Source organism: Lactuca saligna, chromosome 8 (genome assembly GCF_052625555.1).
Source record: "Lactuca saligna cultivar CGN05327 chromosome 8, ASM5262555v1, whole genome shotgun sequence".
NCBI lineage: Eukaryota > Viridiplantae > Streptophyta > Magnoliopsida > Asterales > Asteraceae > Lactuca > Lactuca saligna.
Window position 1 is genome coordinate 112,520,795 of NC_136424.1, and position 72,089 is coordinate 112,592,883.

Here is a 72,089-nt window from a genome sequence, read left to right on the forward strand (position 1 = left end):
ATTCGCTAGCTTATCCATAGACCATTTCTCCTTGGCTGCTATGAAATGTGCACTCTTAGTGAATCGATCAACAACCACCCAAATCATTGCGTGACCATTCTTTGTTCTAGGTAGTTTAGTGACAAAATCCATAGCAATGTCTTCCCATTTACCCATGGGCACAGGTAAAGGTTCTAAACTCCCGTATGGTTTTTGATGTTGTGTCTTGACTCTCGCACAAGTCAGACACTCGGCCACATACTTTGAAATATCAAGCTTCATCGTCGGCCACCAGTAATAGGGTTTTAGGTACTTATACATTTTAGTGCTACTGGGATGAATTAAGTACATGGTTTTGTGAGCTTCTTCCATAAGAATTTCTCTGACTCCTCCTGTCTTTGGTATCCAAATCCTATCTTGGAACACCTTCAGTCCATGACTGTTTACACCGAACACCAACGTTTTGGCCAAATGTTCTTCCTTTCGGTTATTCTTCTTAGAAGCTTCCTCTTGAGATTTCTTTATACTTCCCACTATTGCCGAGACAACTTAAATTCTCAATTCTCTTGGGCTCTTCCTTTTAAGATTGACTTTCCGACTGAGAGCATCAGCAACAACATTTGCTTTACTGGGGTGGTAAAGTATCTCATAGTTATAGTCCTTAAGTAACTCTAGCCAGCGTCGTTGCCTCATATTCAATTCCTTCTGATTAAAGAGATATTGGAGACTCTTATGATCAGTGAAAAGTTTTCACTACGTTCCATAGAGGTAATGCCTCCATATTTTCAGAGTGAAAACTACCACTGCCAACTCCAAATCATGAGTCGGGTAGTTCTTTTCATGCTCTATCAGTTGTAGAGATGCATACGCGATGACCTTATCTCTTCGGGTCAAGACACAACCCAATATAACACCAGACGCATCACTATAAATAGCGAAGTCTTCAACTCCATCGGGTAGAGAAAGTATCGATGCTGCGCATAGCTTCGTCTTTAGCTCCTCGAATGCTTCTTTATGCTTATCACTCCAAGCATAAGTAGCTCCTTTGTGGGTCAAAGCTGTTAATGGAGTAGCGATCGAAGAAAATCCTTGGATAAACCTTCGGTAATATCCAGCTAATCCAAGAAAGCTTTGGATCTCCGTGGGACTTTTTGGTTGTTCCCACTTCATTACAACTTCAATCTTTGTTGGATCAATGATTATCCCTTCTTGGTTGACCACGTGACCCAAGAATTGGACTTCTCGAATCCAAAAATCACATTTGGAGAACTTAGCATACAACTTCTCCTTCTTCAAGACTTCTAACACTTCTTGCAAGTGCCTGCCATGCTCCTCTTGGATTTTTGAATAAATCAAAATGTCATTTATGAACACTATCACAGATTTATCTAGGAACAAATTACAAACTTTGATCATTAAATCCATGAATGTTGCTGGAGCATTGGTTAGTCCAAACAACATAACCAAAAACTCGTAGTGTCCATATCGTAATCTGAATGCAGTCTTCTCTATATCCTAATCTCTTACCTTCAGCCGATGATATCTTGACCTTAGGTCGATCTTTGAAAAATAACTTGAACCTTGTAGTTGATCGAACAGGTTATCAATCCCGACAGCGAATATCTATTCTTTATTATTGCCTTATTCAACTCTCTGTAATCGATGCATATTCTCATACTTCCCTCTTTCTTCTATACGGATAACAACGAAGCTCCCCAGGGTGATGAACTAGGTCTAATAAAACCTTTGTCCAATAACTCCTGAAGTTACATCATCAGCTCCTTCAGCTCTGTCGGTGCTAATTGGTAAGGTGCTTTTGCTATTGGCGTCGTCCCTGGTAACAAGTCTATTCTAAACTCCACTTGTCTATCAGGCGGTAATCCGGGAAGATCTTTGGAAAATACTTCCGGATAATCACACACGACAGGAACGCTCCACATCTCCTTTTTCCCCTTCTTAGCATTGATCACGAATGCTAGAGACGATGTACATCCTTTGGCCAAACACTTTCTGGCTTTAATCAATGAAATGATTCTAGAATTTACTCTGTGTTTATCTCCATACACCATAAACGACTCTTTCCTAGGCGGGTTTACTTTAACTATCTTCTTCTTGCACAATATCTCGGCATCATTGGCGCTAAGCCAATCCATTCCAAGCACGATGTCGAAACCGTTAAGTTCGATAGGCAATAATTTCTCGTGAAACTTATTCCCATTCAAATCAATTAAGATGTTTTTCATACGATGGCTAACAGGTACAAACTTTCCACTAGCAACTTCGACTAATAAAGCATTATCTAGTCTATCGACATGCAAAGCTAGTTTTCTACCAAATTCATGCGAAATAAAGGAGTAGTTGGCTCCAGAATCAAATAAAATTTGGGCAAGAAATTCGTTAACGAGAAAGGTACCTGAAGCAACACCATCTTCATCTTTAGCAGCTTCCAGTGTCATCTGGAAGGCTCTCTCCTTAGGCTTTGGCGGAATGTTGGGTCTTGTTGTCTCCTTCTTTTTTGGATAATCCCTCGAGATGTGACCCTCTTCACTGCAACCATAGCCAACTTTCTTAGTGAGATTGCATTCGTTGGCATAATGCCCTGACTTTACACATTTGAAGCATGTGGCCACTACGTCACATATTCCGTTATGCTTCTTCTAACATTTGTCGCACCATTTCACTTTGCCTCCTGCTCCTCTCAAACTAGACTTCGAGAATTTACTTTTATTGTTGGACCCTGAAGGTCCATCGAAATTCCTTTTCTCGCCAACATCTATCCTTTACATAAACTTTTCCTTCTGCTGGGCCTCCACATTCTTAGCTGCTGGAACAATTATTTTCAGAGTGGTTGCCATCTTAACAGCCGGGCCAAAGTCGGCAGGCAGTCCATTAGCAAACCTCTTAATCTTGGAGAGTTCCGCTGACACTAGGTACGAAAATAACTTCATTTTCTCAGTGAATGTAGTAGCATAGTCGTCTATGCTCATTCTCCCCTTCTTCATGTTTTGGAAATCATTGTGCAGATCAATCAGATCTATCTATGAACAATACTGCACCCTTAGTTGATCTAATAACTCCTCCCATGACATTTTCAGGGCTTCTCCTCATGGCATAGTATCTGCCAACAACTTCCACCAAGTCAAGACTCTAGTCTTCAGTTGTCTAACTGCAAAGGCAGTCTTTTATCTGTTGCTACAGTTGCAACTGTCAAATACCATCTCCATTTCGGAGATTCAATCCATAATCTCTACAGGCTTTGGGCTCCCAGAAGGACTTGGCAGCTTGGCGCCCAAGAAATTCTTGTACATTCGCCCATCCTTGTTGGTTCTTCTTTCCGGGTTATTCCTTCGTTCTTCTTGAGTCCCAATTTGACTCATTGTGCGACTATTGTTTCCTTCCCCCGATTGTTCGGGAATCAGTTCGGGTTCCTCAATGGGTATGATTGGTTCGTCCCTATTTTCATGTAACATATGTCGCATTTCTTCCCTTTGTTCAACTAACATAGCCCGAACCATGGCTTGCAACCTAGCCATTGTTATTGGTTCTAGTGCTACTACTGCAACAGGTATTTGCTCAATCACTGGTGGTTGATTCCTGTTTTCATCCGTGTTTCCAACGCCACTCGTGGTTCTTACCATTTTTTTTATCTACACACCGAATAAGGTGAAATTAGATCCTCATCCATGATAGATATTTAAATCATCTTTATCACTCCGAAATGTTTACATGCTAGTTCTAATATCGTAGACGTATGCTTAGAATCCTAAACACATTAGGTTTCCAGATCCGGTCAGTAACAGACCATAGATCCGAAAAAATAATATCATATATGGCAACATATAACATTTAGCACATAAAAGCATTTTAGACAACTTTCCTAAAATAATCTAGTGCTGGTGTCTAAAACATAACAGACACACATCTCATAATCTTCACTTAGCATTCTAAGTTTAAGTCTAGAAATCCTACAAATTCCTAGCTCGCTTAAACTAATTCTCTGATACCAACTGTGACATCCCCAAAATCACGGCCATAATAGACCGATTTAATTTATGCTTTTAAAGCAATTTCAGAGTAATACTTTGATTAAAAGAGTTGCGGAATTTGTTCCCAAAACGAAGTTTGATAAAAATAAGATTTATCAAAGCATTTCTTAAAGAAATGTATTTTTATTGTATAACAAAACTCCGCTGAATAACTATATCAACAACAACAACATTGAGGTCTGTCATCTGTTTATCACACATCAACTATCTACCCATGTTCTACCCAACATATTAGTAGATAAAAATATATATTTTTATACATAGTTTAAAACCTGTATAGCATTCTCATTCAATACATATTCCAATTAACAGATGAGACACACATAACACGTATTTCATAGAGAATAAATCATATCTATGAGATAGAAGAAAGTGAATATACATTCTCACATATAACAACAAAATATACACATAACATGTATTTTCCATAAAATATTTCATAATTATGCGTTAGAAGAAAGTAACTACACACTCACTTGATCAGAAGATGATCGGACATCACTACGGCTCTAAGAGTAGTATTCTTCGGTCAAACTGGGTTCATTTCACTCACCAGGCTTCTTACGGGAAGAGCTTCAGCTCGGAAACTCTTTTATTCGCGGGTTCTTCGAGTTTCGGGACTCGGGTGAAACCGGGGCTTTGGGGGTACTTCTTTGCACGTAAATCGAGGTAATATGAGTGAGAGGAGAGAATTTGAGCAACCAAGCTCGGTTAGCCCTTCAAATCTATTTATAGGGAAATTTTTTGCCTTTGCCACGTCGTGGTATGGTTTACCACATCGTGGTGGCTGGGTCGTCACTGCATGAGTCATTGCAAGTGGGTCTGACAAACTCCAGAGCTCCTGCCACGTCGTGACACTTTTACCATGTCGTGGTGGCTGAGAGTTTGGGGTTTCGCGCCCTGAACTTCAGAAATTCATAACTTTCGCATACAAACTCCATTTTTGATGTCCTTTATATCGACGCGTAGGTGAGAATACGCTCTACAACTCTCGTTTAGACTCTATTGGCTAATTTTGACTTTATTTTTAATATATTATAAATATATTACTTTTATATTATTTTTAGTAGGTCGGGACAAGAAAACTCTGTTATAAATTCATAACTTCTTCATATGACGTCCGTTTTCACCTATCTTTTTATCGTTTCACTACTATTAATGGGATCTTCGATTCTCGTTTAGATTGTTTCAACTAAAAGTCAATCGATCTCAAATCGAGGATTCGGGCTGCATACTGCTAAGTCGAAACTTCGAAAAAATCACAACTTCCTCATACAAAGTCACATTTGGGCTTTCTTTTTATGAGCGCTCTCGATTAACGTATTCTAAGAATTTCATTTATATTACTAAGGCTAGATATCGCTCCATCTTAAATTCGTATTTTACGTCATTCCGTGTCGTGCTGGTTCAGTTGCGAAACTTCGACAGGTCATAACTTCTTCATTATAACTCGGATTTCCGCATTCTTTATATATTTGAAAACCTCGTTTCAACTACTACAACATTATCCATAGATATCGACTTGATTTAACATTTCATTTGGATGCTTATTTTTATCCTTAATTTATTTTAGTCACACAATTAAGCACAAAACACATAATAGTCAAATAATACACTTCTATTATTTCAAATCAGGTTACAAAGGTTAACCTAGACTATTATATCAACATTAATGACAAGCCCAGAAACACAGGCATTACCAGCGACAAGAAGAAGACGACTTTAATATATTTGAAAAAAGCAGAAACCTTAGAGAATTCTTTAAACAGAAGGAATGCGTTTGAGAAAACAGTCTCCTGCTCTGATACCAATTGTTGGAATGAAATTCCTTAAAGATTGATAGATTTAAGCGAAATAATGAACAACAAAGCAAATAAAGAAGACATGAATGGTTTAACAAGTGTTGAATGATTGAACTTTAACACCTCAGAAGATCTCGATTAAGAACTTCGACTGTAGATGTGTTTAGGGTTACAAAGTAATTAAGAGAATAATAATGACCGTCGTATCTAAGGCATACATGCATGCACTATAAATAACGTAACCCTAATCTAAAATCACGGATGGAAAAACCCAATCGAGATATACAAAAACGAGCCCATGACACAACACAAAATACCCAACAACAACATTATTATTAAAAGAGGTACTTTGATTTTTATTAAGCATAAACAAAATCAGTCTTTTCTGTCTGTGAAAATGGGGATGTCACATGCGGAGGCTAGACTAGTGGGTAGAGTTCGAGATTTTCGAGTTCAAGGTTTCATTTGCTAGCTTACGAGGTGAGTCTTCTCACTATACTTACCTTGTGTGGTAACTTTATGTGTGAACAGAGGGTCTTATGTGAATGAGATGTGTTTTGAGATATCCTGCTATTTGTTTTGTGATATGCCTACTGTGTATTATATTGAGCTACTGAGTTGAGGGACCAAAGGGTCCATCTGAGTTGTGGGACTGGAAGGTCCTACTGAGACACATTGACCGGAGGGTCTTATTGAGTTATAGCTCGAGTGGCTAATGTGTTGTGTGTGGTATTTTGGGTAACTCACTAAGATTTATGCTTACTGTGCTATGTGTTATGTGTTTTAGGTAGTTCCGAGGATCGCGGCAAGGCACCAGCATGATTGTACACACTGGCGGGAGATTGTTTTTATGATTCTGGGATTGTGTTTTATTTGATGATGTTGAGTATTATGTGTTGTGTCATTGGCTAGTATTTTGTATATCCGGTTTGGGCCTATCGAACCGTGATTAGGGTTAATGTAGTATTATAAATAGTGCATTCATGGATGCCTTTAATATGCTAGAAGTTTGATTATCGTTTTGCATTGTAACCCTAAACACCTCTACATTTGAAGTTCTTCATTGAGCTCTTATGGGGTGTTAAAGATTAATCATTCGACATCGTTCAAATCATTCTTGTGTTCTTATTGTTTCATTTATTGTTTATCTGTTTGAATCTATCGATCATTAAGGTACATTATCCCAACAATTGGTATCAGAGCTAGAGACTGTGTTAATAATATGCATTCCTTATGTGTGAAGAATTCATTAGGGTTTCCGCTTTTATCTAATATATAAAGGCTGTCTTCTACCTGTCGACGGTATCTTTAGTGTTTGAGAAAAACCTAATCTCAAGTTTACAAGTTTGATTCTAGCAAATCTAGAACACAAGATCATTATGTCGCATGAAGACTCTCAAAGGAATACCATCAATATCTCGAACATTATTGGATCATCCACAAGGGTTCTCATTCTTTACACTCAAGACTATGAAGTGTGGGAAACACTTTGAAGATTACGTGGTCGGATCTGAAGAAAATGGGTATCTCATATGGGAAGCTATTACAATCGGTCTGTTTGTTTATGCCGAAACAAGAAGGACAGTGAAAACTCAACAGGAGTACAATCGGCTCTTAGTGAACGTAGAGAAGATTCCCCAAGATGAAAAAGAAAAGCAACAGTGCAATCCTAAAGCCTTAAGAATGATTAGATTTTCCCTATAAGCCAATACCTTCTGACTGGTGAGTTCATGCACTACCGCAAAGGAGATATGGGACAGGCTGAAAGAATTGTATTCGACTGATGAAGATCTGGAGCACTTGATACAAACCTTGCTACTCTTTGAGTTCGGTGCTTTTGCTCAAAAACCTGATGAGACTCTTCTTTAGACATTTTATCGCTACAATCATCTGCTCAACAAGATGATGAAGCATGGTATTGAAAGAAAGCGGATTGAGCAGAAGGTCACGTTTATGAATGGCTTGAGACCTGAGTGGATGGCAGTGGTCTCAAATATAAAGGTTCATGAACAATTCTAGTCTTACTCGTTGCTGAAACTAATTAGAATTTTAAAATCCCGTGAAAGCACAGTAACAAAAGAAGCAAAGGTGTTGTCTAGCATGGGTTCTTTAGCCCTTGTCTCAAAAGGGAAGAATGCGACGGAAGAAGAAGATGACTTAAATCTGGCTGATTGTGACCTGACAGGTGAAGAATATGCAATGATGGTCTCCAATCCTAAGAAGTTTGCAAGAAGAAAATTTCATGCCAATAAAAACCGAAACTAGCAAGGAAGTTACAACTCCAAGAAGGTGAAAGAAGAATCGAAGAACGTTTCACAAAAGAATGATGATAAGAAGGAAAGCAAGCTAGTAGGAGATTCTGGATACGACTGCAATTATTGTCACGAAAAGAATCACTTTGCTAAAGATTGCATGTTACGACAGATGACAGAGAAAAGGGATGGTGATGATGATGAGGCTTATCATGAGCGAAAGCTAGAAGAGCTAAAGAAAACGAAGTCATCTAACAATTCTACGAATGTCTTGATTGTGTAGGAGAATATAGTCGATGATGAGTTCAGAGGCGTTGAAGTATGGTCAACAGACTCTGAGGATGAACATGTGAGAAAGCCTACGCATGGCAGAGCATATGTGGCAAGAGAGCAAGTTCATGGTTCGGTTGGGACGTGCTTGATGGTGACTGCAGGTGTACCAACAGAAGATAAGCATAAGGAGCTGAACTTGAAGGAGGAAAAGTGTTTCGCAACAAAGCCTATAAGTGAAAAGATTAACGATTGTGATCGGTTGATCAAAAAGGTACAATCCATCCTCGAATCTCTTAAAGTTCTCATCACAAATTACGAAGAAGAATTAAACGAACTGAAATTTAAATTTGCTAATCTCAGTAGTAGTCTCATGCAAAATCGCTTAATGAACTCTAACCTAACTAACCAACTGAGCAGGGAGTCATCGAAGAGTGAGGAGCAATGCATGTGGATTGAGCTGAAGGAGACGAAGTTAATTAGGGCTAGGGATGAGTTTATCAATTTGCAAAGAGACAATTTGAAGTTTTTAAAACAAAGAAACATTTTTTGCTTAGTTGTTAAACGCTTATATACAAATATTACTCAATTACATTTAGATTGTGAAATAGGGAAAAAGATTCATAAGATGATCTTACCCTTCCTTGAGTTTAAGGAGGATGAGGTCATTGCTGAATGTGAATCCATAATGTCTTTAGAAGAGACTTCTGTCACTTATAAAATTGGTCTGGACAAAATTGAGTCTTTCATTGACTCAAAAGAACACAAATGCATGCTTAAAAGGCTTTTAGATGAAAATGATAAGCTGAAAATCAAGACAGAGACCTTACAATCATTTGACTCTTCAAACTCAAAATTAATGACCGAACATAAAATGAATGTAGAAAATATGTCTAAATTTGATGAGGAAAGTGAGATGAGTGAAATTTCGGTGGAAGACGAAGTTGATTGCTCTGAGTTCATGAAAAGCAAATATGAGAAACCTCTAATATCCAAAAATTCCATTGAATATGCACGTTTGTCAAGGGATAAGTCAAAGAAACTCAAAGAAAAAGCAGTGGTTTACCAGAAGGTTCAAACTGCACCAAATCAGGTTTACGCTGTCATAGGGGTCACTGGAAAACAAACAGCTGAACTAAAAATCCTGGTTGAAAAAGACAATGCTGAAGGATGTGATAACTATTTTTGGTTACAGGCTATGCAAGATGAACTTCATGATTTTGAACGCAATCGTGTTTGGAGACTAATACCCACACCAAAGGATGCTTTTGTGGTTGGATTGAAGTGGGTCTTCAGGAACAAGATGGATAAAGAAGGCAATGTTATAAGGAATAAGGCCCGACTGGTGGTAAAGGGATATTTCCAAGAAGAAGGAATAGACTATGAGGAGACCTTCGCTCCTGTAGCCAGATTGGAATCGGTTTGAATCTTTCTAGCATATGCTGCTCATAAAAACTTCGAAGTTTTTCAAATGAACGTGAAATGTGCCTTCTTGAATGGAGAATTAGAAGAAACGGTGTATGTTGAGCAACTACCTGGGTTTGTGAATGAAAAATACCCCGATCATTGCTATGTGTTAGATAAAGCTGTGTATGGACTGAAACAAGCACCAAGGGCCTGGTATAAAACTTTAACTTGCTTTCTAAAATTGTCTAAATTCAAGCAAGGTTCGGTTGACCCAACCTTCTTTTGCAAGAAAGAAGGCGAACATCTAATGATAGTTCAAAGTTATGTCGATTATCATCTTCGGCTCCACGAATCCCATCTTAACGATTGAATTCAGGAAACTGATGGAGACTAAATTTGAAATGTGCGCAATGGGTCCAATTAAATATAAGACAGGGACCACAACGTATTTTTATTAACCAGGAGGCTTACACAAAGAATCTGTTGGAAAAATTTGGAATGATGGGAGACTCAAAGGTGAAGGTTCCTATGGCATTTGGCACCACGTTAACACTATCTATGGAAAAGCCTACTATAGATATGACTCTCTATCGTTAAATGATAGGCTCTCTCATGTATCTAAATGCAAGTAGACTAGGCATTATGTTTTCTGTCTGTTATTGTGCCAGATTTCAAGCTAATCCTAAAGAACCTCACATGGTGGCAGTGAAGAATATTTTTTGATATTTGAAGTGTACCTTGTGGCTCGGTCTCTGATATCCAGCTAAATCCAAATTCTTTGTTCAAGCCTTTTCTGATGCTGATCTGGGTGGCTATGGTCTAGATAGAAAGAGCACAACTGGAGGATGCCAGTTCCTTGTTGGCAAACTAGTTAGTTGGTAGTCCAAGAAGCAAACTTGTGTGTCTCTCTCAACAGCCGAAGCAGAATACATAGTTGCTGCTTCGTGTACTTCACAAGTAGTCTGAATACAAAGTCAACTTAGAGGCTATGGACTGAGTATGAAGAAGATTCCTCTTTATTGTGATTCTGAAAGCGCAATAAGAATTTGTCACAATCCGGTACAACACTCAAAGACAAAGCATATTGCACTCAGGTACCTCTTCATCAAGGACCATGTTGAAGATGTCAATGTGGAAGTCCATTTCGTACGGTCCTCTGATCAACTTGCAGATATTTTCACTAAAGCGTTACTAGAAGCAATCTTTAATAAAATCTTGCAAGGTTTGGGAATGATGGAAGCATACTATGTACTGAATCATCAAACCTCTCTATGAAAATTAGGCAAGAGAAATTAACTGATCACTCGGCCTGTTTCGGGTCCTTAATTTTAGGGAACCGAAATGAAGGTGAAGGAGTTTGTGTTCAGCGAGCCATTTTCATGAATTTCTTGGGTGCAGAGGAATCACCCTTGTCAGCTTTTCATTTCTTTTCCTTAGTTGGTTTGGAAGAGAGATCTTCGGTTGCTTCTTTCTTGACAGCTGCCTTCTTTCCTCGCTTTGCAGGTTTCCCCACCTCGTCTAATGCAACTTGCATCTCTGAAGTTAATTGACGAGGACTTAGGAAGAATCAATTTATAATCAGAGATGAGTTTGATTTCCTGAGAGACAGACCGGTGCATGGTTTCTAGAATTCAGCCGTTGTGCAAAAACTTGGTTGGATCAGACATAATGATGTTTTTGGTATGAAAGGAGGAAATAGAGGAAACCCTTTTATTTCCTTAGCTTCCTTAGCAACTCGAAGAGTTTCATCTATCTCCGCATCCCTTTTCTGTCATTTCAGGATCTTAGAGATAGTTTCTTGATCCTCATCAATTTCATCGTTTTCACCAATAACATGCTTTTTCTTCTCTTTGATACCAGAACCTGAAGCTAAATAATCCTTTGGTTTGGTTTGGACTTTCAGTTTAAGTGGAATTGGTTATGGATTTTCTTCTTCTCCCCCTTATTGTGGAGGAAAAATTCTCTCTAAAACACCCATCATTTCTCGTAAGAGTTCAAGTGAAGGAAGGAGTTTGGAGGTTAGACGATTGCGTATAGTGAGCGTTAGAATGGGATCATGAGGTTGAAGCACGTTGTGTAACTGTGACAGAACGTCACCAGCACAACTACAAAACATAGCACTTTCAATTTTCAGCAAGGAAATCTCACGTTCTGCTTTGGCTAGGTCAGCTTTTTGTACCGCATTGATAGCAGTCTGTTGGGCAAGATCCTCTCGGAGTTGCCTTTCTATGAGAAGATCAGCGGTGAGCTTTTTGAACCGAGAGTCAATGGAAGACAAGAAGTTCTTGTTATCAGCTCAGATGTTGGAACAAACTGTCTCAAATTTGGTCTGTTCGGATTGAAGGGATTGAGAAAGCGAACTGATTGACTCTGTGATGTTGGCATCCTTTGAATCAGCATGACCTTTGAAAGAGTCAAGAAAAACCTGTGAGTCACGGAGAAGATCTTTAACCTTAGAGGTGGCTCTTTTTCACATGGAAGTAGAATCATCCACAACCACAATACATTTATCAATGGATTATGTATATTGGAGAAGTGTTGTATCCATGAATTCTTTGAAAACAACATCATTATACTTTTTGGTGGAATCGATCACTGTATCAAGCTTTTCGTGAACACTATCGATTTGTTTGCTTGTTACAGGAGTAGATTTATCTTCCTCACTCGGGATTCGGTAGCGGCTATAGTTAGTGGAATCAAACTCAAACTCAGCTCCTCTAAGAACTCAATTGGAATCAACAAAAACAGTTGTGGAAATTGGCTCGCTTGTGACTTTAGGGGGTTCTTCAGTCTTCGCCCCGACATCAGATGTGTTGACATTGACAGAAGGATATGTAATGATGATAGGAGTTGGTATTGAAGCAGTGATGATGGGAGGAGAAGTAACAAGTGGTGGTGAAGCAATTGTTGAAGCAGGTTGAGATACAGGTGGAGGTGGAACTGAATCTTGAAATGTTGTGTTGGGTGGAGATGAAGGGGGTGAAGGAACAAAATCATCGACAACTTCCAATAGAGTTGGAGGCCGAGGAGGTGTATTAACCCTTGGGGAACCTTCATGTTGCTCTTCCTCTTCTTCACCTGCAGACTACTCTTGTTTATGTTTGTGATGTGAAGGTGGCGAGCCATTTTCATGAAGTTCTTGGGTGTAGAGTAATCACCCTTTCCATCTTTTCATTTCTTTGCCTTAGTTGGTTTGGAAGAGGGCTCTTCAGTTGCTTCTTGAAAACTTCCTTCTTTCCTCGCTTTGCAGGTTTCTCCACCTCGTCTAATGCAGCTTGCATCTATGGAGTTAATTTACGAGGACTCTTGGGAGGAAGCAATTTATAATCAAAGATGAGTTGGCTTTCCTGAGAGACAGGTCGGTACATGGTTTCCGGAATTGAGCCGTTGTGCAAAACCTTGGTTGGATCATACACAATGATGTTTTTGGTATGAAAGGAGGAAATAGAGGAAAGCAGAGAATCCTTCATAACTGGCACATTGAGGGAGGTTATATCCTATTGTGCGATGATGGTCCAAAACCGACCACATGAAATTTCAGAGTGTCTGGTCGAAGAGGACAGACTCTGTACCAGTTGGGACCAGATCAAAGACACATAGTCCAAGTTAATCCCATTGTAGATGCCGTACATGATCGTCATAAAGCACTTGTTTGACCTATCAGAGCCACCAACACGTTCAACCAATCCTTTGTGAAGAAGGGTGAGCAACCCATTACATTGTGGAGGTAGGAAAGACTTCTTGAACTTGGTGAAGGAGGTAAGGACCTTTGTGTATCCCATCTCGTAGAACATCGAGAACAGTTGAGTTGTGGTGATGAATTCCGGTGAGATGACGGAGGCATCAACTGCACACCCTAGAAGATAGAAAAATCGTCCTTTTGAAATCGAAGCTTTGTGAGAATGAATCTGAAAGTACATGCGCTCCTTGATATTCTACTGCTTGAAGCATGTAATGATCATACAAGAATGGAGTCATTTGAATGATCATATTCTGGTTGGGCTTGATTGAAAGCAGGGATGAAGATGCCGTTTGATCCTGAAGAGATGAAGAATCCGCCATTGTAGAGTTTTGTGAAGAAGTTGAACAGTTGTTAAAAAGCGCCGGTTTGGTTGAGAGAAGTGGAGTGTGATAAATGGTACAGTTGACGAGAACCCCTTTATATACGATTGCAATGAGAGAGAAAGAATCTTCTATAATGATGAAATGACCTCTAAAAAAGCACCTGGAAAAGCGGGATTTGACAGCTTGGTTTTCCCTAGATACAAAGCATGCGGCGAAGGTTTAGGAGCCGTTTCAACTTCTTGCGTCCAATTTTAAACTTATCCATAGACACGTTGGAACGTCGCATCCATTCAACTTCTTCAATCCATTACTCATTTAAGATACAAAGTCCCTTATCACTTCCATAAGAATGTTTAATTCTTAGAACCGAAAGTAAAACCACTCATAATTGTCACGAACCAGAGTTTTGGAAAATAAAAAATATTTTCGTGCATTAGTGTGTAATAAGATAAGAAATAAAGTAAACAAGTGTATGGGATGTGAGTGATGTTGAATATGACGTAAAGCTGAGGATCTCGGGCATGAATCTCTTCCTTCAAATTCAAGAGAGACTTGAAGTGCTTGTGTGGTTTCCTTTGAGAATATGATCAAATGTTTGTTAAGAAACATTTAAAGGCTTCTTTTTAATCATAGGCTTTAGAGGTGGCTAAGCTTCAACCGAACTTCGATGCTTAATATAAGACCGAACGTTGGAAGAAGTACTTGTGAGACCGATGTGGTCTGTTGAACAAGTAGGTTGGATAGGTTGGAAGTAATAGAATTTATAATAGAAATCTCAAAAACAAAAACTAAATTGGATCTTTTAGGAAGAAATGTCTTGGTGTTAGACAATTTCATAAAGATCATGCAAGAAAATAAAATGAGACTTCTATAGGTAACAAGTTAAAGCTTGAAACTTCGATGCTTAAGCTTGAGTTTTTAGTTGTCTACTGCTAAGCTGAAACTTCGAAAAATCATAACTTCCTCATACGAAGTCAGATTTTGGCGTTCTTTTTATCGAACTTCTCGGTTTAATGAACTCTACGAGTTTCGTTTAGATCACTAAGGCTAAAAAGTAGTTTATCAAAAACTCACTTTTTACGGCATTCGGCACCGTGCCGGTTTATCACGAGATTTCGACAGGTCATAACTTCTTCGTAATAACTCGGATTTCAACATTCTTTATATATCTGTAATCCTTGTCATACCTACTACAAGTATCTTAATAGATATCGACTTTATCTAAAATTTAATGTTTGATGCTCATTTTTATTCTTAATTAATTAAATCCTAATAATTAAGCATAAAACACATAATTCACATAAAATTCACATAATTCCTTTTCATTTCTTCTAAATGAGTTACAAAGGTTAACCTAGACCATTATGTCAATATTAATGCCTAGCCTAGAAATACGGGCGCTACAACTCTCTCCCCCTTAGGATGATTCCGTCCCTAGAATTACACAACGACAAACAACTACGGGTAGCAACTCACTATGTCACTCTCCGTTTCCCAGGTGGGATTTGGTCCATTTATATGTTTCCAACGCACAGGCACTAAATCGACTATCTTACGTTACAACTTCTTAGTCTTACGGTCAACGATTGCCTTAGGTTCTCCAATTAACCTCTTGTTCTCATCCAACCTTATTTCAGAAATGGGAATTATGTCGGGCACACCTCCCGTGAACTTTCTCAAATAGCACACATGAAAGTTGTTATGAATACTCTCTAGTTCTTCTGGTAATTCTAGCTTGTAAGCTTGATTCCCAATCCTCTGCAAAACTTTAAATGGTCCAATAAACCTTGGATTCACCTTTCCCCTTCTACCAAATCTTATAAGTCCCTTCCACGGCGAAACTAAAAACTGAATATCAAACTTCGAATGATATTGGTGGTCTTTTCTTGTCATCATAACTCTTTTGAGCAGCTAACATCCTTTTCCCTAATCACTTACAACTTTTCAGCAATCTAATGGACTATTTTAAGTCCCATAAACTTATTTTCCTCAGCTTCCAGCCAACATGATGGCATTCAACACTTTTCCCTGTACAAAGTGTGATAAGGTGCCATCTTGATGCTTAAGTGGAAACTATTACCCTAGAAAAATTCTACTAAAGGTAAATGTTCATCCCAGTTACCTTGGAATTCCAGGGTACATGCTCTTGGCATATCCTTCAATGTTTAAATTGTTTATTCGCTCTGACCATTGGTTTGCGGATGGTAAGCTGTATCCAAACACAACTTGGTACCCAATTCCTCTTACACACTCCTCCAACACCTTGAGGTAAAACGGTTGTCACGATCAGATACAATTGTTAACGGAACACCGTGAAGCCTCACGATATCCTTCACGTAAGAATTCGCAAGTTTATCCATAGACCATTTCTCGTTAGCTTCTATGAAATGCGCACTCTTAGTGAAGCGATCAACGACCACCTAAATCATGTCGTGACCGTTCCTTGTTCTGGGCAATTTAGTCACAAAATCCATAGTGATGTCTTCTCATTTGCACATGGGTATAGGCAAAGGTTCTAAACTCCTATACGGTTTCTGATGTTGTGCCTTAACCCTAGCACAAGTTACACACTTGGCCACATACCTTGCAACATCGAGCTTCATCATCGGCTACCAGTAATAGGGGTTTAGATCCCTATACATTTCGTACTGTCGGGATGAATCAAGTTTTGCGAGCTTCATCCATCAGAAGATCACTTACTCCTCCCGCCGTAGGTACCCAAATCCTATCTTTGAATACCTTCAGTCCTAGACCGTTTGTATCAAACACCAACGTTTTGCCCAAACGTTCCTCCTTTCAGTCATTTTTCTCTAAAGCTTCCTCTTGAGTTTTCATAAATGTCGAGACAACTTCAATTCTCAACACTCTAGCTTTTTCTTTTTAAGATCTACCTTCCGACTGATAGCATTGGCAACAACATTTGCTTTACCAGGGTGGTAACATATCTTATAGTCGTAGTCCATGAATAACTCTAGCCAGTGCCATTGTCTCATGTTCAATTCCTTCTCCATACCTTTAAGGCGAATACTACCGTTGCCAACTCCAGATCAAGAGTGGGGTAGTTCTTTTTATGCTCTTTTAATTGCCTCAGTGCATTCGCTATCACTTTATCCCTTTGGGTCAGAACACAACCTAACCCAAATCCAGAGGTATCACTTAAAACTATGAAGTCATCAACTCCGTCAGGTGACAAAAGAATCGGTGCTTCACACGACGTCTTCTTTAACTTCTCAAAGCTTCCTATGCTTCTCATTCCAAGTATAGACAGCTCCTTTGTGGGTCAAAACTGTCAATGGAGTCTCGATCGAAGAAAAGCCTTGGATAAATCAGTAATATTATCCAACTAATCCTAAAAAGCTTCAGATCTCCATAGGACTTTCAATCGTAACCTTTGAGTTACAAAATAAATCCTTATTGAGGACTCCTTTTTCTTCTTGGAATAAGTACTTTCCTTCATTTATTGTAACAGACCGATGGGTCATCTTCTAATGATCTCTCATTGTATACTACACTACTTAGACTCAAATCTCCTAGGGACAAATTTCAGAACAAACTATACCTTCCTTCGTGTTCTAATGTGACACAATCGTAGTTCAACATGTATCATTTCTAATTACCAACTTCTTTAACAATGAGTGCGATACTTCTATTGATCGCTGTGATAATCTTTCACTTCAATCTTCTGGCTTAAGTCAAATGCTACATCGAACTTGGTTCTCTGAACCACATAATAAACTCATCGTAGTCGGACTCGATTTGATATGACCTCTAAGGTCAGAATAAAAATAATCTTCTTAGTCATTACCAAAACGATGGTAATCACACACTAGAACAAAACGGAATCAAATAATAGCTCCTTGGTAACCTTGTGACTTTCCCTAATCCAAGTGCGAGTCCTGTGCTTCCAGTAGTATAGATCTCTACTACTATTCACACCTACTCATACTTTCCAAAGTATTGTCTCGCAGTCCCTAACTCCTAAAATTACAAAACAATTTAACACATACGAATGTGTCCAATTAATCATAAAATTTTCCTAGCCTTTACTAGGACTTCTTTCACGCGTATCTTCAATGATCAACTTTACTTCAACTTGGTTGGTGATGGAAATATTCCAGATGATTGGGACAACTTCAAAAATTACACCAACCATTCCATTCATCAGATGACAAAACCAGGGTTTATATTATTTCCTTGAAACAATTACACAAAGGTTCAATTTTACGCTATACTATGCCTCTAATAGGCTAAACCACTTGTTACTATTCACATTACTACTTCGTAACTTGATCTTCGGGTATCAATTATTTACTTCTACTTCCTAGTGTTATTAATCGCTTCGTCAAGGATATCTTGAAATTCCTTTGGCGTTGGTGGTGCACTTGGCCTTGTTACTTCATTGTTCTTCGGACAATTCTTAGAAATATGTCCTTCTTCTCTACATACATAACACACCTCCTTGGGAATCGTACACTTATTGGCGTAATGCCCTATTTCTCCACACCTAAAGAACTTCACTTTCCCGTCACAATTCCCAGAGTGTTTATTTTTGCACTTTTCGCACCATTTTCCTTTACCTCCTCTTTTGCTAGACTTTGAGGATATGTTGCTCTTGTTGGGCCTTGAAGACCCCTCAAATTTCCTATTCTTGCCAACTTTAACTTTGTTGGCAGATCTGTCATTGATCATTTCTTCAATAGACTTAGGAACCCTAATAGTTGCCTCAAGAACAAATGACTGACATACTGGCACAGTAAGTTCATCCCTACTTTGTTGAAGTAAACGTTTTGTTTCTTTCATCTGTTCACCTAAAATCGTACGCACCATTTCCTGCACCCCAGTCATCGTGATTGGATCAAGCTGTGGATTATCACTTTCGAACCCACTTTGAGTACTCGCCATTTCGATCTATACACCAATCGTAGGTGAATTTAGATCTTCATTTTCGTTAGACGTTAAGTCTTCGTTATTACTCCGAAACGTTTATATGTTAGTTCTAATATCGTAGTCATACGTTTAGAATCCTACACACATAAGGTTTCCAGATCCGTTCGGCAACAGACCATATATTCGAACAAATTATAACATCATTATAGCTATAACACAAAACATTCAGCACATAAAAGCAATTTAGGCATCTTTTCTAAAATAAACTTGTTCTCGTGTCTAAATTATGGTAGACACTCATCTCACAATCATCACTTAGCATTCTAAGTTTAAGTCTAGAAATCCTACAATTTCTTAGTTCGCTTAAACTAATGCTCTGATACAAACTGTGACATCCCCTAATTTCTCGGCCAGAAAATATGGATTTAATTTATGCTTTTTAAAATCAAATAAGAGAAATCTTTATAAAAGATGTTGCGGAATTGGTCCTTAAAACAAAATATGATACAAGTTTGTCAAAACCTTTCTTTAAGAAATATATCATTTCCTATTATATTAAAATCTCGGGATGTCATGTTCCGATACAGATTAAAAGCATAAACAAGACATTATAAGCCTTACAACAATTATTTATAAATGCTGGCCTATAATCCAAAATCACTCATCATCATCATCCGACTATGCTCGGGGTCCTCTACCTGTAATATGAACAACTGAGTGGGTTAGGCTTGGAAGCTTGGTGAGCATATAGGATTTTCAACCCACAATACATTAATTTATTACGTTTAAACATCAATCAATCAACCGAATTACCCTAAACCCCATTATTTTATTTATTTCGTAAGGGCTTACCCTAAGAATCAACTATCACTCCGTCATAAGGATTCATCCTAAGGAAAATACACAAAGTCACCTCGTCACCGGGGTTTATACAATAGGCACTAATTCCATAGCTACCAAGGTTTATTCAACATGTGCTAAGTCCATAGCTCTCATTTATCGACAATATTATTTACAGGTATTCTCTCCTGCAATACATGTCAACGGGTTTTTAGAGTACATCAAATGAACATTTGGTTCAATACACCTACAGGTTACAGGCCTGCTAGTGTTCCTCAGACTGTCTAGAATAGTCCATGGTTGTCATCCATACTCTGTTGAATGACGGGGGCCAACATTTTGGGTAAGTGATTCTCTCAAATTTCACCACTCACCCTCAACTCATGATCAATATTACTGATCATCTCCTTTATCCAACTCACCTTTCATCATACCCACTATTTAATCTACCCATGTTTTACCCAACATTTTTTGTAGATAAAAATACATATACAGTTTAAATTCTTTAAAAACTTCTATAAATCATTCCTTCAACACCCATCTCAAATAAACAAACAATATATATTCACACAACATGTATTTTATGTAAAATACTTCATATCTACGTGTAAGGTGAAAGTAACTACACACTCACTTGATTTAATGATGACCAGGCAGCACTTCGTTGGCTAAAACAATCGTTTCTAATAAAACCGGGAGTTTTATTAAGAAACCAGGCTCTACAAAGGTCGGGCTTCGAAACCGAAAAGATAAATTTTGCAGGCTTCTCGAGCACTCCGGGACGTGTTCCGGGTTTTGGAAATGATCTCGGGGATTCGGGGGTTGTGAAAATAGCCAAAGTATTGCAAAAAGGGGTGAAAAATGAGAATTTTCCAAAAGTAGCCGGAAGATCTCGCAACCTTTCTATTTATAGAGGAGATCTAAAGGTCGGGTGAGAAGGTGAGTCAGCAGCGAGGGTAGGGGGGCATCAGGAGGCGAAGGCATGTGGTCGGATCGGACACGTCTCGCATGCGAGGGCTAGCCACTAAGGCACACACGTCGGATCCTTATTGGACCACTTCAGACTCGTCAGCAGATCGGAACACGGAGTGACACGCGGCCTACTTCGGTTGGGCCTCCCTTCGGTTAAATCCGGTAGCGACACGTGGCTACTGTTCATGCGAGGTGACTCATCATAATTTCGGACACGTGGCACATGCGAGGTGAGGACACGTGGGAAAAACGTGACTATGCGAATTTTCTCGATTTTTATGCAAAAACTTCTAAAATCCATAACTTTCGCATACGAGCTCCGTTTTTGACGTTCTTTATATGCACGCGTAGGTAAAATTGTTGGGTTTTGAGCATTATAACACTCCTAAGTGTACATGCAACCCTAGATACCTTGGATCTATGTTTTCTCTATTATACATGCCAATATGAACTTCCAAGGTATCCTAATCTAGCATACAAAACAATGAATATAACAAGATAGAATACATACCTCTTTGATGTAGAATGTCTTCATGAAGCTTGAGTGCCTAGTATCTCAAGTGTGACACCTCAAATGGTTCACACAACACCAAATACACTTGGAATAACTTGATATAATTCTACAACTCATGAAATCGGCTAGCCCTCCTTTTACACACCCTAGTCGCCAATTTTGGTGAATAATATGATGCTTATATAGTGTGTTACAATTAGGGTTACACCATGTAAGCCCTAATTGTCATGACCTTTCATTTCCATGACCCATGGGTTATGTAACCTCCATGGAGCATCCATGAAGTATCCTATGGGTTCAACCCAACTAGATAATCCATGGAGAATTAGCCCACTATATAAGGATGGATGATTTACACAATCAAACCATATATTTAATTAGTGTTCTTTTGATCAGATAATTAATTCTAAATTAATTCTTGATCAATACTAATTAAATATTATTATTCTTATTACTAATATACTAGAACTTATAATATATTAATAACCATAAGTGTCTTATTTCTCTCACTTAGTCTATCCAAGTGCATGATGCCATGCAACCCAAATGGACCATACCGGGTCGGTTCAAGTCTTACCAATTATAGTTATGGACTTAGACATTAATCCAACAGTCTCCCAGTTTGATAAGTCTTGAACTATTATTGTGTATGACTTCAAGAACCGACTGGCAATCGTAGCTCTCAAAAGCTTCTGTTGAACTCTGACCTTGTAGATGAACTCTAACCTTTGTCACTGACTTGTCCATTAGATAAGGGATCATATATTCCTCCATTCTAGATATCATATGGACTGATACATGGATTATAATCATTCTCTCTATCCATTTGTTGTTTCCCGATTTCCGATTTATGACGACTGACTAATTGAACTAATCAAATCAGTCCTGGCCCAGCCGAGCACTTCCATTTGTCATCATCAAATCATCAAGGGGCCCACATATATCTCTTTTATCCCAAAGGTAAAAGGAATGGATAAACATCGACTCATATGTCTTGTTCTACTACTTGTTGAATCATACACAAAGGCACGTTTTATAGCATCGAGTTACCAATGCGTTTTCGTGCCATCAATGTACTCTCAACTCATAGTAACAAATCATATCTCTAGGTTTGAAGAATATAATATATTATCATCTCATGATCACTCGTGATAAAAATCCATGAAGTGCTACCAATGAGCGTGGGTTGAATCCAATACTCAAACCTTATAAGCACTCATGAGTGTTGTAGCCCTTTGTCCAACATCTTAAACCTCTACAAGCCAACCCATGACAGTCTTAATTCATATCTACTTCCAACATATGACTGAATGTGGATGGTTTGAACAACATAGTCAATCAGAACAATGACCTAGTTATTCTGGAAATCAAAACATGCAAAGTGAAACACAATAATAATCGAATCCAATATGGTCTCAGAACTTATGAATATAAATAAAACACCTTTTATTTATCACCTTATGATTACACATTATTCATTGTATACTATTTCAACTATCAACTATATTCTTGAATTCAAACAATAGTTGTCCCTTGCTCCAAGCATGTACACTATGTATTTCTAAACACTAGTCATGCTACACACCAAGTATGCATACTATGTTTTTCTATGATCTTTACTTTGTGAAATAGATCAATTCAACATAACTCCAATGATTCTCATTTCACAGTCCAAAATCCCTACCGCAAATGCAAGAATTCCAAATTCATGCCATTTACCAAAATCTGTTAGATTCTAAACTTATATGCATCGATCCTCTTGTAATGATTATGCACAAATTCATAAAGACTTAGAAACAATCATTACAGAGTATTCCAAAGAAGATCAACTCCTTGGAAACATCCTTCTTGCATTAAGTTTCCTAATCTTACATAGATTGAATAATGTCTAACTTTGAAACATTTCCAGATTCCATTTTGACTATCACTTCTGAACAAGAGTTGCCTCCTTACATATTATGTCAATATGGTCCTTCCAGAATTATCACTATACTTCCAACTATCCTTGAGCAACCAATCTTTGGTAAACCTTAGATTGTCCTCGACAATTGTTTAATCCTTTTAGTCATATCCAATTCTAGACCTTTTCCATTCTTAATTCCCCAGACATTTGGAAAATTTTAGAAAGGATAAATATAGCACATGTAATCGATCCTATATCCGAAGCATATGGGACACGATTCATGATGTCTCACATAAAGAAAAAACCAGTCTTTTGCTATAATATTTCCATTTCAATTTGCCAACTTCTCATAATTCAGATTATGAAAAGGAATGCCGTAATCATAATCGAATTTTAGAACGCAAATAATGGACCCATATACAGAATTTCCTTATGTTGAGCCATTCCAACATGAAATTCATATATATATATATATATATATATATATATATATATATATATATATATATATATATATATATATATATATATATATATATATATCCTTGACTAAATGATTAAAACCTCACGGTCTAAGCTTACAGATTTGAGATGAAGTACAATTTCCTCTCCCTTAATTATAGCAAAACAACTTTTTCCCAATTGAAACTTTTTGTTTTCTATAATTAACATTGCTAACTTGCAATATTTATCATAATTATCATGCTCCTACTAACATGATGATTATTAGCATAACACTTATGCTCCCACTAGCTTTGACATGTATCCAGAAATTACCTGGACTTCTAGAAATCAATACTTTATTGACTTTCTTACCAAAGTTCAGATTTATGATACTAGATTGCTTTGATAAAACTTTATCAATATCATACACCTTATCTTAAATAGCTCACAGGTGTGTCTAAACAATTCCAGAACTATGAAAAGGGATGTCGTAATCATAGTCTTAATTGTTTAAGCCTTTGCCACTTCTCACAAGTCCATGTTAGTGTGCCGGTTAACCACACACGCTCCACTAACGACTTTGAGAATGCAAGTATCACAATTGCTATCTAGCTAAAATCTACTTAGTGAAAGTGTTTCCTCACCATCATTTTCATGAATCGGAGAGAAACCTTATGACACTTAGATTTAATAGTGTATGTGTTCTTATCCATGTGAGTTGTCAAACCATAGTCACAAGACAAGGATAATGACAAATCCAAGCTCATATGGACTGAACTCAATCTTAATTTCTTGCCACCTAGCAGCTCAAGGTCCTACCATTGCTTCCAAGTTGTTGTGCAACCAATTGAGAACTCTAAGAACTCATATGCAAAGCAAACTTTAACTGGAATGGGCACAAAATATGTTAGCACGATAGGTTATAGACCTCGATTCGTGTGCTAGTGAAGAACTTCAGATTTTATTCTTGATTAGTTCTTGAGACTTTTAAGATCTTTAAGACTCCCACTGTCCTCTTGACATATAAGACTCTCTTGTCAGATATTTAAGAGATAGCGTGGATTCTAATCAAGACAAACACTTCACACAATTGGCCTTAATTGGTCTTTGTTTTATCCAAAACATCACAACTTACCAACTTCAAATGTACAAGAGTAGAAAACTTTTACTCTTACATTTGACAAGTGTTTTAAACCTTCTTCAAGACATGTCACTCAAATTCCAATCTTGAAGGATGACTCTAAGGCTTGTCTTGGAACAAAGTATGACTCATCTTCTTCATTTAACCATTTCAACAATTCAAGTTCCTCTTCTTAGTCATAAGAATGCACTAAGAGTTCCTTAGAGAACTAATTTTGATATGGTTTCTTAATCATTAAGATGATCACAGAACTAAGACTAAAGTACTCTCCCATCTTTTCAGATTTGAGAAACTTTTATCTTTTTACCTAATTTGACTCTTCTTCGTTCTGCCTTACATTGAAACTTTTCCAATGTTTCAGAATTATACTTAAACTTGTAAGTATAACTATATTTACTGAACTTAAGTAAATCATGACGAATAGTCTTATCGATCTTTTGTGGTGGACTTAATCAGTGCACACGAATGTGTGCTCGATCCCTTAATCCTTCACTTGACTCACATATACATGTGAACAAGGAGTAGTCTTAATTTTCCAAAGTTGAAAGTTCTCATTCATCATACTGTACAACTTGTATGATTCCAAGTTCCGGTCCACTTGAAACCTGGGTGATGAGAATCTTTCCTTATTTGGTGAATTTAGACACTACCACAAATGGTGAATCAAATTCACTTTCCAATATTGCTATCAGTGGAATCTTATAAGCAACAACTTTTCACAAATGCCATTATACGGATACTTAATATAAATAAAATCAAAGCCTTTTTCTTTTCTTTTAAAACTTTGCGGAAATACTTATCCTTACAATCCATATGAAAACCTTATTATTATCTATTCCTAAGCAATATAAATATCATAACTCTTAAGTAATAGCCCAAAATTCTGATCACCAAGCCATGCGATTGAAATCCATCTTTGCGATCAGAATCAGCATGTACTTAATAGAGTTAGACAATGGACTTTACCTGAAGTAGAACCAAACTTATTGACTTTAACATCCTTAGGTAAATTTGGCAGTTTCGCAACCAATGCCCCTTCCTTTGGCAATAGTTAGCTATGGACCCTTGATAATGAAACATGGGACTATTAGAGACTTAGCCTTTCTCTTTACCATTTGGTCAACCGGGTTGACTATGACCGATCCCTTTCCATTGGGAAGAGAGAGCTTTACTTGATATCCAATGTCATTATTGTCAATGTCCACAAGTTTTAGGGAGTTGATTTTAGCAAATAGATAAGATAATTAAGGGTCTTGTCATAGTTTGTTTCATAGGAGTCCTATAGGAACTCACGATATGACTTAGAAAGTAGTTGAGGCACCAACTTTCTCAAGACTTTGGCACCCAACTCTCCCAGCTTGTCATTATGTGACTACATCTCTAAGATTTGACCACACATAGACCTTTGCTTTCCAATAGGGATTGAGTGACCTTAAACTTTTCAATAACTTGTGGGTTAAGGAGAATAATTTGGAGGATGTGAAAGAAGTATGATTTTCATGGGACATCATCTTCATTTAGGAAAGCTTGTTTCAAGAGATTTGGGAAGATCATAAATGTCTAAACCAGACATCTTTTTGGGAGATATTCAAGATAGTTGATTTAAGTCCTTAATATAACACCCAATATGAAATATTAAGGCTAGGACCCAACAAACTATATTATAACTTAGAAGAGGGATGCTGTAATCCAAGCTATAAAATATTTGAAGGTGTGAATGACTATTCACCAATTCCCACCAAGATAAACGAAATGTATTATTAGGTTTTAATTGGTTTTGAAACTCCTAGATCTTTGAGATTCATTGAACTTTTTAATGGCATGTTTCAATCTCGATTGTGCCCTTCAGGTTTTGTGACTGGGATGCCGAGGATCACAAAAAAAGGTGTGAAGTAACCTTGCAAATTACTTGGTACCCTTAAGTGTTTACCCCTCAATCGATGTGTCGGTTAACCACACACACTCCATCGATGTTATGATAAACATTAAGTTACCCTTTGCCTACCTTGTTAAATACGAGTTAGTGTGTCGGTTAACCACACACGCTCCACTAACCGACTTAAAGCAAGTGCTAAGTGTAATTTCATGGATTAGCACCTTATTCACTTTTTCCTAAGTAACTAAGATTGGGTATTTATAAAAGGTTTAGTTACTTAGTATTTATCATTAATACTTTTAATGAAGGGAGAATTATAGTCGTTGTCCTACCCGTTCGGCTAACGACCCTCCACCAGTCAAGGAAGCGGTGGGTGAGAGTGGACACCCATTAAACTGCCATTTTATAGGCAGTAACCTTATACCCCCTTATAGATCGGCTTTGTGAATGAGGCCTACTAACGGTAAGACTGACTTTACTCTTATACATATATGAACACCAATAGGCATTAAATGAAAGAAAAAAGAACTCAGTACTAGATTTTACTTTGATGTGGGAACGTAACAAAGCCTTTATTATCTATATATATATATATATATATATATATATATATATATATATATATATATATATATATATATATATATATATATATATTATTAACTTATAATATTATAAAGTATAAGGGTTGAATTTTGACTTTTAAAATTCTAAAGGGCTAACTTGGAATTAAAGTATTCATAAGAGAAAACTTTTCAAATTCCAAAACTAGAGGGCAAGTTTTGAAACTATTCAGAACTCTTGGATTTTCATAATTTATGAGTTTAATTAAAGTTTTAAAAACTTTAATGAAGAGACTCTTGAACATCCATAACTTGAGGACAAGTTATGGAGTCATAAAACAATTTAATGAGGAAAAAGACTCTTCATTTTCTAACCTATGGCAACTTTTATGAGTTTTAAGATTCATAAATGTAACTTTTAAGTTACATAAACACATTTTATGAACTTCTTTTAGATTAATTTGGATTAAAACCAACTATCACATAATTGTTTTCATTAATCTAAATTCACTAATAAAACAATGTAACACAAAAACTTTTGGTGATCCACAACTTATTCTTAAGTTATGGAATTCCTTAAAACATTAACCCGAAATTTTGTAACTCCATAAAAGCTTTGAATCAATTTTTTTTAAAACCTTTTCATATCCATAACTTATGGAGGTTTCAAAAAATAAAACTCTTTAGATCAAACTTTTAAAACTAATAAAATAATCATATCATTTTATCTTTTACTAAATTTGACCTAATTCAACTCATATAGCAAATTCTTCAAATTTTACAAATAATTTGTTTTTCACAAGAACAAGTAATTATCTTAAAATTTGACAAACTTCATGTTTTTTTTTTCTTTTTTTTTTCAACTTTGAAAATAAAATATTTGCATCAATATAACAGAAAACAACCCGTGGCTCTGATACCACTATTGATTTTTGAGCATTCTAACACTCCTAAGTGTACATGCAACACTAAATACCTTGGATCTATGTTTTCTCTATTATACATGCAAATATGAACTTCGAAGGTATTATCCTAATCTAGCATACAAAACAATGAATATAACAAGATAGAGTACATACCTCTTTGATGTAGAATGTCTTCATGAAGCTTGAGTGCCTAGTATCTCAAGTGTGACACCTCAAATGGTTCACACAACACTAAATACACTTGGAATAACTTGAGAGAATTCTACAACTCATGAAATCGGCTAACCCTCCTTTTACACACCCTAGTCGCCAATTTTGGTGAATAATATGATGCTTATATAGTGTGTTACGATTAGGGTTACACCATGTAAGCCCTAATTGTCATGACCTTTCATTTCCATGACCCATGGGTTATGTAACCTCCACGGAGCATCCATGAAGTATCATATGGGTTCAACCCAACTAGATAATCCATGGAGCGTTAGCCCACTATAAAAGTATGGATGATTTACACAATCAACCCATATATTTAATTAGTCTTCTTTTGATCACATATTTAATTCTAAATTAATTCTTGATCAATACTAATTAAATATTATTATTCTTATTATTAATATACTAGAACTTATAATATATTAATAACCATAAGTGTCTTATTTCTCTCACTTAGTCTATCCAAGTGCATGATGCCATGCGACCCAAATAGACCATGTTGGGTCGGGTCAAGTCATACCAATTATAGTTATGGACTTAGACATTTATCCAACAAAAATTACGCTCTACAACTTCCGTTTAGACTTCATCGGCTAATTTTGACTTTAATTTTTATATTATTATTTTTAACAGATCGGGATAGGAAATCCGTTAAAAATTTCATAATTTTTCATCCGACATCCATTTTCGTTAGACTTTTTACCGTTGTGCTACTAATGACGAGACCTTCGATTCTCGTGTAGGTTGTGTCGGCTAAAAATCACTCGATCTAAACTCAAGTTTTTAGCTGTCTACTGCTAAGCTGAAACTTCGAAAAATCATAACTTCGTCATACGAAGTCAGATTTTGGCATTCTTTTTATCGAACTTCTCGGTTTAACGAACACTATGAGTTTCATTTAGATCACTAAGGCTAAAAAGTAGTTTATCAAAAACTCACTTTTTATGACATTCAGCACCGTGTCGGTTTATCGCGAAACTTCGACATGTCATAACTTCTTCGTTATAACTCGGATTTCAACATTCTTTATATATCTGTTATCCTTGTCACGCCCACTACAAGTTTCTTAATAGATATCGGCTTTATCTAAAATTTAATTTTTGATGCTTATTTTTATTCTTAATTAATTAAATCTTAATAATTAAGCATAAAACAGATAATTCACATAAAATTCACATAATTCCTTTTCATTTCTTCTAAATGAGTTACAAAGGTTAACCTAGACCATTATGTCAATATTAATGCCTAGCTTAGAAACACGGACGTTGCAGTCGCACAACGGGCTATAACCTCCCTCAATGTACTAGTTATGAAGGATTCTCTTCTTTCCTGCATTTCCTCCTTTCATACCAAAAAGATCATTGTGTCTGATCCAACTAAGTTTTTGCACAACGGCTCAATTCTGGAAACGGTGTACCGGTCTGTCTCTCAGCAAAGCAAACTCATCTCTGATTATAAATTGATTCCTCCCAAGAGTCCTCGCCAATTAACTCCAGGGATGCAAGCTGCATTAGACGAGGTGGAGAAACCTGCAAAGCGAGGAAAGAAGGCAGTTGTCAAGAAAGAAGCAACTGAAGAGCCCTCTTCCAAACGAACTAAGGCAAAGAAATTAAAAAGCTGACAAGGGTGATTCCTCTGCACCCAAGAAAGTCAAGAAAATGGCTCACCGAACACGAACTCCTTTACCTTCACATCACGAATAGAAACAAGAGCACTCTGCAGATGAAGAAGAGGAACAACAACATGAAGGTTCCCTAAAGGGTAATACACATCCTCGGCCTCCAACTCTGGTGGAAGTTGTCGATGATTCTATTCCTACACCCCCTTCATCTCTACCCAACACAACAGTTCAAGATTCGGTTCCACCTCCACCTATATCTCAACCTGCTTCAACAATTGTTTCACCACTGCTTGTTACTTCTCCTCCCATCATCACTGCTTCAATACCAACTCCTATCCTCACCACAGATCCTTCTGTCAACGTCAACACATCTGATGTAGGGGCGAAGACTGAAGAACCCCCTAAAGTCACAACCGAGCCAATTTCCCCAACTCTTTCTACTGATTCTAATCCAGTTCTTGGAGGAGGTGAGTTTGAGTTTGATTCTACTTACTATAGCCCCTAGTGAATCCCCAGTGAGGAAGATGAATCTACTACTGCAACCAAGCAACAAATAGTTAGTGTTCACGAAAAGCTTGATACACTGATAGATTCTACCAAAAAGTATAATGATGTTGTTCTCAAAGCATTCATGGGTACAACCCTTCACCAATATAAAGAATCCATTGATAAATGTATTGCGGCTGTGGATGATTCTACTTCCATGTGAAAAAGAGCCACCTCTAAGGTTAAAGATCTTCTCCGTGACTCCCAGGTTCTTCTTGACTCTTTCAAGGGTCATGCTGATTCAAATGCTACCAAGGTCAAATAGTCAATCAGTTCGTTTTCTCAATCCCTTCAAGTTGAATAGACCAAGTTTGAGACTGTTTGTTCCTACATCTCTGCTGATAACAAGAACTTCTTGTCTTCCATTGATTCTCGGTTCGAAAAGCTCACAGCTGATTTTCTCATAGAAAGGCAACTCCGAGAGGATCTTGCCCAACAGACTGATATCAATGCGGTACAGAAAGATGACCTAGCCAAAGCATAATGTGAAATTTCCTTGCTGAAAACTGAAAGAGCTATGTTTCACAGTTGTGGTGCTAATGTTCTGTCACAGTTACACAACATGCTTCAAGCTCATGATCCCATTCTAACGCTCACTATTCGCAATCATCTGACCTCCAAACTCCTTCCTTCACTTGAACTATTACGATAAATGAAGGGTGTTTCGGAGAGAATTGTTCCTCTGCAACAAGGGGGAGAAGAAGAAAAGCCACAACCAATTCCACTTAAACCGAACCGAAGGATAATTTAGCTTCGGGTTCTGGTATCAAAGAGAAGAAAAAGCATGTTATTGGTGAAAACGATGAAAGTAATGAGGATCCAGAAACTATCTCTGAGACCTTGAAAGGAAAGAAGAGTGATGCGGAGATAGATGAAACTCTTCGGGTTGCTAAGGAAGCTCAAGAAAGGGAGAAGAAAAAGAAAGAAGAGGATGATGCATTAAGTTGCAAGAAGATGTTGTTCCCTCCTTGGAATAAGGAGACACTGATCATAGAAGCCATAGAGTCTCCAAGCACACTCTGGCTGGAACTTGTGACTTCATTTGACTATGATAATACAAGGGATTCACAGTTCGATATGACTATAATCTGAAAGGCATTCGTTTTTCACTACTTTGATTCAACTGTTGAAGTTCCTTCTCATCATCCTCAGGTAGACCATGAACTGATTGATTTTTACCTAAAGTTCAGTCAGCCTCAATATTTTACCTGGAGTGCTCAGAAGATTATTACTATCAAGGTGTTGAAGCCATCGCCTACAGGGAAATTTATCAACGTCTCTTTCACGATAACCCAAGGTTCAGATACCTCGGTTTCTATCATCTCCCTCGCAGACCTTCCCAACCTGAACCCACATGATTGGATCCTGCTCTTAAACATTCTGCTTATTAATGCAAATGAGTATGGACCAATTTTGGAGCATATAAAATGAATGATAGCTTGTTATATCAACGAGGTAGCGAAAATGGATCAAGAAGTGGCCAATGTCCTAAGAAAGAAATTGACGGTGAAGCCAAATGCAAAGCCAGGAGACGTCAACAAAATGACTCTCGGTCAAATCGATTCTGCTCACCTGACGGTTATGTTTACAAGAGCCAAAAGGGAAAATGTATTGTTTGCTCTGGTGGAGAAACACTTGTTCTCTACTGACTGCCTAGAGCACATTATCAATATTATTCATCGGTGCAAGGCAAATTCCAAGTCAGATAAGAAGAACTTCACATATATGCTCCGATGGTATATTAATTTCAGACAAACTCTTTTGGCCATTATACTGGGTGTGTTCAAGACTGTGAAAAAGTCGGTAATAACTCAACCGAACTGAGCTCTCGGCTCCATAGACACAAAGGGGGAGATTGTTGAGTATTAGGTGTTGCATCATGGGCTAGTATTTTGTATATCCGGTTTGGGCCTGTCCAACCGTGATTAGGTTAATGTAGTATTATAAATAGTGCATGCATGTATGCCTTTAATATACTAGAAGTTTGATTATCATTTTGCATTGTAACCCTAAACACGTCTACAGTCGAAGTTCTTCATCGAGCTCTTCTGGGTGTTAAAGATTAATCATTCGACATTGTTCAAATCATTCTTGTGTTCTTATTGTTTCATTTATTGTTTATCTGTTTGAATCTATCGATCATTAATGTACATTATTCCAACAGATGACATTTGAGACATATGTGATTTTGAGAATTATAACATGAGTTTTATTGTGTTTGAAAATGAAAATTTTGTTTGAAAATTTACATTGTTATAGCTACTTTGCATATGAGGAACCAAAAACTTGAGTAAGTTCCTTTATCTTATAGAATTTTGGTATAACACCAATTACCATAGTGGCATTGAAATGACTATCTTCTAAGCTCATTATCCCAACCCCAACCCTGATCATTCCTCACCACACTCTTATAGATAGTCAAGTTTCATCCATTGAAACCACACTAGTTGAACCCCAGCGGATTGTCTCACTTCTTAAGGAAACATTAAGAAAAAACTGCCAAAGGATGTCCAAGATAACAAGCACCACATGAAAAAAGTTTCAAATTGGTGATCTAGTCTATTTGCATCTCCGTGTGTATTGACAACAATCAGTATATAAACAGGAATCTTAAGAACTTAGCCGACCATTTTACGAGCCATTTAAAGTATTAAACATATAGTACATGTTGCCTACCAACTAGCCACAAGATTAAAAAGCACACAACGTTTTCGATATATCATTGCTACTTCATTGTAATAGACCAACCTCGTCACAAACACTGTCACTGCCTGTCTCCTACATCGAAGACCATCCAGTTGAGGAACCAAAATTTTTTATGGACAAACGCATCATCAACAAGTTCTCTTCAAATGGAAAGACAGAGCCATCTTAGAAGCCAATTGGGAAAACAAGGAAGACTATATCGAGCAAGAGCTTGAGGACAAGCTCCCGCTTAAAGGGAAGAGTATTGATACATCCAGGGCACCACACCATCCGACAAACTGACAAATCGACCTATATAGGTGAAAAGGTGACCCATCGACAAACTGACAAATCAACCTATATAGGTGAAAAGGTGACCCACCCGTTATGAAGATTGACTCACCGAAGGACCCCAAGACCATTAACAAATCTAGAGGGTTTTTAGCAACACATCTTCTTGATATTAGTCCAAGATTTGTTGTTCCATAAGGCTATTAACAACCATGATTATTTTCTATAAATTGTAATGTTCTTCATTGAAATGAGATCATCTTAAAATTGCTTCAAATTAACTCCCTTCCTTTTTTCTAAATTTATGAGAGATTGACCATGTGCAAATCAATGTATTTCATTGCTATACTAGATAAACAACAATATTCTTTTTTTTTTTTTTTTTTTTTTTTGAGGATCTCAAAAATATTTTCATTTGTGTCGATTTCCATTGGTGTAAAAAGTTATCGTATGACAGGTTTGTTTTTGTGCTGAGTTCCTTTTAGTTTCGAGCTTTTTGTTCATGTTATAATCTACTTTTGCTATCCCCTCGCTACTTTAATAACTTTAAAAAAAAAAAAAAAAGTTGTTATTTTTACATATTATCATATGTCTAACATTTGTAAATTTGTATACATTTTGAGAGTTTAGCATTTATTATTTCCGCCGAATTTAAGCTATAATTTTTTATACTAATAACGTGAGATCAAATTATTATTTTTATCTGTTTATTTGAATCGTCGATAACTAAGATCACATATGAGTTGTAGTAATGGTCTATCAATTATGCAATTGTACAATATAATATTGATATTAACATATATCACAAATAGTGTTAATTCTATTATCGACAAGAACATATACAGTGCATAATTTAATTAAGTTACTAAAAAAATATATAATAACTCTAAATAAATTAAACTTAACATTGTCGACGCCTAAATATGGACATTCGTTATGTTCTTTTGCAGCGTAATGTCAAGAATATGTAACCCAAAAAAGAAAAAAAAAAAAAAAAAATCCAGCCATTAGTGAATAAAATGCTGAAATGGTTTTGCCAACTTGCAAAATTTGTCACCTCCAATATGCACAAAAACATACATGTGCCGTAGCTTTTCTCTTGGTCTTTCATTAATTTTTTTTGTTATTTTCCTCGATATGCATATACATATGTCCCAGAGTAAATAAAGTAAAATATTATTTAAAATAAAAAGTAAAATGTAAAACGCTCATGCAGTTCTATATAACCCCTTCGTCATATCACTTCACATTACATCCATCAAAAATGGAGTCCTCTAAGAAGCTTACCGCTCTTTTTTTCATTTCACTCTTCATGGTTTCTTCAGCAAATCCAGTTCTTGACTGTGGAAGTTGTGACAAGCCAAAACCACCCACCACAAAGCCACCGGTTGTCAAACCACCGGTAAAGCCACCAGTTACCCTCCCACCTGTAGTAAAACCACCCATCACCCTTCCACCGGTGGTAAAACCGCCAGTGACACTCCCACCGATAAAACCACCGGTGACCCTTCCACCAGTAAAACCACCAGTGACCCTCCCACCGATAAAACCACCGGTGACCCTTCCACCAATTAAACCACCAGTGACCCTCCCACCGATAAAACCACCGGTGACCCTTCCACCAATTAAACCACCAGTGACCCTCCCACCAATAAAACCACCCGTGACCCTCCCACCCATAAAACCTCCAGTGACCCTCCCACCGATTAAACCACCAGTGACCCTCCCACCTATAAAACCACCAGTGACTCTCCCACCAATCAAACCACCAGTGACCCTCCCACCGGTAAAACCACCAGTGACCCTCCCGCCAATTAAACCACCAGTGACCCTCCCACCAATTAAACCACCAGTAACCCTCCCACCTGTCACACTACCACCTGTAAAACCACCAGTAACCCTCCCACCGATTAAACCGCCAGTGACCCTCCCACCGATTAAACCACCAGTGACACTCCCACCCCTCCCACTCCCACCTCTAAAACCACCAGTGACCCTCCCACCGATTAAACCACCAGTAACGCTTCCACCCCTCCCACTCCCACCCCTCCCACCGGTCGTCCCACCCATTGTCACACCACCGGTTGTCACACCGCCGGTTGTCACACCACCAGTTGTCACACCACCAGAGGGGGAACCCTGCCCACCACCAAAGGGTGCATCACCACCAGGTGCATCGGAAACATGCCCTATTGACATCCTAAAGTTGGGAGCTTGTGTAGACCTTCTCGGAGGTTTAGTGAACATTGGATTGGGTGACCCCGCGGTCAACAAATGTTGCCCGATTATAGCGGGTCTAGCAGAGCTGGAGGCTGCAGTTTGCTTGTGCACAACCTTGAAGGTTAAACTGTTGAACCTCAACATTTACCTACCAATTGCTCTTCAGCTGCTTGTTACTTGTGGCAAGACCCCTCCTCCGGGTTACACTTGCTCTCTCTAAATTATGATGGTCTCTACTCAGGTAAATTTCTAGCTTTCGTATTTTACACCAAACCCTAACCCAAATTCTTGATTTTCCTTTTCTTAATTTAACAAGAAAAATCCTTCTATATTTGTGTAACTAAGCCCTTTTTGGACGTTGAGTGTGGTCTCCTACATGACAATATTGTTGGAGCTAAATTAGTGGCTTATACCATGAATGCTTCTTAAGATATATATGATTCAATACAAGACCTAAACAAATTAGTGAACTAGATAAATGTCTAAAATACCTTGAAGTACTCGTTCAAGTGCTTATGCATGTTTGAATTTTGCAGGGCTAAGTTGATGGACCGATCGATGAAGCAAATGTCAGTTCAGAAAATGCTTTTAAGTTGGAGTTGTTTATGGACGTTTCCCTTTTAATATGTTGACGAGCAATTTTTTAGAAGTTGATTATTGTTTCGTGGCGTGTTTAGTTTTCTTATTAATTATGCAAGGAATAGTATCAATCAGAATCAAGAATGTTTTCCTATTAATTATCTCTTTTATTTCTTTTCATAATATTTGTTACTTCATTGTACCTTTTATTCTAATTCAACATATATACATTTGATTGTTAATTAATTAAATGTGGATGTAGATGTTTCATCAAAGGAATATAGATAATGAAGCTGACCGAGCCAAAATCATTACTAGGAATATTTATAAAAATTACTATATAGCAAAATCATATATTGAAACTCAAAACTTACAAAAAAAAAAAATATTCCATTTATTTTCCTTTTCGGTCAACTATTTTTACTAGATCTAAGATTCTTATATCTAGAGGGTATCGAATGCATTCTTCCTCATCAAGTATAAGCGGTAACAACATACCACTGGATTTGACCCTTTCGAAGTTGCATGTTGCGTATAAGCACATCATGGGAAAACACATGCAATAGTACAACCATCTACAGCATGTCGATGGGTACGTAACCATATATATCATATACTCATATTCATGTCACATGCTTCACATGTTCTAAAGGCATACATGAGAAAGAGCTATCAACCCAAAAAAAAACAAGAATTTCCACCAAAAAATCGTAAACCCACAAATTCGACTACAAGAAATCGCCGTTATAGCGGCGATAACACCAAAAGCGGTGACTTTTAATCAACGTGTTTAAGTGTCGCCACTATTTATGGCGTTGCCGTTAAAGCATCGCCTCTATAGATAGTAATCAGCAATCTATGTGCTTCATTTAAGCGATAACCTTGACCATTGATAGTGTAATGGATCCTATGCCTAGCATTTCATTTGTACACTTAGTGGTGACAGTCTGCCGCTAAAACTTCAAAAATATGTCAAGGAAAACTTCCCTCCACACCTTTCTCTTGCCGCTGCTAAAAAGTTGTGTAGCCACTAATACCGTTGCCACTAAAGCCTCGCCTCTTAAAGCACCTTCTACTCCCAGTTTGCGTATTCTATAATAAACCGCCGAATGATATTTGTATTATTCTCAAGATCTGGATATTACAATAGAGATCCTATATAAAAGAATAGATATTACAATTTAGTACCATCTTGAATAGCATAAATAAAATACTCTTAAATAAATACTGTCTATTATCCCCCTTAAGTTGAGGGCGAGGAACGACCTGCAACTTGGATCTTAGCATCATAAATCATTGAGATGGAAGTGGTTCCGTAAACACATCGATGATTTGATCATGTATGAAAATGAATTGAACTCGCAACTTTCCTTGAGCAACCTTTTCTCCTACAAAATGGTAGTCCACTTCTATGTTTTTCGTTTGTGCATGAAACATGGGATTTTCCAAAAGATATGTGGCCCTTTAGAGGTAATACCAAGCTCGTTTAGGAGAGCTTCTAGCCATGTTATCTCAGCAGCCATGTTGGCAAGGGATTTATACTCAGATTCGGTGAAAGATCTAGAAACCGTACATTGTTTGCGAGAACTCCATGAAATTGGGTTTTAATCCAAGTAGATGGCAAATCCCCTCGTGAACTGACGGTCATCCGGACAGATCAACATCGTGGAAAGCCTAAAGTGTAGAAGCAGACCTATGATAGATAAAGAGGCCAAAGTGCGATGTTCCCCTAAGATAACGAAGTATTCTTTTAATAGTGGACCAATGGTTTTCTGTTGGAGTTTGCATGCATTGGCAAAATTGGTTGACAAAAAAAGTAATATATGCTCTCTCGAGAGTTACATATTGTTGAGCATCAACTTTTTGGTGGTATTTAGTTGGATCCATGAGTAAGGGGCTATCTGACAAGGTTAACTCTTGAGAGCTGCTCATGGGCAATGGAACGGGCTCACACTCTGCTAGACCAGTACATGTTATCAAGTTAGAGACATACTTGCGCTGAGATAGAATGATGTTTTTACCCTAACAAACAATCTAAAGGCCCAAGAAGTAGTGTAGGTTCCTGAGATCCTTGATAATAAACGTTGATCCTAATTTGGAGATAACACCTGTGATTTCTTAAGGATCATCCCGATAACTATAATGTCATCCGCATAAACAAGAACATGAACTAAGGTACCCCTATTCTTGAGGATGAATAATGAGGGATTGATTTTAGAACCAACAAAACCGAGAGACTGTAAGGTTCTACAGAGTCGTTCAAAGCACTCAATGCCTGTTTCAATCCATACAATTATTTTTGGAGTAAACAAACATGATCAGGTCTTTATTTATCGACAAAGTTCGATGGTTGACGAAGATAAGTCGTTTCCTTGAGATCACCATGGTGAAAGGATTTTTTAACATTAAGTTATCTGAGAGACCATTGATTTGTCACGACAATAGATAAAATAAGACAAATTGTTGGTTCTTTGACAACGGGACTAAATGTCTCTTGGTAGTCAACACCCGGTTGTTGGTTGAAGCCTTTCGCCACAAGGCAAGCTTTGTAGCGAGTAACATTCCCATTCACATCCTTTTTTACCCTGTAAATTCACTTCGAATCAATGCCATTAGTGTTTTTAGTAAATGGAACCAGAGACCAATTTCCATTTTTGACAAGTGCATCAAAATCTTTGGTCATGGCATGACACCATATTGGAGATTTGTTAGTAACGGTCAAAAAGGATGGTTCGATGGAATCAACTGGACAATTAGAAGATAAATAGGTTGATGGATCATATATGGTGGTGGTTTTTTGGGTTTTGTTGAAGGTTGGGAGGTCGGGTACCAGGCTGTGTGAGCAATGGTGAAGGTTCGGCCGAAAACTGGGTGTATGGGCAGCATGTGTCACACCCCCAAACCGGAACGGTGGAAATGTTCGGGGGTGGAGGACGTCATGTACCGTATCACAACAATTGCATCATAGTAATCAAAGTAAACACAACCATTACATTGAATAATTAAAGTATTTACATCTGTTCAATACATAATTTGTATGACAACAAAATGTATAACAAAAGTATAAAAGACGCGATTCAAAAAGCTCCATCTTCTCAAAACCTGCGGGTGTACCTGTCTACCGGTTCCCTGAGAATACAAGTGGTTTTGAAAGTGTATCAACATTTATGTTGGTGAGCTCATAAAAATGTTTTTTTTTTAATGAAAACCTGTCTTTGAATCTGTAAAAATATTTGTATGCTTCTCAAGAAAATCCAATATTTTCTTTAGTAGTGTAAAGTAGTCTTAAACCCTAAGGCCCAAAATGTATGTTCGTTATTGTATTCATTAACTGTGTATGAAAGTATTGGTATGTATGCTTGGTTACCACCAACTGTATTGTATTATATAGTATTGTTTTGTATGAAAACTCTTGTATGAAATCCCTGGATACTTCTAGTAGTGTATAGTATTGTTCTGCATGAAAACTCTAGCTACCACCAGTAATGTATAGTTTGTTTTGTTTGAAAACTCTGGCTACCACCAGTAATGTATAGTATGTTCTGTATGAAAACCCTGGCTACCACCAATATGTATAGTATTGTTCTGTATGAAAACCCTGGCTACCACCACTATGTATAGTATGTTCTGTATGAAAACCCTGGCTGCCACTAGTAATGTATAGTAGTTTTATTACTTAAATTAAAACCATATGTTTGTATATCCTAGAATCCTCCAGTTTTAGTGTATGGTAGTTCTATCAATTAAAATAAAATTATTTGAAGAATTGAAATCTCATAAATAAATGTTAGTTTATACTGTTGTGAGTTTAGTATAACCATGCTCGATATAACCTAGTGACCTCTACGACATTCTTCAGGTGTCATAACGGTATGATATTTGTCACCCCAAGCATGCCTGCCTAACTGTAGCTAGCAGTTTAGGTGTTGGATTGTCAGTCCCGTATAGATCTATACACAAATCTCACTCTCTCCCTCTAGGAGACAATGGTTATACGTTGGTAGGATTTAGTTCCGCACCCCAGAGGGTACAATTGAAGTAGTGCCTCATAACCCTATGTTAACTAGTTTACGTGTAGTGTTGTAGTGTTCCCTTGTACTCGAAATTGTATGTATAACTTGTAGAGTAAAAATAAATATACTTAAATAATTATTTATTAACGTACTATTGTATTCGGAAAAATAGTATTGTAAATCATAAACTATATCTACCATAGTTTATATGTGTTCGTTTCTGTATAATGTTCTAGAAGTAGTAAAACATTATATTGTATCCCAAACTATACCTACTATAGTTTGAATGTATGTTCTTGTTTCGTGTAACGAATTCTGTAAAGTTCTGTAATGCTACCAAACTATATCAACTATAGCTTGTTTCTATGTTATATAATGTACTGAAAAACATTGCAATTATCGTTGTATGTTGAAAACTACCCTTATGCTCAGCATGCTACAACACAGATAAAAATATATAAATATTTCTAAAACCTGTAGTAGTTTCTCGGTTTGTATCAATTGCAAAAGTTTTTAATTTGTTGATATCGTTTGCAAGAAAAAACAGAAATCCATGTGTTTTACTTGTATCTCCCCTGAAAACATTAAAAACAGTGAAAATATAGGGGTATGAACTCACGGTTGTTTAGCACGTGTTGGTTAGCAAGACTGAAAAGATGACCCTCGAGCTGATATACGCGGAATTAACAGAATCCTAATGATGAATAAACACATAGTTGTATTTAAAATTAGCGGAATCATTAATTTAAAGTGTTAGAAACACTTGTTTTTATGTTAGGAAATGTTACTGAGAGTTGTTTGAAGTAGAAGGAAGGATTTTCGGTCAAAGCTCGATCCGAAAATCAGGTTCTCGGTCTGATGAGCTTTAGGCTAGAAACTGGTTTTTGGCTGAACACTGGTTTTTAGCCGAAATCAGGTTTTCAGTTCTACTGGTGTTTTCGGCCCTTTGAAGATATGAAGGTTGTTCTTGGTGGAAACTATGAAGATTTGAAGGTTTCTACTTGAATGTATGAACGTTCTTGGATGATCATTGGGTGAAAAATGAAGGAGTTTACGGGTGCAAAGAATGAGAAATGATCAAGTTTCGGAGGGAAAACCTTTATACTGGTTTGGTTTTCGACCGAAGATGGGTTCTCGGCCGAGAGTTGTTTTCGGCCCAAGGGTTTTCGGCCGAAAACGCATAGCTGAACGAGTTTTGCTGTTTTTCGAGGGAAAAACTTGATTTTTGAGTGTTTTTGGTTACGAAAATTATATAAAATTTATTTATATAATTTAAACGGTTTTCTAACCTTTACGAACATAACAGAATAAATAAAATTCGAAATTTTATTTAACGAAACTAACTTTTGTTGACTGGAAAAGTATCAGGTTGTCACATCATCCCCCCGTTAGAGGGAATTTCGTCCCGAAATTCTTTCTATAAAATATAATCATGGACTAGGAAAAAGATGCTGGTACTTCTATTGCATCTGGTCTCCTCGCTCCCAAGTGAATTCAAGTCCCCGCTTGGCATTCCAGCGAACCTCCACCATCGGTATGCGACTTTGTTTCGTTCATTTGACTTCCCTATCCATGATTTCGACTGGTTCTTTCACGAAGTTATAACTCCTCTGGCCCTATTCAGAATGAATATCCTAAGTTATTGCAAGAGGAAGAAGCAGAAACTAAAAAATCGCAATTTACCAATCCGACTCGCCGAGTCTCAGCTATGTACTCAACGAGTCCCCCACCTGAATAGAAAAATAACCCTCATATTAAACTGTATCAACCTCCATTTCCATTTCCAGCTCGATCAAAACAAGAAAATTATGATGTTGATTACCAAAAGTTCATAGAACACATAAAGTCCCTTCAAATTAATATGCCATTCATCGAGGCGGTTACACAAATGCCTAAATATGCCAAATTCCTAAAGGAGCTTCTTACGAATAAAAAGAAGATGGAAGAGGTGAATAAAGTGGTCTTAAATGAAAATTTTTCAGCTGCCATGTTGAACAAATTACCTAAGAAGAAGGGTGATTCAGGAAGTTTGACCTTGCCTAGTCAATTCAGAAATTTAGCAACTATACATGCATTAGCTGATTCAGGGGCAAGTGTTACCTCATGCCATATTCATTCTTCAAGAAATTAAATCTTCCGGAGCCAAGGCCAATCTGAATGGCAATTCACTTAGCAAATAAAACAGTGACATTTCCAAGGGGAATATGCGAAGATCTATTGGTGAATGTAAATAAGTTTGTATGCCCGCGGACTTCATAGTACTAGACATGGAAGCGGACCCTATAGTCCTGATCATACTTGGAAGACCTTTCCTCACCACTGCGAGTTCTATAGTAGACATGCGAGACTCTAAACTTACGCTCCGGGTGGGAGACGATTCTGTTACATTTGGAGTTGATCAAGAAATGAACCATGCAAGGTATAGGGATGACACGACATTATCGGTTGATATGTTCAAAGAATTAATGTAAGAATGGAAGGAAGACAAGCTATACAAGCCCACCGTTACCTTTGAGGATGAATTTGATGCTGAAAGAGACCTGATGGAGATAGTGAGATTGCTCGAGGAAACTGAATATAATTAATTAATCAAAAGTGCTGAAAGACCGACTCACCGAGTAGCATCCACAGACTTGACGAGTCCATTAGAAAAAACTCAAACAGTCATGAATTTTGCCTGGGACTCGACGAGTCCACTCACTGGACACGATGTCTTCAGCATACAGAACACAAAATCTAAATAGAATATTCTACCCGATCATTTGGAGTATGCATTTCTAGAAGATGGCCAACAAAAACTAGTAATTATAGTTTCTGATCTAGCTAAACATAACAAAGAAATCCTTGTGGAGTATGCATCTGGAGTATGTATTTCTAGAAGATGGCCAACAAAAACCAGTAATTATAGATTCTAGTGTATGCCTGGAAGATAACTGATATCACAAGGATAAGTCCAACCTATTATTCTCATAAGATTAACCTAGAAGACGAAGCTAAACCTGTAGTTCAACGCCAAAGAAGACTTAACCCAAACATGCAAGAAGTGGTAAAAAAGGAGGTGGTTAAACTATTAGATGCAGGTATCATTTACTCAATCTCTAATAGCCCATGGGTGAGTCCGGTGCAAAGGGAAATGAAGAAAGGAGGAATGACGGTGGTTACCAATGACGATAACGAGTTAATTCCAACAAGAACAATAACCAGGTGCCGCGTTTGCATCTACTATAGAAAGCTTAATGATGCTACATGCAAGGATCACTTCCCATTGCCATTTATTGATCAAATGCTAGAAAGGATTTCCGATCATCTATACTATTGTTTTCTTGATGGTTTCTCGAGGTATTTTCAAATTCCAATCGACCCACAAGATCAAGAGAATACCACTTTTACATGCCCAAGTGGGAATTTTGCATACAGACACATGCCTTTTGGGTTATTAAATACACCTACTACATTCCAAAGGTGCATGATGGATATCTTCCACGACATGATCGAAAAATTTATGGAGGTTTTCATGGATGACTTATCGGTTTTCAGATCCTCTTTTGAAGATTGCTTATCCAACTTAGATCTAATGTTAGCAAGATGTAAGAAGACAAACCTAGTATTAAATTGGGAAAACTGCCACTTAATGGTAAAGGAAGGGATTGTTTTAGGACACAAGGTTTTAAGGTTGTTGATCGAGGTAGATAGAGAAAAGTTGACACAGTAGCTAAGTTAGCACCTCCAACAAATGTAAAAGGGGTAAGGAGCTTTCTTCGCCATGCGGGATTTTAGCATCACTTCATTAAAGACTTTTCAAAGATCACTAGGCCTTTGACTCAACTTCTTTTGAAGGAAGCTCCATTCTATTTCTCTAAAGAATGTCATGAACCATTTCAATTATTAAAAGAAAGGTTGACCAGTACTCCTATAATGATAGCCCCAAATTGTAATCTTCCTTTCGAGCTAATGTGTGATGCTAGTGACTACACGATAGGAGCTGTTTTCGGACAAAGAATTGACAAACATTTTCAGCCTATATATTATGCAAGTAAAACTTTGAACCCGACTAAAAAAAACTACACTACTACAGAGAAAGACTTGCTAGCAGTGGTATATGCTTTTGATAAATTATAACCCTATTTAGTCTTGTCCAAGACAATTGTTTTCACCGACCCTTTTGCCCTAAAGTATCTATTTGCTAAGCAAGATGAAAAACCAAGATTGATACGTTCGGTCTTACTTCTACAAGAATTTGATATTGAAATAAGAGATAAAAAGGGAATGGAAAACGTGGCTACCAATCATTTATCAAGATTAGAGAACCCACATTTGGATGAATTAGAGGAAAACGCGATTAAAGATGATTTTCCCGAAGAATATCTTTTGGTGATAACATGAGAGGTACCATGGTTTGCGGATATAGCTAATTACTTAGCAACTGAATACATCCCAAAAGACTTAACCCGACGACAAAAGAAGAAATTCTTTTCACAAATCAAGTATTACTTTTTGGACGAGCCGTATCTTTTCCGAAGCTACGCGGACGAGATGATACGCAGATGTGTGTTCGGGAAAGAGAGTCGGGAAATCTTGGAACAAAGTGGGCCCATTAGAGGACATCATGGAGCACAATATATGGTGAAAAAGATTTTTAATATTTGTTTTTATTGGCCTACAAATTTTAAATATGCTGATCAATATGTCAAAAAATACGATTAGTGCCAACGAGCAGGGAACATAACCTCCCGAAATGAGATGCCCCAAAATAATATTCAAGTTTTTGAGATATTTGATATTTAGGGGATTGAATTTATGGGACCCTTCTCAATATCAAAAGGGAATAAATATATCCTTGTGGCAGTCGACTATGTATCTAAATGGGTAGAAGCACAAGCATTACCTACTAATGATGCTCGAGTGGTGGTGCTTTTCTTAAAAAGTTATTTTCAAGGTTTAGAGTTCCTAAAGCTCTTATTAGTGACCATGGCACTCAATTTGCAAATGATCAATTAGCTAAAGTGTTAAAAAGATATGGTGTACACCATAGGTTTTCGACATCTTATCATCCACAAACAAGTGGACAAACTGAAGTGACAAATCGGGCATTAAAAAGAATTTCGGAGAGATCAGTTCGAGGAAATAGAAAGGAGGGTCTAATAAGCTTGATGATGCACTTTGGGATTTTCGAACATCTTTTAAAACACCTATTGGCACTACACCATATAGGTTAGTTTATCGAAAAAAAGTGTCACTTGCCAGTTGAAATAGAGCATAAACCATTTTGGGCTTTAAAGATGTGTAATTTTCAGTTAGCTGAAATTCGTACCAACCAGTTAATGCAAATGAATGCTGTTGAAGAACTTAGAAATAAAGCATACTCAAATTCATTAATATACAAAAAAAAGGACTAAGAAATCACATTACATGATACTAAAGGGTAATAAGGATATTCATGAAGGACAAACGGTGCTACTCTTCAATTCAATGTTAAAGCTTTTCCTAGGCAAGCTAAAAAAAGGTGGGATTGGCCTTTTGTGGTTATAGAAGTTTTCCCACATGGAGATATCGTGCTTATATCAAAAGATGGAACCCCCTTTCAAGGTTAATGGGCATCAGGTGAAGAAATATGAAGAAGGAATGCCAATAGACGAAGGACTTGAAGATGGGCTAAATTTGGAAGAAAACACTGAAATGTAGAGTGGGAAGGAGTTCAGCTAACGACTCCTCAAAAAGAAGCGCTTCCGGGAGGCAACCCGATCTGAGAGTTTGCTTTCTTTTTAACTTTCTTTTTATTTTTCGTTTTTTTAGGATTTGTCTTTTTCAATCTTCTTTTTTGATTAAAATGATTTCTTGAGGGCAAGCAAGGCTTAAGTGTAGGGTATGATGGCATAAAATTAAAGAACTCAAAATTTTTTCAAACAAACTGAAAAACTCCTCGAGTCCATTTATCTACTCGACAAGTCCATTTGAAAAATCGCGATATTTTGTAGATTTGCATATCTACTCGACGAGTAGGTACCCCTACTTGGCGAGTCCATGTTTTAACCAGAAAAAATATTTTTACAATCTATAAATCAGGATTTTAACCCGAATAGTAAAAACACAATCTCATTCAACATCCACAGCCGCTCGACGGATAAGTTTCGTCTCAAGGTTTCATCTCAATTTTCTTGTGATTTCTTTCAATTCCAACCAAAAGGTAACATTTTTCACTTATAAACTTGTTAAAGTTCTAATCTTTGGTACCATTATTACCTAAATATGTGCAAAATTCTGATTTTGACTAGACTTGGACTTTAGGATTTCTATTTCTTGTCAAATTAGAGTGTTTTATTAAAATTTATTGTGAATTAATGCTTGATAGACATCTCTGAACAAACCCCTGTAACAAATTTGGAGTTCTGATGGATTATTTGCTCAGAATTAGAACTTAGACTCGCAATGCTCATTCAACTCGCCGAGTCTGTTAATGGAATCGACGAGTCTGTGTTGAAGAAGACCAGATTTTTGTTATTCAACGTTTTTGTGTGTTTGTGGTGTTGTTTTGTCTTTTGTTATGTTGCAGGAAGTGTTTACACGAGGTAAGAGTTCAAGATGAAGCGGTCATGGGGACATCCCATGGTTAAACTTCCCGCAAATCAGTTCTAAATCATCACTGACCCATGCTAAAAACAAGTTGGAGACACTTAAGAGAAAGTAGATATATGTAACCCATGAAATTGATTGGTCCTGGATGGGGCAAGCGGGGCTAGAAGAAGAATTAGCTCATATGTAATCAAGAATTTTGAACAGGAAGGAGTGTTTATTATTTGTGAAGGGTGGAACCGTCTATTCCATACCTAAGAGCTAGTATATCAAGAACTTTTCTAGGAGTTTTTCTCTACCGTTGTCTTTCGCAGGTGTGATGACATTTGCAACCCTAATGCCCTCACTTTCTGTCTTGATGAGGAGGTTCGACAATGCAGCATTGCCGAATTATCATGGAGGATGGATATTTATGACCAATATTTGGTCATGACTAAAGAGTTTGGTACTTTTTTAGAGCACTGCCACAGAGATTTACCCGATGGTGTAGTTGCTTCCACTTGGTGGAATACTATTGCCAACTGCGTGTATATTCCACCTTCCACTCAGGAGGGAAGTATCCGCTCACCAATCCATTGTTTGATCCATCGTCTTATCGCATGCTCCATAAACATGCGCAAGGATGATGATAAGATTCCGACCCTTAATGCCTTTAGTTGTGGAGTATTATCACACTGGATGTGTTTTGCAACATCCCTTACTATTTGGATAAATACTTGGGGGAAGGGGAGGTTAAAGATAGAATCACATCCAAAATCAATGGTGGAATGTTCGTGACCCGGTTGGTGAGGTCGTATGGTATGTTGGAAAGGGGGGCTGGAAACTTTTTAACAATGGTACACAAACCACCTTTTAGCATCACACTATATAGGAGGGGAAAAATCATAGAAGACTATGGTGGGGGACACATTGGTATTCCGAACGAGGATGAGGTTTTGGTACCCGAGGAGCAAGGACGGAGGGCGAGGCCACGAATAGAACATGCTAGAGAAGAACCGTCGGTAATCCTGATTGATGATGAAATCCCTATGGATTGGTACAATATGGAACTCTGTAGGTAACAAGATGATCTCGGGTGCAACATGAATTATCAAAATGAGTCATTCGTTTGCTTTTTCAATCAATTGAATCTTGCGCCACGAGATGGACTGGGGTACCCTTATGTGCGAAGCTGGGATGAGTGGATTAGTCAACAACAAAATCAAGTCGGAGGAAGCGGAGTTGGAGGAGATGAAGATGAAGATGAAGATTGATATTTTTTGATTTTTATTTGTTTGGTTTGATTAAAGACAATTGTTTTTATTTGTTTTTGTGTGTTTGGTTGATGTTTAAACTTTTAGTAGTTAGGATTAAGTAGGAATTTTTATTCTTTTCCTTTCCTATCATTTTTTTTTTGTTTTTGATCTTTTAGTTGAGATTAAGGGATTCATGCAAGGGTCTAGAGTCAAGGCTAACCAAGTGAAAAATTGAGTCTAGGCGAGAGAGAATACGAAGTTTAGAGTCATGTGATGAGTCTTATTGAAAGAGGAGTTATTAAGTGATCATTTACTAAAGAAATTGAGGTAAAATATTAGTTTAATATTCCCCACATACATTAGAAATGCACTTGGGCAGAATACATTTTTTCACTCAGCGGTCTACTCGCCGAGTGCACTTTATGGACTCAACGAGTCCAAGTTAAAGACCATGACTTTTCTACCAATTACACTACAACTCGGCGAGTTCCCATACCTACTCGACGAGTTGCTCATTCTTCTACTATCAAGCTGATGATTTGATGAAATTTGACATGACCATTGGTTGTATTCTTTGAAGATCATTTTCCGAGCATTTTCCGAGACTTTTCCTACATAATTGGAGCTATACTATACTAGAAGAATGACACCCAAGGCATGAATGAGCTATTCCCATGTCTAAATTCAGTTGAAGATGGAGCTTCAAATGAAGAACGTCAGGCTCGCGACTACTATCACAGAGGAGTTTGTTCCAATTCCCTCTTTACTTTGTCATTTTTATTATCATGCATAATATGCAATGAGGGCATTGCATAAATTAAGTGTGCGGTAGGGGGTTGATCATATTAGTTACATTAGAATCCTAATTTAGGTATAATTTTGAAAATTGTGCACAAAAATTGCTAGGATTAATTTAGAAAATTTTGGTAAAGCAATTAGGATTCCATGCTAGTGTTATGTTTGATGATTACATGAAGACCCAAATGTTTAGTTGAGCCAATATACATTATAATGCATTTGTGGCCTCCTTTATTCTAGTAAAATCATGGGACATTAACACAGACTTGCTTAGTTTGACGGATGTAATATGTTTAACATCGTGTACTTGAAATGTATCTAGGAAAACTAATACCTTACCCAATAAAGGTTGAAGTTGAGTGACTTTTCTTAAGCATGTAGGTTTTGAGTGAAAAAAGTGAGTTACATGTAAAAAAAGAGAGAGAATTACAAGAAATTTTTTAAGAATTTTGGAGCAATCAAAGTGAAGATCAAAAGATCAAAGTTCAAAAGTTAAAGATACCAAAATCAAACAACAAGGTGGTGAATTCAAAGAAATCAAATATCAAATATCAAATAAGTGAAGAATTCCAAATAAGCTCTATAGTGGTATCAAAAAGTTATAATTGTCTAGATTATATATGCTTGGGTTGCTCAACCAAAAATACCTTGAGGTTAGGAAGTTTTCTGTGGATGGATTCGGAGCGATGCATAAAATGACCATTGTTCAAAAGAAGTGGGCGAGTGTATATGAGGATTGTTAGTATTTAGATTTGAGGGGGGTCCTTAGGAAAAATTTTAGACACAAATGCATGCGTTGCAGTATTGGCATAATGGCTGGATTGGGTTGGGTTTGTTTTATGTGATGCTAGTATGTTTAAAATTCAGTTTTGCTTGGGGGCAATAAAAAGTCAAGTGTGGGGTACCACATACTACAGAACGAGAAGGGCCCTCTCCTAAAACTTCGTAGTAATATCCGCCACTATCTCTGTTATCCGCTGGAGATCCTCAAACTCCCTAGCAAGCTGCTGAACCTCAATAACAATTGAGAACTCGGTCCTGAAACTGGTCGTGAAATCACTCCAGGTTATCGCATCCAACAATATATCATCACTAATGGCTCGTCCGACCTCCACTCACCAATTACGTGCCCTGTCCTTCAAGAGAAAATATGCTTGTCCCCATCTTGACATCTGCTGGTGCGGAATGTGTTGGCGACATCAGCCAACCATCTAGTACTCGTAATGGGGTTCCAAGCCCCGTGGTAGTCAAGAGATCCACATGGTCTTAAAATCCGTAAAGGTGAGTGTGTGCGACCCCATCATGGCCACCACGTCAGTGTGGAAAGCACTAAATCTCACATCTATAAGATCCAAAATACCCTCCTTAATCGAACCGAAGATCACAGGAGTCTGCTCAAGAATATTGCACATGATCTCTAAGGAGATGAACGCTCGAGTCTGCTCATCTACTTGCTTATATGCTTTCATGGGGCTTCCATGGTCATAAAGTTTGCACCTTTGTACCATGGAACCCTCCCTCGATCCTAGATCTGAGATATGAGCCACTCAGGACGTCCTAACTCCAAGGACCAAGCTTCTTCAACCAAAACTTTCATAAAATGGAAACAAATAGATCTAAGATAAGAATGATCAAGTTCGAAACTTGATTATAGGAAAATGTAGCTGATGGAGTGTAGTTCCTAGATCTACTCCTTCCTTCTTTAGTCTTCTATATTCTATTTCTTCCACCAGCTTCAAAAGGCACAAATAACACTCAAATGGAAAAAAATAGCTCAAGATCACTTATGAAGGCCATATATGATGCTTAAATAGGGTGCAAAACCTAAGGGTTAGGGTTTCATCCATACTGTCCTACTCATTGAGTAGCTGACTAAAATCCCTGCGTATAAACTGCATTCTACTCAACAAGTCAGGGCTACCAACTCGTCGAGTCGTTCTCCCAAAATAAATATATAAATACTTAATTAAACGCATACCAGGAAACCGAACATTACATTTTGGTTCCGAAACTTATATAAATTTTCTTTATATAATTTGAATGGTTTTCTAACCCTTACAAACTTAACTTAATAAACAAAATTTTAAAATTTGTTTAACATAATTGACTTTTGTTGACTAGAAAAGTATCTGGTTGTCACAACATGTATAGGATGAGTTTGTGCATTGTTAAAAGGTTGGAAAGAGGCAGTAGTTGATGGGTTTTGGTCATAAGATATCCTATGTGCTCATACAAACCCTACTGCTTGGATCTAGGTTTCTCTATTATACATGCTTTGAATCCAAGACTATAAACCCTAATTCTAGTATATGAAATCGATATTAACATATGAATGGGTTTAAGAACATACCTAGATTGTTATATAGCAATAACAATCCTAATTCCACCTTGAATTTGTTGGGTTTTGAACATTCTAACACTCCTAAGTGTACATGCAACCCTAAATACCTTGGATCTATGTTTTCTCTATTATACATGCAAATATGAACATCCAAGGTATTATCCTAAACTAGCATACAAAATATCAATATAACAAGATAGAATACATACCTCTTAAATGGTGCTTGTCTTCATGAAGCTTGAGTGCTTAGTGCCTCAAGTGTGACACCTCAAATGGTTCACACAACACCAAATGCACTTGGAATAACTTGAGAGAAATTAGAACACTTCTAGAAATCGTGTAGCCCTCATACATACACATAGTGTTAGTCATAGTCACGATTTCTTGAGCCATGAGTTTCTTTTATATGGTGGCTATTAGGGTTACACCATGTAACTCATTACTTTACCCATTCCTTATGCTCCATGGGTTTTAACCTCCATGGAGTATCCATGGGTCACCCCATGGACTTAGTCCAACATAAGGAATCTTGGATCACAAGCCCACATATATAAGAATGAATGATTTACACAATCAACCCATATATTTAATTAGTCTTCTTTTGATCACTTAATTAATTCTAGATTAATTCTTGATCAATACTAATTAAATAATCTCATTATTCTTATTATTAATATACTAGAACTTATAATATATTAATAACCGTAAGTGTCTTATTTCTCTCATTATAGTCTATCCAAGTGCATGATGCCATGCAACCAAAATGGACCATGCCGGGTCGGGTCAAGTCTTACCAATTATAGTTATGGACTTAGACATTAATCCAACAGTCTCCCACTTGGATAAGTCTAAAACTATTATTGCGTATGACTTCAGGAACCAACTAGCAATCGTAGCTCTCAAAAGCTTCTGTCGAACTCTGACCTTGTAGATGAACTCTGATCTTTGTCAACGACTTGTCCATTAAGATAAGGGATCATATATTCCTCCATTCTAGATATCATATGGACTGAGACATGGATTATAATCATTCTCTCTGTCCATTAGTTGTTTCCCGATTTCCGATTTATGACGACTGACTAATTGAACAAATCAAATCAGTCCTGGCCCGGCCGAGCACTTCCATTTGTCATCATCAAATCATCGAGGGGCCCACAGATATCGCTTTCATCCCGAAGGTAAAAGGAATGGATAAACTTCGACTCATATGGCTTGTTCTACTACTTGTTGAATCATACACAAAGGCACGTTTTATAGCACCGAGTTACCAAATGCGGTTTCGTGCAATCAATGTACAACCAACTCATAGTAACAACTCATATCTCTAGGTTTGAAGAATATAAGATATTATCGTCTCATGATCACTCGTGATAAAATCCATGAAGTGATTCCAATGAGCGCGGGTTGAATCCAATACTCAGAACTTATGAGCACTCATGAGTGTTGTAGCCCTTTGTCCAACATCTTAGACCTCTACAAGCCAACCCATGACAGTCTTAATTCATATCTACTTCCAACATATGACCGACTGTGGATGGTTTGAATAACTTAGTCATTCCGGAAGAATAACCTAGTTTATTCGGGAAGTCAAAACATGCAAAGTGAAACACAATAATAATTGAATCCAATATGGTCTCAGAACTTATGAATATAAATAAAACTCCTTTTATTTATCACCATATGATTACACATTATTCATTGTATATTGTTTCAGCTATCAACATTATTCTTGAATTTAAAACAATAGTTGTCCCATGCTCCAAGCATGCACACTATGTTTTTTCTAAACAATAGTCATGCCATACACCAAGTATGCATACTATGTTTGTCTATGATCTTTACTTTGTGAACTAGATCAATTGAACATAACTTCAATGATTCTTTTCCCACACTCCCAAATCCTTACTGCAAATGCAAGAATTCCAAATTCATGTCATTTACTGAAATCTGTTAGATTCTAAACTTATATGCCTCGATCCTCTTGTAATGATTATGCACAAAGTCAGAAAGACTTTGCAACAATCATTACAGAGTATTCCAAAGGAGATCAATTCCTTGGAAACATCCTTCTTGCATTAAGTTTCCTTAATCTTAAACAGATTGGAAAAATTCTAACTTTGAAACATTTCCAGATTCCATTTTGACTATCACTTCTGAACAAGAGTTGCCTCCTTACAGATTATGTCAATATGGTCCTTCCAGAATTATCACTATACTTCCAATTGTCCTTGAGAAACCAGTCTTTGGTAAACCTTAGATTGTCCTCGACAATTGTTTAATCCTTTTTAGTCATATCCAGTTCTAAACCTTTTCCATTCTTAACGCCCTAGGCATTTGGAAAATTTTAGAAAGGATGAATAATATAACACATGTAGAAAGGATGAATAATATAGCACATGTAGTAAGGATGAATAATATAGCACATGTAGTCGGTCCTATATCCGAAGCATATAGGACACGATTCATGATGTCTCACATAAAGACTAAACCAGTCTTTTGCTATAACATTTCCATTTCAATTTGCCAAGTTCTCATAATTCAGATTATGAAGAGGGATGCCGTAATCATAATCGAATTTAAGAACGCAAATAATGGACCCATATACAGAATTTCCTTATGTTGAGCCATTCCAACATGAAATTCATATATATCCTTGACTAAATGATTAAAACCTCACGATCTAAGCTTATAGATTTGAGATGAAGTATAATTTCCTCTCCCTTAATTATAGCAAAACAACTTTTTCCCAATTGAAACCTTTTGTTTTTCTATAATTAACATTGCTAGCTTGCAATACTTATCGTAATTATCATGCTCCCACTAACATGATGATTATTAGCATAACACTTATGCTCCCACTAGCTTTGACATGTACTCAGAAATCACTGGACTTCTAGAAATCAATACTTTATTGACTTTCTTACCAAAGTTCAGATTTCTGATACTAGATTGTTTTGATAAAACTTTATCAAAAACATACACCTTCCTTAGATAGCTTGTGGGTGTGTCAAAACAATTTTAAGAACTATGAAAAGGGATGCCGTAATCATAGTCTTGATCGTTTTGACCTTTGCCATTTCTCACAAGTCCAAGTTAGTGTGCCGGTAAACCACACATGCTCCACTAACGACTTTGAGATCACAATTGCTATCTAGCTAAAATCTACTTAGTGGAAGTGTTTCCTCACCATCATTTTCATGAATCGGAGAGAAACCTTATGACACTTAGATTTAATGGTGTATGAGTTCCTACCCATATGAATTTGTCAAAATCATAATCACAAGACAAGGATAATGTCAAATCCAAAACCATATGGATTGAACTCAATCTTAATTTCTTGCCACCTGGCAGCTCAAGGGCCTACCATTGCTTCCAAGTTGTTGTGCAACATATTGAGAACTCTAAGAACTCATATGCAAAGCCAACTTTAACTGGAATGGGCACAGAATATGTCAACACGATAGGTTATAAACCTTAAGTCGTGTGCTAGTGAAGAACTTTAGGTTTTATTCTTGATTAGTTCTTGAGACTTTCAAGACCTTTAAGACTCCCACTGTCCTCTTGACCTATAAGACTTCCTTGTCAAACATCCAAGAGATAGTGTGGATTCTAATCAAGACAGACACTTCACACAATTAGCCTTAGTTGGTCTTTGTTTTATCCAAAACATCACAACTTACCAATTTCAAATGTACAAGAGTAGAAAACTTTTACTCTTACATTTGTCAAGTGTTTTAAACCTTCTTTAAGACATGTCACTCAAATTACAATCTTGGAGTATGACTCTAAGACTTGTATTGGAACGAAGTATAACTCATCTTCTTGATTTAACCATTTCAACAATTTCAAGATCCCTTCTGCTTAGTCATAAGAATGCACTAAGACTTCCTTAGAGAACAAATTTTGATATGGTTTCTTAATCACTAAGATGATCACAAAACTGATACTAAAGTACTCTCCCATCTTTTTAGATTTGAGAAACTTTTATCCTTCTGCCTAATTTGATTCTTCTTATTCGCTCTGCTATGCATTGGAACCTTTTCCAATGTCTCAGAGTTACACTTAAGCTTGTAAGTATAATCATATTTACTGAGCTTTAGTAAACTATGACGAATAGCCTTACATCTTTTGTGGTGGACTTAATCAGTGCACATGACTATGTACTCGATCCCTTAGTCCATTACTTGACTCACACATCCATGTGAATAAGTAATTAGTCTTAATTTTTTCAATACTTGAAAGTTCTCATTCATCATGCTATACTACTCGCATGATTCCAAGTTCCGGTCCAATTGAGACTTGGGTGATGAGAATCTTTCCTTATTTGGTAAATTTAGACATTACCACAAATGAAGGAATCAATTTCATATTTCCACTCTTGCTATTAATGGAATCATATAAGCAACAATTTTTCCTCAAATGCCATTGTAAGGATATTTTTAAAATAAATAAAATCAAAAATTTTCTTTTATTTTAAAACTATGCGGAAAAACTTATCCTTACAATCCATACGAAAACTTGTTGTTGTCTATTCCTTAGCAATATCTCATAACTCCTAAGAAGTAGCTCAAGAATCCGATCTTCAAACTACGCGATAGAAATCCATCTACGCGATCAGATTCAGCATATTCTTTCTTTAAGTTCCTTTACTTTTCTTTGATTCTTAAAACATTACCATGTGACCCAGTCACATCATGTATCAGGAATCTCAGAATAGAAACTTAACAGAGTTAGAGTAGTGGACTTTTACCTGAAGTAGAGTCAATCTTATTGACTTTAACATCCTTAGGTAAATTAGGCAGCTTTGCAACTAATGACCCTTACTTTGGCAATATAAACATATGGACCCTTTGATAATGGTACACGAGACTATCACAGACTTAGACTTTTCTCTTTACCATTTGGTCAATCGAGTTGACTATGGCCGATCCCTTTCCATTGGGAAGAGAATGCTTTTTCTGTATTTCCAGTGTCACCATTGTCAATGTCCATAAAGTTTCAGGAAGTTGATCTTAACAATAGATAAGATCATTAAGGGTCTTGTCATAGTCTATTTCATAGGTGTCCCAAAGGAACTCACTATGTAACTTAGAAAGTGATTGAACCACCAACTTTCTAAAGACATTGACACCCAACTCTCCCGGCTAGTCAATATGTGACTACATCTCCAAGATGTGATCACACCTAGACCTTGTCTTGCCAATAGGGTTCGAGTGACCTTAAATTTTTCAAGAACTTGTGGGTTAGGGAGAATAATCAGAGGAGGAGAAAGAAGTATGATATCCCTGGGACATCATCTTCATTAGGAATGCTTGTTCCAAGAGATTTGGGAAGATCATAAATGTCTAAACCAGACATGTTATGGGAGATATTCAAGATAGTTGATCTTTGAGTCCTTAATATGACACCCAATATGAAAATATTAAGGCTAGGACCCAACAAACTATTTTATAACTTAGAAGAGGTATGCCGTAATCCAAGCTATAAAACAATTTGAAGGTAGGTGAATGACGATTCACCAATTTCCACCAAGATAAACGAAATGTATTATTAGGTTTTAATTGGTTTTTGAAACTCCTAGATCTTTTGAGATTCATTGAACTGTTCAATGGCATGTTTCAATCTCGAGTGTGCCCTTTAGGTTTTGTGACTGGGATGCCGAGGATCACAAAACAAGGTGTGAAGTAACCATGCAAATTACTGGGTACCCTTAAGTGTTTATCCCTCAATCGATGTGCCGGTTAACCACACACGCTCCATCGATACTATGATAAACATTAAGTTACCCTTTGCCTACCTTGTTAAATACGAGTTAGTGTGCCGATTAACCACACGCGCTCCACTAACCGACTCAAACAAAGTGCAAAGTGTAATTTCGTGGATTAGCACCTTATTCACATTTTTCTAAGTAACTAAGATTGGGTATTATTAAAAGTTTAGTTACTTAGTATTTATCATTAATACTTTTAATGAAGGGAGAATTATAGTCATGTCAAACCCGTTCGGCTAACGACCCTCCACCAGTCAAGCGAGCGGTGGGTGAGAGTGAACACCCATTAAGTTGCCATTTTATAGGCAACAACCTTATACCCACCTTATAGACCGGCTTCGTGAATGAGGCGTACTAGCGGTAAGACCGACTTTACTCTTATACATATAAATATTATTAACTTATAATATTATAAAGTATAAGGGTTGAATTTTAACTTTTAAAATTCTAAGGGCTAACTTGGAATTAAAGTATTCATAAGAGAAAACTTTACAAATTCCAAAACTTGAGGGCAAGTTTTGAAACTATTCAAAACTAATTAATTCCATAACTTATGTATTTAAAGTAGTTTTAATCCAAAAACTCTTCAAGTTCCATAACTTGTGGACAAATTATGGAAGACTTTAAACTAATAAAGAATTAATCTTTTCTTTATTTTATAACTTATGGAATTAATTAAGGTTACATATTTTATTTATTTATTTATTTATGAAGTGACTCTTGAACCTCCATAACTTAAGGACAAGACTCTTCACCTTTTTGTAACCTTTGCCAACATTATGAGTTTTATGAGTCTTTAATGTGACTCTTCATGTAACTTAAGGATAAGTTACACAAACACATTTTATACTCAATTCTTAGATTAATTTGGATTGAAAACAATTTTTTCACTCAACTTTTCTATTAATCTAAGCAACTCATAAGAACAAGATAATTCAAATCAAACTTTTTCATGTAATTAGTCTAACCTTTAAACTAATACAAAACATGAATCTATTGACAATTATCTTGAAAATGGATTAGCATGAACATTACCACATTTAAAAACAAGTTTATAAGTTCAAAACAACTTAGGGTAATGTTCCTAGTCCATTTCTAGCCAAAAACCTCGAAGATATGCTGTCTGGGGTCCAACTCGTCGAGTGCATGAACTCAACTCGGCGAGTTGGATGCATTTTGCCTTGGACTCGTCGAGTCCCTTCATGGACTCGGCGAGTCAGCTGGGCTGACAGCATCAAAACTCGATTTTTCAGCTTCTATTGCAGGTATAACAAGAAAACAAGCCTAGGCTCTGATACCACTGTTGGGTTTTGAACATTCTAACACTCCTAAGTGTACATGCAACCCTAAATACCTTGGATCTATGTTTTCTCTATTATACATGCAAATAATAACATCCAAGGTATTATCCTAAACTAGCATACAAAATATCAATATAACAAGATATAATACATACCTCTTCAATGGTGCTTGTCTTCATGAAGCTTGAGTGCTTAGTGCCTCAAGTGTGACACCTCAAATGGTTCACACAACACCAAATACACTTGGAATAACTTGAGAGAAATTAGAACACTTCTAGAAATCGTGTAGCCCTCATACATACACATAGTGTTAGTCATAGTCACGATTTCTTGAGCCATGAGTTTCTTTTATATGGTGGCTATTAGGGTTACACCATGTAACTCATGACTTTACCCATTCCTTATGCTCCATGGGTTTTAACCTCCATGGAGTATCCATGGGTCACCCCATGGACTTAGTCCAACATAAGGAATCTTGGATCACAAGCCCACATATATAAGAATGAATGATTTACACAATCAACCCATATATTTAATTAGTCTTCTTTTGATCACTTAATTAATTCTAGATTAATTCTTGATCAATACTAATTAAATAATCTCATTATTCTTATTATTAATATACTAGAACTTATAATATATTAATAACCGTAAGTGTCTTATTTCTCTCATTATAGTCTATCCAAGTGCATGATGCCATGCAACCCAAATGGACCATGCCGGGTCGGGTCAAGTCTTACCAATTATAGTTATGGACTTAGACATTAATCCAACAGAATTGACTTTCGAATGCTTAGAGTCACAAGTGTCACTCCTCTAATGGCTTACAAACACCAAGAGAAAATGGAGAAGGTATAAAGAGAGAGGAGAGAGGTTAGAATTCGTCCTTAGGACTCCTTGGGAACAAGTACACGAATTCTAAGGCGTTAGGGTCTTTATATAGGTGTAGAGATAGGGTTTCAGTCATTATCCTTATCTAGTTGCTTATCCACAAAGCTACCATAAGATAAGCCTTGAAAACCCTTATCCTTTATCCTTTGGAAGATTTTAAGGATCCTTATCTCCTTGAATTCGTTCAACTCATATTTAGGATAACCATTACCATATTTTGTAACTATCACATAATTACAATTCAGCCCCTCTATTAATTACACTTGATCACAAAATTAATTCCTAATTAATTATTGACCAATATTAATTAACCAAATATGATTTATCCTTTAATATATTATTCTTATAAAATATTAATAAATCATAATAACCTCTCTCTCTTTATTTATTTCTCCAATCAAGTTGCTTTGGTGAAGGCAACCCAAAAGGACCATGCACCATCAGGTCAAGTACATACCAAAATAGTTATGGACTTAGACACTAATCCAACAGTTTCCCACTTGGATAAGTCTAATAACTATTATGCATATGAATTCAGATCCTGATCTGCAATCGTAGCTTTCCAAAGCCGCTATCAACTCTGATCCTATTAGATACGCGTGTCCTTAGATAAGGGATCATATATTCCTCCATTCTAGATATCGTATGAGATATGATTTCAAATCATTCTCTTTGTACTACTTATCGATTTCCTATTTATGACGACAGACTAATTGAACAAATCAAATTAGCCCTAGCCCGGCCGAGCATTTACGTTTTTCATCACTAAACCATCGAGGGGCCCAAAGATATCGCTTTTATCCTTCTTTGGATAAAAGGTTCGGATAAACTTTGATACAATGCTTGCTTGCACTCACTAACCAAATCACACACAACAATATGTTTTATAACACCAAGTTACTAGTGCGTTTTCATATTATCAATGTGCAACCGATTAGCAAGATACAACTCACACATCTCGGTTTCAAGAATATAAGATGTTATCGTCTCACCAATCACTCGTGATATAATTCATGGAGTGATCCAAGTGAGCGTGGGTTTAATCCAATGCTCAAATTCATATTCATAAGCACTCATGAATGTTGCAGCAAACATTTGCTTATGTCTAATACTCTTTTAGACAATCCACACACCAATTCATGACAGTCTTCATTCATATCTACTTCCAACATATGAACGACTGTGGCCCGTTTGAATAATTCGATTATTCTTAATAAACTCAATTATTCTGGAAGTCAAAACATGCAAAGTGAAACACAAGAATAATACTAATCCCATATGGCCTCAACCCTTTGAGCATAAATAAAACACGTTTTATTTATCACCATCTCGATTACTCATTATTTGTCGTTTCGGGTAATCAACTTCTTACTTGAATTATTACACTTGTCCCATGCTCCTAGCATGTACACAATGTTTACCTATGGTTCTTACTTTTTTGAAATAGACAAATTGAACACATTTCAATCATTCTCATTTTACAACTCCAAATCCATTTTCTTAAGTGTAAGAATATCAAATTCTTGTTACTTATAGAATATACTAGATTCTAACACTTTATGCAACGATCCTTTTGTAATGTCACTGCACCAAAGTCTCAAAGACTATTGCCAATGATATTACAAAGTCCTCTACCGCAGATTGTTACAAGACAATTCCTTAGATATGATGTCTCTCACTCAAAGTACATTCCTTTAAACATCCTTTTGCATAAAAGTTTCTAATCTAGACATAGATTTTCAATATTTACTTCCTAATATGAACACGCTTCCATATTTTGCTCATGACAACTCATTCTTAATAGAATCTTTTGTATTTGTAATGATGTCGATATGGTCCATCCAATATGGAAACATTTCCATATTTTCCAATACTATACTTCCAACTACTCATAAGCGACCAATCCTCGTCGAACTTTGGATTGTCCTTTGATAGTTGTTTAATTATTTTAGTCAAAACCAATTCTAGTCCCTTTTTCCCTATAAATGCGCTAGACATTTGGAAAATTTTAGAATGGTCAAACATTAAAGCATTTGCAATCGATCCTATACCCGAAGCGTATGGGACACGACGCATAATGTTTTATTTGCTATGTTCTCAAAATTCGTATTGTGAAGAGGAATGCCGTAATCATAATTGAAATTTTAAGAACACACTATGTACCTTTGACTAAATTTATCAACATTTCTCAACCTAATCCTTTAGATTTGAAATGAAGCATAATATTCACTCCCTTAATTATAGCATAACAACTATTCCATCCTTACAACTTTGCAAAGAATGACTCTTGTTTTCTATAATTAATATTGCCAACTTGCAATACTTTCCTTAATAATCATACAATCATAACATTTATGCTCCCACTATCATGATGATTATTATAAAACATAACACTTATGCTCCCACTAGCTTCGACATGTATTCATAAACATCTTAACTTTCAGAGAGACAATACCTATTGAATTTCTTAAGTCCATGTTTCTAATACTTAGTGCTTTGATAATCTTTTATCAAGGCTTCTTGAACTTATACACCTTTGCCTTTAGATAGTTCATATGTGTGTCTCAACAATTAAGACTAATTGCAAAACCTCACAATTCAAATTATGGAAAGGGATACCGTAACCATGATCGAATTCGAGAATGCAATTTTACAATCACTATCTTCTTAAAATCTTTCTTAGTGAAAGCATTTCCTCACAATCATTTTCATGAAGGAGGAAATCTTATGACACTTAGATTTAAATGGTGTTTTTGTTCCTATCCATGTGAATTTGTTAAAACCAAAGTTTATGACAAATTCAAACTCATATGGACCGAGCCCTTTTTCTAATCTTGATTTCTTGCCTTATGGTAGCACAACTGCTCACTACATCTTCCAAGTAGTTAAGCATCTCACATTTTTCCTATCAATGTACCTTTCATTGATCAAGGTGCTTTTCCTTTTATGCGTTCAAAATGAGTACTCATAGGACTCACATGCATAATTAACTCAATTGGAACAGCACATAATCAAAATATTGTCAACATGATAGGTTGTAAAATTCAACTCGTGTGCTAGTGATGATCGATAAGGTTTATTTGATTTGTTCTTGAAACTTTTCAAGACCATTAAGACTCCCACTGACTCCTTGACATATAAGATTCTCTTGTCAATAAACATTTGTTGACAACCAAATATTCAAGAGTTAGTGTAGCTTTTATCAAAACACTTCTTAAATTGGTCTAAGTTGGTCTTTGTCTTTTTCAAGACATCACAACTTTCCACATTTTATGAATGTTATAAAGCTTTAATACTTTTCACTCCTTGCCACAATCTTAACTTTAAGACTTGTTATTGGAACGAAGTATGATCGACTTCTTGATTTAACCATTTCTTCAATCCTTGATTCCTCTTCTTAAACATACAATTGTACTAAGATTTACTTAGAGGATCAATTGAGACATGGTTCTTAATCATTAAGACCCATTATAAAGCATAAAAGCTACTCTCCCTTCTTCTTAGAATGGAGAAACTTTTATCTTTCTGCCTACTTGATTCTTCTTGTTCGTTCTACTATTGATCTAAACCCTTTAATCAATTCAGAATTACACTTAATCTTGTAAGTGTAATCATATTTACTAAGCCATTAGTAAATCATGACAAATATATTTGTTACTCTTATGGTGAACTTGATCAACATACAACTTTGTGTACTCGATCTACTAGTCCTTCACTTAACACTTTGTCAACGAATTTGTCTAATTTCCAAATATGAAATTTCTCATTCACCATTCAACCAAGTTGCGTGATTCTAAATTTCAGTCCAATTGAAACTTTGGGCGATGAGAAACTCTCCCTATTTGGTAAATTCTCGACATTTCCATAAATAACATAACTAAGAATCATATCCATTCGTTATAGAAATATGCAAACATCAATTTTCATAACAATTTCATTGCAAGGAAATAAACAAATAAATAAATAAGTCAAACAAAATTTATCTTATTTATAAAAGCAGTGGAAAAACATTTGTCCTTACAATGCAAAATCTATTGAAAACTACGTAAAAGGAAAATTTCTAACAACTCTATCATAACTATCTAAGCTCAAAATCCAATCTTCAAGTCCATGCGATCGAGATCCATCACTTGTGATTAGATTCATCTTGCTCTCTTATCAAGCTTCCTTTCTTTTCACCGATCCTACAAAACATTCAAATGCAATCTTATCACATCATGTATTTGAATCAATGAATAGGAACTTAACGAAGTTAGATAGTGGATTTTACCTGAAGCGCAGTCATACTCTTTGACTCTCCCATCTTTGGAATTTTCAGGCTCTTGGGGCAGACTTCTATCCAACGCCCTTTCTCTTGGTAGCAAACGCAGGTTGGTTCTCCTAGAACATCCTCAGAAGCATGGTCGGTTGACTATCCCAACAAATACGCTCCATTGCTTCGCCAAATCATTTCTGATTCAGCAGCAATGAGCATGTAGGTTAGATCAATGAGGTTGTCGTCATGATCCATCATATAATACTTTCTTTTGAACTCATTATATGATTCAGGAAGTGACTGCAAAACCCAATTTACAGCCAACTCATTCGGGAATGACACACCCAACATAATCAACCTATCGATGTGTGATTTCATTCCTAGAATGTGGGCACACACGGATTTACCATCTTCATGTTTCATTTCCAATAGGGCCTTAGTGATATTGAACCTTTCAATTCTTTGATCTTGTGGGTTAGGAGAACAATTGCAGGAGCAGGAGGAAGTGAAGCATGATTTCTTGTTCCTCGATCGAATCGTGGAATATCATCTTCATGTGGAATGCTTGTTCCACGGGATTTGGGAAGACCATGATTGTCGAACTTTGACATCTACAAAACGGGAGAAAACAAATTCAAGTTAGTTGATCGATTGAGTCCTTAGTAAATCACCCAAATGAGATACTAAGGCTAGGACCCAACACAATACGCTACAACCTAGAAAAGGGATGCCGTAATCTAGTTGCAGAATATTTGAAGGTAAATGAATGACGATTCACTAATTTCCACCATGAAAAACGAAAAAGAAATTTAAGTTTTAAATCAATGAAAACTCCTAGCTCCTTTGAGATTCATTGAACTTTCAATGACATGTTTAAATCTCGATATGCCCCTCTTGTTTGTGACTGGGATGCCGAGGATCACAAAGCGGGTGTGAATAACCATGCAAACTTACATGGTGCCCTCACATATTACAATCACCCATTCGATGTGCCGGTAAACCACACACGCTCCACCGAACTATGACAAACATTGAGTCACCCTTTGCAACCTTTACTTAGAACCATTTAGTGTGCCGGTAAACCACACACGCTCCACTAACGTCTTCGCAAGGGCACAAAGTGTAATTTCATGGAATTGCATCAATTCACTTTTGCCTAAGTAACTAAGATTGGGAATTAGAAAACATTTAGTTACTTTGTATTTCATTATACTTATAATGGAAGGTTTCGTCCTATCCTACCCGTTCGGCTAACGACCTTCCACTAGTTAAGAGTGCGGTGGGTAAGAGTGCATACCCATTCAATCGCCATTTTATAGGTAATTTCCTTAAACACCCCTTATAGACCAGCTTCGTGAATGAGGCCTACTAACGGTAAGACTGACTTTTATTCATACATATATATAATGTTAGACTTTTAATGTTATATAGTATAGGGTGCATTTCATACTTTTAAAATACTATGTAGTCAAATTTAATAATTATACCTTTAATTCAATTAAATTGGAAACCAAAACATTTATGGATCTATTAAATCTCTTTTAATTATACACCTTAATTAATTAATAAAACCATAAGGGTGTCATTTGAACTTTTCAAAACAATACTAGGGTTTTAGAATTTAACACTCCTAATTAAACCTTTTTAATCAATTTTTAAATTCCAAAACTTGAGGGCAAGTTTTGAAACATTTCAAAAAAATTTAGTTTTAATCTATCTTAAAATTTCGAATTTATGACATTTAAATTAAAATTTTAAATATTAAAACTCTTGATTTAATAATTATCTTGAATTAGACTATTAATTTAATTATTAAATCATAAGGGATTATCTAAATAATGAGGATAATTACCATTTATACATTTAAGTTATCATAATCCCTTAAATATCTATATAGATTTCGAAAATATGGATGGATAATGCAAGATCTTGAATTACCATATATAACAATTAAAGGATAATTACAAGATATGGGATAATCCAAATCCCTAAAAATTAGGATCTTATCTTGGGGAGGAGGCAAATTTCGAAAATCAAGGGATTATAACAAACCCTAGATTTCGAAATTTAAGGGTTTAAGGAAAGGATTTGAAGATCTTATTCAAACTCTTGCAAATTAGGGTTTGCAAACCCTAATCTCAAAAAACCCTAGCCTCCTAGGGTTTATTGGCAATAAACCCTAATATATCAACTTCATACAATTGAAACCAAACCAATGGCTCTGATACCACTGATGGGTTTTGGTCATAAGACATCCTATATGCTCATACAAACCCTAATGCTTGGATCTAGGTTTCTCTATTGTACATGCTTTGAATCCAAGACAATAAACCCTAATTCTAGTATATGAAATCGATATTAACATATGAATGGGTTTAAGAACATACCTTGATTGTTATATAGCAATAACAATCCTAATTCCACCTTGAATTGACTTTGGAATGCTTAGAGTCACAAGTGTCACTCCTTTAATGGCTTACAAACACCAAGAGCAAATGGAGAAGGTATAAAGAGAGAGGAAAGAGGTTAGAATTCATCCTTAGGACTCCTTGGGAACAAGTACACGAATTCTAAGGCCTTAGGGTCTTTATATAGGTGTAGAGATAGGGTTTCAGTCATTATCCTTATCTAGTTGCTTATCCACAAAGCAACCATAAGATAAGCCTTGAAAACCCTTATCCTTTATCCTTTGGACGATTTCAAGGATCCTTATCTCCTTGAATTTGTTCAACCCGTATTTAGGATAACCATTACCATATTTTGTAACTATCACATAATTACAATTCAGCCCCTCTAGTTTAATTAATTACACTTGATCACAAAATTAATTCCTAATTAATTATTGACCAATATTAATTAAGCAAATATGATTTCTCCTTTAATATATTATTCTTATAACATATTAATAAATCATAATAACCTCTCTCTCTTTATTTATTTCTCCAATCAAGTTGCTTTGGTGAAGGCAACCCAAAAGGACCATGCACCATCGGGTCAAGTACGTACCAAAATAGTTTTGGACTTAGACACTAATCCAACAGTAGTCGCAGGCATAACTAGGGCTACAACGGGCAAAAAAGGTGTTGCAGTAGTGAGCTGATCAGAGGTTGCATATGGAGTGTCAGGAATAGGTTGGGGTTGTGGAAAAGAGTAAAAATAAGGTGGTTCTGTTTCAGTATGGAAAGTTGTAAGAGAAGGGTAAAAGGGAAAGTTTCTTCATTGAAAAGAACATGTTGTGCAATGTATACGTGATTATTGGTTGGACCCAAAACACTGATATCCATGATGAAGAGGGACACAGCCCAAAAGGACACACGAGGTGCATGTATAGGCTATGTTTGTGGGTTGTTAGAAGTTTGAAAAGTGGTAGCAGTAGGGGGCATAACTAGGGGTACAACGGGCAGAAAAGGAGCTGTAGTAGTGGGGTGATCCAAGGCTGCATATGGAGTGTCGGTAATAGGTTGGGGTTGTAGATAAGAGGAAAAATAAGGAGGTTCTTTTTTAGTAGGTAAAGGTGTAGGAGAAGGGTAAAAGGGAAAGTTTCTTTATTGAAACAAACATGCTGTTCAATGTATATGCGATTAGTGGTTGGATCCAAACACCGATATCCATGATGAAGAGGGACATAGCCACAAAAGACACACGAGGTGGATTTAAAATCCTTTTTATGTCGGTTATATCGCTCAAGATACATGAAGCATTGACACATGATAACTTTAAAGAAAGAATAATCTAGGGTTTTGTTGAAAAGATGCTCAAATAGAGATTTCTTGTAGTAATTGTGAGAAGGAAAATGATTGATTAAGTAAACCGCCATCTCAAAAGCAAAGTCCCAAAAACATGGAGGAGACTGTGAGTGAGCAAGGATACAAGGCTCGTTTCCACCATGTGTCGATGGCACTGCTCAACAAGGCCATTTTGGGTAGTTGTGTGATGGCATGAGCGGCGATAGAGTATAGCAAGAGAAGCAAAGAAAGATGCCAAATTGCAAAATTCACCACCTCAATCGGTTTTATTTTATTTATTTTTGTTTTAAATTGTCTTTCAACCATGAGAACAAAGTTATTAAAAGTGATGTAAACATCTTATTTTTGAGCTAATGGGTAAAACCACATGTATCGTTCATGATGATCAACAAATAATAAAAAATATCGATGACCACTAAAAGAAGTAGATGGGGCGGGGCCCCAAACATCACAAAAAATGAAACCCAAAACATGGTTACTATGATAATTTGAAAGTGGCAATGACAATTTGGAGTATTTCCCCATTTGTCAACTAGAAAATAAAGAGGAAATTACATTTGAAGAAATGGGTAAATGACTACTAGAAGTAATTTATTGAAAAACACGAGCATGAGGGTGCACAAGACGATATTGCCAAGTGGTTGATGATGCTTTGGTGGTGGTGAATGAGACATGAGGAAGAGACTTCAATTTTGCGAGACATAATGAATAGAGCCCTTGATTACTTGGTCCCGTCAGTAAGATGGAATGTGAAGACTCGTCCGTCATAACAAAAAAGACGAATGAAATTCAAAAAACATGTTATTATCTAAGCAGAATTGTTGAATAGATAAAATGTTCTTTTTAATTTTAGGTACATGAAGAAGATTAGATAAATTAATGGTTTTGTTGTTCGAGTAGAGTTTAGATGAACAAATATGAAAAACAGGAAAATGATTACCGTCACAAAATGAAGAGAATTGGTTCCATTATAAGCGTTAGCATTGTCTAAACTCGTGAAATCGGGTGTCACATAACTGTTTGATCCAATGTCTGGAAGCCATGTTGAACCGGTAATCAAGCCATTTTATGAGAATGTTTCATAATTGACCTGTAACACTTCACGAGCTGAAGTTAAAGTGAGTTGATTTGGGCATTGTGCCTGAATATGACATATACAATATCAGTTAAGTTGTTATACATTGTATTTTGAGTTGAAGCCCAAGAAAACTAAGGTAGACAAGTGTTACCACCAAAACTGGAAATGCGTGAATCGTCATGGTTTCGGTTGTAGTTACCACGGGAGTTACCACACTTTCCCTGATAATTCATTGAAGATATGTCAATATAGAAGGCTTGGGGCTGATTGTTTGTAGGCACCATGGGGATGATTTAGTAGTCAAATTGTGTTGTCAACTACTATAAAGTAGTCAATTATGCTGGTGTGGCAGCTAGAGTGTGTGAAAGTACATGGGACAATAGCCGTGAAGGCCTAGGGAACTGCAGGAAGTGATCGATTTATCATCAACTCATGTTCACTTAATAACACATCAATTCATGGAAGGTTATTGAAGGGTAACGAGCCAGCATATTCAACTTTAGGTAATCATATTCATCACATAGCCCAGAGATAGCTAGCATGGTTAAGTCTTTGTCTTTTACAAATTCTCCAATATTGGCTAAAGCGGTTTCATATTCGTATGCTCGGGTGAGATAGGCTAATGATATTGCATCACCCTTCATCTTGATGGGTTTTATACATAACAAACAATCCTATGTGTGTATGCAATCCTAATTTTTGGATCTATGTTTTCTCAGTTAGACATATAAGCATTGAAAACAAAAAACTAGAAAAGCTATGAGGGATGTACAATTTTTGAAATCAACATAAAAATAGGGTTTAGAAACACACCTTTGTTATGTAGTAATTGTTGGATTAGGTGTCTAAGTTCACAACTATTTTTGGAATGTACTTGACCCGGTTGTCATGGTCCATTTGGGTTGCTTGGGATTGCAAAACTTGGATATGCTAAATGAGAGAAAGAAAACTTAAGGATTATTAATATACTATAAGTGATAATATATTAATAATATTATTTGATTAGTATTGATCAAAGAATTAATTTGGAATTAATTAATTGATCAAAAAGAGACTAATTAAATATATGGGGTTGATTGTGTATATCATCCATTCTTGTATAGTGGACTAATGATCCATGGTTTATATGAATTGGGCTAAACCCATAAGGTGATCCATGGATAGTCCATGGAGGTTATAGACCCATGGATCATGGCATATGGAAAGCCATAACAATTAGGGTTTACATGGTATAACCCTACTTGTGACAAAATTATATAAAGACCCCATGACTAGAAAAATCAGCACTACAAGCAAGTACAAGAGGGCTAGCTAAATTTTGTGTGTTAGTGAACTTCTCTCAAAGTTATTCTAAGTATTATTGTGTTGTTTGAGACATTTGAGGCATCATACTTGAGGTGCTAGGCTCACAAGGTTCTTAAGGAATCCAACCAACAAAAAGGTATGTTCTTCTACCAGTTATTATTATTCAAAGTTCCCCATTAGGTTAAGAACCTTGGAAAATCAAATTTACATGTATATTAGTAAAACCTAGATCCAAGGTTTCTAGGGTTGCATGTACACCTTTGGAGTATAAGAATGCTCAAAACCCTTCAGTGGTATCAGATCATAGGCATGTTTTCTTGATACTTGACGCAAACTTGTTGGAAAAACAAAAAAATGTGCAATCTGCAGAGTGAACTCACCAAGTCCATGTGGGGAATCGACGAATCCATGTGTAAAAAGATCCTACTCATCGAGTAGGTTCTTGCAGTCGACGAGTAGAAGCCCCCGATCGCAGGTTTTCGAGTTTTGTTGTTGAAAATGGACTAGAAACATTACCATAAACCATTTTGGTCTTATAGAACTTGTTTTAGATGATGTAATGGTTATATTAATCCATTTTCAATGGATAATATCAAAATTTCAAGTTTTGTATGGCTTATTTATCATTCTTGAAATTGTTGATATGAATGTTCATAAACTTATGAGTTAAGAAGATCATATGAATTATCTGTAACTTGCTTGTTAGCTTAATTCTTGATCTTGACATGTTTTAATGGCATTTGTAATTTGTCCTCAAGTTATGGATTACCAAAAATCACTCTTTTAAAGTCCATTATGAAATACATAGGTTACATAAAATGAAAAGTCTCTCATTTTAATAAACCATTAACTCATAAGTTATGTAATATGAAAAGTTTTGAAAGTTACAAAACTTTCACTCAAGTTTTGGAACATGTAAAGTCACTTTACAACTTTAATTCCACCCCCTAGAATTTTAAAAGTTAAAATTCAACCCTTATACTTTTTAATATTATATATATATATATATATATATATATATATATATATATATATATATATATATGTATGTATGTATGTATGTATGTATTTATGTATGTATAAGAAATGTCGTTCTACCGTTAGTACGCCTCATTCACGAACCCGGTCTATAAGGTTGTTTCATATAAAATGACAACTTAATGGGTGTCCACTCTTACCCACCGCTTCCTTGACTGGTGGAGGGTCGTTAGCCGAATGGGTAGGAAAATGAATTTAATCCTCATTAAAAGTATGATGATCGTAAAGTAACTAAACGTTTTTATAAATACCCAATCTTAGTTACTTTAGGAAAATGTGTATAAGGTTGTTGCCTATAAAATGGAAGCTTAATGGGTGTCCACTCTCACCCACCGCTTCCTTGACTAGTGGAGGGTTGTTAGCCGAATGAGTAGGACAATGACTTTAATCCTCATTAAAAGTATGATGATTGTAAAGTAACTAAATGTTTATATAAATTCCCAATCGTATTTACTTTAGGAAAATGTGAATAAGGTGCTATCCCTTGAAATTATACTTTGCACTTTGCTTATGTTGTTAGTGGAGCGTGTGTGGTTAACCGGCACACTAACCTGGACTTAAGAAGGTAGCCAAAGGGTGGCTTAGGGTTTATCATATGTCAGTGGAGTGCGTGTGGTTAACCAACGCATTGATTGATTGATTGATTGATAAACATTAAGAGTACCAAGAAATTTGCATGGTTACTTTACACCTTGTTTTGTGATCCTCGGAATCCTAGGTTAATGTGTCGGTTAACCACACACGCTCCAGTAACGACTTGGCAAGGTGCAAAGTGCAATTTCATGGACTAGCATCAATTTCACATTTTCCTAAAGTAACTAAGATTGAGAATTTAATAAAACATTTAGTTGCTTTATAATTATCATTATACTTTTAACGAGAATTATTGTCCTATCCTACACGTTCGGCTAACGACCCTCCACTAGTCAAGGAAGCGGTGGGTGAGAGTGGACACCCATTAAACCACCATTTTATAGGCAATATCCTTACACCCCCCTTATAGACCTTCTTCGTGAATGAAGCCTAATAACGGTAATACTGACTTATCTTATACATATATATAATAATTAAACTTATAACATTAGAATATTATAAGGGTTGAATTTTAAACTTTTAAAATTCTAAGGTTTGGAATTAAAGTATTCAAAGTGTGACTTTACAAATTCCAAAACTTGAGGACAGGTTTTGACATTATTGAAAACTTTTCATTTTCTGAACTTACGATTCTAACGACTTTTAAATAAAAGACTTTTGGTTTTCCATAACTTGAGGACAAGTTGTGGAGTCCATTAAAACCATTTATTTCATTAATTTAATCAACACAATAATCAAATTATACATACATGATCTAATTAAACTCATAAGCATAGGATAATTCACATCATCATTTTTCAAGAAATTAGCTAATTACATAAACTAATTCAAATCTTGAAACTTTGACAATTTTCTTTTACTTGGACAAGCATGATCATTACCTTATGAAAAACAGATTTCATGGTTCTAAAAACAGTTTGGGTTAATGATCCCAATCCAAATTTTACCAAAAACTCAAAATTATGCACACTAGAGCACCAACTTGGCGAGCACATGAACTGGACTCATCGAGTTGGTACTTTTTTTAGCAGACTCGGCGAGTTCACTGTCTAGAAGGCAGAAAACCGATTTTTTTTCAACTTTGTAAAAACAAGTAGCATCAAGTATAATAG

General features: G+C 36.5%; 1 protein-coding gene across 1 annotated transcript; it reads left to right on the forward strand.

Moving 5' to 3' along the window:
- The first annotated feature begins 34,476 nt into the window (after positions 1–34,476).
- On the forward strand, positions 34,477–36,200 carry LOC145008461 (uncharacterized). Its single transcript, XM_078967069.1, has 2 exons — positions 34,477–35,704; positions 36,000–36,200. The coding sequence occupies exon 1, from the start codon at positions 34,508–34,510 to the stop codon at positions 35,681–35,683; it is 1,176 nt and encodes a 391-aa protein (XP_078823195.1). The 5' UTR covers positions 34,477–34,507; the 3' UTR covers positions 35,684–35,704; positions 36,000–36,200.
- The last annotated feature ends 35,889 nt before the right edge of the window (positions 36,201–72,089 follow it).

Coding starts and splice junctions, on each gene's coding strand:
- LOC145008461 (XM_078967069.1), top strand. CDS start 34,508: ATGGAGTCCTCTAAGAAGCTTACCGCTCTTTTTTTCATTTCACTCTTC.